Source organism: Leucopleurus acutus (assembly GCF_964270905.1).
Source record: "Leucopleurus acutus genome assembly, chromosome: 5".
NCBI classification, from domain to species: domain Eukaryota; kingdom Metazoa; phylum Chordata; class Mammalia; order Artiodactyla; family Delphinidae; genus Leucopleurus; species Leucopleurus acutus.
In genome coordinates this window covers 9,826,085-9,898,173 of record NC_139147.1, presented here as the reverse complement: position 1 = coordinate 9,898,173, position 72,089 = coordinate 9,826,085, and the positions used below count along the sequence as shown (strand labels likewise).

The 72,089-nt window shown below is 40.1% G+C and overlaps 1 pseudogene across 1 annotated transcript; it reads left to right on the top strand.

Annotated features, from left to right (window-relative positions):
• The first annotated feature begins 34,324 nt into the window (after positions 1–34,324).
• LOC309962561 (DCN1-like protein 2) lies at positions 34,325–39,489 on the top strand (annotated as a pseudogene). Its single transcript has 3 exons — positions 34,325–34,698; positions 39,116–39,325; positions 39,445–39,489. The product of its transcript is annotated as a DCN1-like protein 2 (transcript).
• Positions 39,490–72,089: the final 32,600 nt, after the last annotated feature.

Here is a 72,089-nt window from a genome sequence, read left to right as displayed (position 1 = left end):
TGACAATGAAAAGGAATGGAGTACCGATGTATGCTACAACATGGATAAACCTTGGAAATATTAAGCCAAATGAAATAAGCCAGGCAAAAAGACCACATATTGTATGATACCATTTATGTGATATGTCCAGAATAAGCAAATCTATAGACACAGAAAATAAATGAAAGGGTTCCAGGGGCTTGGGGGAGGGGAGAATGGGGTGTGACTACTGACTGGTATGGGTTGCTTTCTGGAACAAAAATATTCTAGAATTAGATGTGATGGTAGCCCAACTTTGAATATATACTAAAAACTGCTGAATTGGATCCTTTAAAAGAGTGAAATTATGCAGTGTGAAATACATCTTAAACCAAAAAATATGTGATGGGGCTTCCCTGGTGGTGCAGTGGTTGAGAGTCCGCCTGCCAATGCAGGGAACACGGGTTCGTGCCCCGGTCCGGGAAGATCCCACATGCCGCGGAGCGGCTGGGCCCGTGAGCCATGGCCGCTGAGCCTGCGCGTCCAGAGCCTGCGCTCAGCAGCGGGAGACCACAGCAGTGAGAGGCCTGCATACCGCAAAAAACAACAACAACAACAACAAAAATGTGATGTTTCTGCTTCACAGGGTTAGTGGTCCCTATACCCATTTGGGGGCTATCACAGTGGAACACTGTGTCTACGTTTCACAAAAAAACTTCTTAAGCATTTTTATAACAGATTTAGCACTCAAATTAAAGCAGTTTTACATGAATATCTTTTTCCTGAGGGTGAACCACTTGGGTATTGCAAAGCCGGATTCAAATTCCTGCTCTGCTTTCATTGGGGTTTGGGGAGGTTGGAGAGACACCAGGGACTGTCATCCGAAGACAGTCACAGTTTACTTATGCTCTTGAGCTTCATCAGAACTGAGACCTACAGTCTAACTCCAAGTAGGTCACTGTATGATCCTTGATCACTGTATGATCACTGTATGATCCTTCTCAAACCTCCCAGTCCGCTTCCATCCTCTCTGAACTCCAGTCTTTTAAGACCTCTGGACTCATGAAAGTCATTGCTGCTTCCTTACTTTGCCCCCACCCCGCCCTCCACAGTTCACTCCATCCACAAGGGTAGCCGTTACTTAGGATCTGCCTCTCCTCCCTGCTATGTGCACATCTCCCAGGCCTGTAAAGTTGCTCACCTCCTTAGACTGAGATCCATCCATTCCTTCACCCCACCAGTGTTTACTGAGCACTTACTACATGCCAAGCACTGTTCCAGAAGCAGGGAGTACAGTGCTGAACAAGATAGTCAAGGTAAAGTGTGGACAGTACAAATAAACAAACACCAGTAGAACCCCAAGTCAGAATTTCCACCACTCAGTCCTCGGTGGGCTCAACCTGCCAGCTCCCCCTCCTCTACTCTCTCCCCCCCTGCATTCTTCTTTCTCAGTGCATGTCTGCCATCTCTTCTTTGAGGCCACACACAGTGCTGTGTGTGTGGCCCCTTTCTATTTCATAATATTATCCTCTGTCCTTTGCACACAATAAGTACTGAAGAAGTGTTTATTGTATAAATCTAAAAACATGACACACACTCCGTGTTTTGGGAAGTCTGCTTGTATTGTTTTATATCTCAAGTGGTTCTCAGCATGGTGCCTCTTTGTAATGTGATAGTGTATCAAGTGTTTGATTGGGCCACTCCACGCTCAGAGCCTCCACATAAACCCCATGGGTTCTCTGCTGTGAATAAAAGGTTTCCCTAAAGCCACAAAGAAATTAAAGACCATAATTCCACTACACATTAGTATGTATTTTGTGGTGTGTTAATATATTGAAATATTTGGATGAGTGTGTTGGTTTTCATTTATGTATGTGTGTACACTTTATACACACACACACTCATACCTGGGTGAAGTGATCATGACTCTTGGGATGAACCTACCCCATAATATCCACCAAGCATGATTGCATTATCTGTGGATGTGTTTGTTTCATTCTTGGTCCCTGGGTGTGGTTGCTGTGTCTTGCTCATCTCCATGTGGCTCGTGCCTAAGGTGCTTAGATCATGGCAGGTGCTCGGGGGATGCCTGCAAGTTTGTCTAATGAATAAGTGACATCACCAGCACCTCTTAAAGTTTATGTTTTAGGTGTATGGGAATTCTGCTTTTGTGGGACCCAATGTCTGTAATTTTTTATTTATAAATCTTAAAATATATGAGGGATGAAAATAAATTGCTTAAGAAATGGAAAAACTTAAACCACAAAGAGTCTGCCTACAATGAGACACCTAAGTTCACAATCTTGAACTTAAGGTTAAGGGTTCTCAAACTTAACACTATGGACATTGTGAGCTGGATTATTCTGTGTTGGTAGAGCTGTCCTGTGACTTGTCAGTGATGCCAGTAACACCCCACTCCCAGTTATGACAGTGAAAAATGTCCCCAGACATTACCACAGCTTTCCTGAGAAAACTGTCCTCAGTTTTAGAATTATATGGGAGAGGCTTCTTGGATATTTTTTTCCTCTACCTATATAAATTTGGTTTCTCATTGAAAGAGTTCTAGTTTTAAATATCTTTGCAAACCTCATACTCAATCAATGAACAAAAACAGTAAGAATATAAACATCTAAATCGGCTACTTTCTGTGTTCTAGTTACACTACTCACACATCCTCATGGTCAACCTTTACACATTACCCAGACACAAGACCACTTAAAATTCATTTTCAGATCAGAAGAATACCTACCACCATCACACTGCCATCTTTATACAATTCATCTCTCTCAAACTCTCTCTCTCTGTCCTTCTCTCTCTGTCTCACAATCACACACATGCACACACACAGACACACAGACACACACACACACAAATACTCACAACTTCCTGTCTAAAGGTGAATAATTAGATTGTTTCCTTTTCCCCGCTGTGGTAAGACTTCTAGGGATCCATCTTCATTCTGCTTTCCTGTCCTTCCAGCCACATGGCACTTCTTTCCTGACATTTCCAAGTTGCTGGACCAATGTGGACTAGTCCTACTCAATGGATTACAAGACAAGTGCTGTGTCCCTCTAACCACCCATTGTAGCAGCTATGGAAGAGGCCTTGTGTTGACATGGTCAGGCCTCAGGATGGAAGCAATCTGGGTTGTCAGGTTGCTGCATGGGGGACAGTTGCCTTGAGGAGTTTCCCAAAGCCATGGTGGATTTTGCCTGACTGAGAAATAAACCTTGGTGGTATCAAGCCACTGAGACTGTGGGATTGTTTGTTACACAGCCTAACCAGGCTTATGGTGCACTAGTAACTGACTGGTACACCCACAAAGGAACAAGGTCAAAAGCTGCATGTGAGCTCTCTGGAGCATTTTCTGGACACTTCTGACAGAAGAGCAGATCACAGACTACAGTAGGGTCTGCCCAACTGAGAAAGAAAAGAGAACAGACTGATTATATTTCATATTCAATTGTACTTCAATTATATGAGCAATCAGTTACATTAAAAAATCACAATTACAAATAGTTTTGATAATCAAAATGGATGGCGCAGAGCATTCAAATGTGCTCCTGTTTCTTTAAGTATTAGAGGGAAACCTGATGGATTCAGGGAGCTACTTGGAGTGGCTTCTCATCCCAAAGATATATTTGTATCTATATTTTGGGCCTCCAGCCATTCACATTTGATATAAACAACCCAAGAATAGCTTCTGATACTGATAAATGGTGTGACCTTGGGCTGACAATTTATTTAGATATCAGTGAGGCCAGGCTGTCCTGTGTCTTTTTAAGCCACTCTCTGCATTGATTCCGGTCAATAGCCTGTTTTAAGAAAAGCTTAGGCCAGATTAAAAAAAAAGAAAATCTGCCTTCCCTTGAGTAAACATGGTAACCTGACAGCTCCAGTGGGTAAATAATGCACTTTTTAAAAGCCTTTCCAAGTAAGTCTTTATCCAGCAAGCTGCTTTTATAAGCGACCACTCTTCCTAATATCCACTTATTCAAAACTCCTTAAAAAATATCATGGGTCAAAAATGATAGACATCCTACTAGATCTTCGTTTGCTGGATTTTTTTTTTTTTTAAGAAAAAATTTATTTTTTCCCTTTGGTTAGGAAAAGAGCCTTTCTTGAAATATGATCCTCTCAGATAAATAATGGCAATAAAAGTAAATGGAAAGTGGGAAAGAACATGGTTTCTTAGTGCAGTGTGCAGCACTTTCTAATTGGAAAATGCTAAAAGGGAGTTTTCCTTGGAGGCCTACCATTTGACTTAAGACCAAACAAAACAGTGATTTGCTTATGAGCATTGAGGTCTCTGTTTTCCTTGTTAAAGGAGAAGCTAAGAATGGAAGAAAAGAACAAAGTTATAAAACTGTATTATAGTCATGATTTGGTTTGATATTTCATACATTAGGGTGGAATGGAGCAATTCCAGAACATATGGAGCAGAAAAGAGCTTTGGGGTCATCTGGTCAACCCCAAGAGGCAACAAAGATTGTCACCATGAAGAGTGTTGATGAAGAGCTCCATACATTTTTTATTCTTGCTATCATAGTGCTTCTGCTCATATGGAAGTATTCCATTTTTGCACATAAAAGAAATCTACCTATTTAGCTGAGTTCTTCTGGAATTTGGTGAGACATTTATTCATTTGTCTCAGAACAGGCCTTTGGTTTGCTGGTGGCTGAAAGCCAGAACTTTTTTTAGTTCAGGACCTCTTGCCTCCTCTGGTCCTGTTACCTAATTGACTGTCAAAAATGGATAATGTCAGTCTTTTTCAAAGTCTCCTCATTTCCTTAACTAAAAATAGTAGATCTGTAATGTTTACATAATTAGTATTAAAATATTGTAGAGTAGAAAAAAACAAGTGGTGTGACTGGCCTATGATTTGACAATATATTCAGTGCTTCTGCCTTCATATTTCTCTCCTTTTTTCCCACCCTCACTCTCATTTGCTTGCCACTTGTGTTATTTTAATTTATATTTTTATTCATGCACAATATACATACAGATAAGTGTATACATCATAAATATAGCTGGAGTTTTTCTAACAGAACCTACTCATGTATCCAGCAATCAGCTCAAGAAAAGAACATAACCATCACCCCAAAGCCCCCCTGGGTAGCCACCATCCTGACTCCTCACACCATAGATGGATTTTGCCTGTGTTTATTTGATAGGAATGGAATCTTTTAGCATATAGCTTTTGCTTCCAGCTTCTTTCACTCAAGATTATGTCAGTGAGATTCATATGTTGCAGTATGTTTCTTCTTTCCACTTTAAAACTTATTCTCCCCATTTCCCACCCACCTCCAGTTAGGGGTACATTGTCGTACATCTCTCTAGCTGCTATTTCCCCTCTTCTCTTCCAACTTTCGTGTTAGATTCACTTCCATCTTCTGATTTCTTCCCTCTGTCCAGTCAGACATGTTGCTCTGACTAGAGCAGCAAAGTCCCAGCACGCAGCCCTTGGGATGTGCAGGTTGAGCCCTTTCTCCCAGGGTCCACCCAATGGGTATAGCTCGTGTTGACCACACATGCAGGTGAAGTACGGTACCATCAATGGTCCAGTCTAAAGTGCTTTCACTAGAGAGGTGGCAGGCACCTGTGCTGGTATATTTTATGTATCTACTTGGCCAGGCCACAGTACCCAAATATTTGGTCAAACATTATTCTAGATGGACACCTGCTTCCTAGTACAATCTAGCCCAAAGAATATTCATCTGAGTCAGCAGTCTCCTGACCAAGTGGAACATCCTACAGATCCTGGGAAAGAGATTGAAGGAAATTAATAAATGGCACCTTCCTGCACTTGGCCATCAACAATAACAAAACATCAAAAGAGCAGAATTCAGTAGTCAATATGGATTTTCTCATTCCTGGCAACTAAAGGTCTTTCTAACAGGAGAGATTCGCCCAGCTTAGTGTTCACCATTGGTTTGGGCGTCAGCCCAGGAGGTCTTTCTAAATATGTTAAGCATTTAACACTTGATACAGGAGGCCCTGACTATGAACTTGCTAGAAGAGGGCTCTATACTCTCAAGGGTATAGGATCAGTAGGAATTTGCATAAGAACTTTTGTCTGTTATATTCTCTAAGGCACAACACGATACTAATACAACACTAATGTGGTAGTATGTAATTTACTGGATTTTTTAAAAGCAAATTCTTCTAAGTAGAGCGCAAGTTATAGTAATTTAAGATACTTGTAGCATAGGACATGTGATATGTATGGGGAAAAAGTGTAAGTTAGAGAAGATGTAAACCTGATGTTTTATTGACATGGGATTTCACTGTGTTTTAGAGTATAATATTAATTCCCAACAACCAGGGTAGAAAGAAATGAGTGACTCTTTTTATAGTGAACAAAGTTCATAAGAAAACTATGTGAATATTCTCTGGAGACCCTAAAGACAGAAAGAAATCAAATAAACATAAATCAGCTTAGAAATCCATGAATGTTTCTGTAGAATATCAGAAAATCAGCACTTGGGAAACTGACACATTCAAATTATTATTACTGCTTTGTATTAGAGCAGTTATCTAATTGTGTCACCCATGAGAAGAAAGTGGTATATTTTTCAGTTTGGTACTTTCAGCACTGCTGGAGATTAGCTGAGTAAATAAATATGTAAGCAAATTATTTTTATCTCCTTCTGTCATAGCTAAGTAGCTGGTCAATCGTCTTTAATAGATTTTATTTCTACAAGCCACACATAAGAAAGGAAGGTCAACAGATGAAAAGGATCCAGCACTTTAGCTTGGATTTCAAGACATTGATGGCAATATTCCAGATGTCATTAAGCTTTGGATATCTTATAAATGCAGTACCGTTATGAGGCTCAGAACTCTTAGTTCTGAATAGCAACTGCATTGTACATGGTCAACTGAAAAAATTTAAAACATCATGCCTTATTTCCAGCATAGATCTAAGCATGTTCCAAAACTGGGCAACTGGTTTGTGCTCCAATAAAAATTACAATAATTGTTGGTGAAACAAAACATAGCTAGGAAGATAGGATAAGGTTGAAGAGATGGAATAATTATCTATATTTTGAATTATACGTGGACTCAGTTGATGCATAGATTAAGGAGCAAGAAGGAGGTGCACAAAGGGCCTTATCAGATACACACGTGTTGTACTAAAGGTAAGGAAGGAATCTGGGTCTACAGCAGTTGTAGCTGAGTAGGGTTGGCTGTGCAGTCAATCATCTAGTTGACTTCTGCTTTTTATCATGCAACACTATGGCTTGACCTAAACTATCCTTACATCTTTTGAAGTGGATCTGATGAAACTTGCTTATTGGTAAATTGGCACAGGCTGGCCTGCTCCTATTGTATCACCATCTCTGAGAACTCAAAAGGAAAGCCATCGGATTTTGTCTTGCAGGGTTGTGAGTATATTTCCCCACATTGGCCAAGATTGGTTCCCCATATTGACCACTGTGGTGAACCATTGGTAGCAATGTCATTTGTAGCACTGAGTGATCCATCCTTCAGACTGCTATAGCACTCCCTTGACAGCAGCCTAATTTCTTACAAGTCCACCCCAAATGCATCAAGCAAGTTAATGCTGTGGCCAAGACCTGACTCAGACTCCAAAGGAAGCCAGATCTGGGTTCAGCTTCTGCTTCTGCCGCCTAGCACCTCTGTCTTCCTACTCAAGCTACCTTACTCTAAGTCTGGTTTTCTCATCTGAAAAAGGGGCACCATACTAGCTAGTATTTATTGATTGCCTATAATGTGCCAGACTCTGTTCCCACTGAAGGCAATGCCATTTAATTGTCATAATAAAAACCCTACAAGGCAGGTCCCATTATCATGCCATTTTATAGATGAGAAAACAAAGGCCCAGCACCCACATGGAAACTGACAGAGAGGTGTTGGTACCCAAAGCCTGCATAGACAAGTGTCTCGTACTGCCTCTCTAACTTCTGAACTGCTATGCTTCTCATCAGGGAACTACTCTGACTCACTTCAGCATCCGTGTTGAAGTATTGTTCCCAGGAGGAAATAAATCAGTACAAATGGCACCCAGCAAAGGAATTCACACGTGCACTCCTTCATCCACTCAACAAATATTGATTGATGGCCCTTATGTGTCAGGCACTGTTCTAGGACTCGGGCATACAAGATGATCAAAGGCCCTGCTTTCTTGGAGCTTGTAATGTACAAAGGAAACAAGTCTCAGCCAAAGCAATATATCTTCAATGAAACATCACTATTGCCACGAAGAAAGATAAAGCAGGGGACAGAGAGCAACAATGTTAGTAGGCAGTGGTTCAGCATGGGCGGAGGGAGGTGGGGAGGATGCTTCAGATAGAGGGATGGGTTCTGTGAAGAAGTGACCTTTGAGCCAAGCCCTGCTTGATGGGTAGAGAAGCCATGCAAAGATCTGGTGAATATTATCATTGCTTTTATAATAAAATTAATTATGTGCTAATTTCTTAGTCTAACCAAAGAGAATTCTTGTCACCAGTGCCAACCAAAGGCATAATCTTTTACCCTTTCCTCAAAACTCTAACAACAAAAGAATAAAATTGAAAGTGTGATGGAAAAAAAAAAGAGAGAGACCAGAGAGAGTTTGGTTCACACAAACTCTGAAGGTATCCTGAATGAAAAGAGACCATTTCCATCTCCCAGGCTGTTGATAATTCACAAAGTCTCTCCAAGGCAAAACCACAGTTGGTCACAGTTTTATTGGTTTCACTTAATTCTCTGACCCTGACTCCTTGTGTAGCTAAAAGCATATCACAATCGCAGTAAATTCTGCCTCTCTTCATTCCATTAGAGGGAACCAAACACCATCTTCCCCTCCAATCTTGATTTTACAATACTTTTCACTGAAGATTAGAGTTAATGCTTTTCTAAGAAGTTTATCACAAAAGGGAGCTTAATTGGGGCTCATTTTCTCCATCTACACATTTGTTCAAAAGCTTTACTTTTAGAGAGTGTGTCCGTCATGAATGATTCATGTTCTATGGGTACAGATTATGACTTTGGAGAACCAAATCATGCAGGAAGGGAAAAGCTACCCTGGCTTCCTGGAGATACAACCATTTCACTCTGTGTGGTGGACTAAATAGTGTCCCCCCACAAAAGAGAAGTCCATGGGCTGACATCCATACCTGTGAATGTGATTTTGTTTGGAAATAGGGTCTTTGTGGGTGTAATTTAGGGTCTCAAGATGAGATCATCCTGGATTAGGATGGGCCCTAAATCCAATGACAAGTGTCCTTCAAAGAGAAAGGGGGGAGATTTGAGAGACAGGGACACAAGGGGAAGACCATGTGAAGACAGAGGCAGAGACGGAGACCAGCAACCTCAAGCCAGGGAATGCCAAGAGTGCCAGCAGGCTCCAGAAGCTAAGAGAGAGACATGGAACAGATTCTCCCTCGGAGTCTCCAGAGGAAGCCAACCCTGTTGACACCTTGATTTCAGATTTCTGGCCTCCATAATTGTGAGGGGATCAATTTCTGTTGTTTTAGCCCAATACTTTGGTGGGGTTTTGTTAAGGCAGCCCTAGAATTTCATACACTTGGTTTGAACCTTTGACATTGAATAGAAGACTCATTCTTAAGAGTCATTTAGTTCCTCAGAACAAAGGAGGATGTGACCCAAAGCAATGTCCCCTAGGGGATCTGAATCTCCCCTGGCTGAGAGCACTGGCAGTCCAAGTTAATATCTCTGGGCTAAGACAGCTTCATTCAGTTATGATCACAATAGAAATATATTTGCTGATGGCAAAACTAGAGCATTTAGAAGTCCATTAGCTATGAGCTAGTTTACCTCTATAAGCCTATGTTTATTTTTATTTTTTTAAATTGAGTGACCAACTGTCCTCTGATTGACCATTGTTTTCCATGTGTTCTCAATGTGCTACATTCAAGTATTTTACAGATGAAGCTAACCAGCTGGTGACCGAGTCCCTTTCCTTATGGTGACTTAGAAGATTTCTGTCTTCATCTCTTTTGTTTTGACTTATAGCTTAACTCTCAGAGAGTCATCTTACTTCTAATTCCTTGAGGATATCTAATTATTCTGGAGAGGGGGAAACACTGGGGGAAGGCAAGAGGTAGGCCTTAAAATGGAGCCAGAGCGCCATCACAGAGTTCCTGGGTTGGTCTTTACCCCAAAGGCCATGAGGCTCCAAGGAAATGTGCTCATCAGGGCTGACATGACCAGGCTTATGTGGCCATAAGAATATGGGATTGAAGCTGATAACGACCTGTCAGGGAGGAAGAGGTGATTGTGGGGACCTATGAGAACCGACCCAGGACAGGACCAAGGCAGTAGCAGCAGGAACAAAGAAGAGAGAAGAGAGAGAAATAGTAATAATAAAAAGTTATACTCAAGACATGAATGCCAACTGGATGCAGAGAATAAAGGAGGGGAGAAGTCAAGGGATCCTCACTAAATTCGATTTTCAAGATCACTGAAAGTGGAATAGAGCCAAATTCTTTTGATGCTTTCAAGAGCTTTCCTCTAAACATTTTGGGTGTGTTTAAGGACAATAAAGGAAGTTAAGCAACTCAGGAATTTGGAGGCTCCAGCGATCAAATACTTTAGGATAGCAGCTAAGAAGGAGTGCATTCTGGAAGTTTTATGTTCCATTACACTTACTTTTCCCCCAGGAGTGAAACTTTCTTAGAAATGATTTAAACAAATATCAATGTTCTTTCCTAAGGCAAAAGTTTAAAACAAAAGGGCTACAGAAGAAATGTAGCCCTTCACTAACTACATTACAGGTGAGCCTCCTTGGAGCTCAAAATGAGCAAAACCACAGGAGACACAATGCAGTTTGCTGTGGTTGAGGATAATGGGCAGAGGTGGGGGGCAGGGGCGGGAAAGAAGATGAGCATCTGTAAAGCGCGCTGGTGAAATGCTGAATAAGGGACCTCACTTTAAGGTGCTTACACTGCAATATGTGCAACAGGAAAGGAGAGTGCCTGTTATGGGAAGAGTCTGCTTCTTCCCTAGGAGAGTTTAGAAGAAAGAGAAGCACAGGGCTTACCTTCTATATGAAACTTGATGCCAATAGCTCTGGAGTCTTAGAAAGTGAAAGCCAGAAAACTTTTGAACTTCTCTGTATTTAACATGCATCCATGCCTTGAATGTGGGTTTTAAGGCAGCTGCTTCCTGATTTGGGGGACTGTGGGCATGGGAGAGGGAAAAGTCCCTTCAAAGTACCACAAAGAAATTTGGGGTTATGCAAAAGTAAAGAAAGGCCCTGCTCCATAGAGATGGTGGGAGATTTAGTTCCAAGGAACTGAAAAAGAGGTCTTTAGGGAGATAACTTAGGGGGAGGGGGAGGGGGAGGGGAAGCCCATGGACGGCAGGGCCTGGCCCCTTACTGGGTGCAGCACTCCTACCCTGGAGGGCTGAGCTGGATTCAGTGGCCGATGTGTTCTTTTTGCCCTTCGGTATGAAAATATGTTGTATAACTTGTCAATGCTTATGAATATAGGTGTTTTACGTAGAGATATAGATTTCAGGCACCTTTTGAGAACTCTGGCAACGCCAGGCTCTCATTCCCACAAGTCAACAATTGCAGGGGTGGAGACGAGAAGCAGGTAACCTCTCCAACTGGACTTGGTCTCACCTCCCCACTACCTCTCTGTGCTCACATCCAGCCTGCTCCACTCATGTTCACAGGCCTGGTCTGGTTTGTAATTGATCTTGGGACCCATGGGTTGCAGAAAAGTTGATTGGCTGTTGACAGACCAAAGAGACAGTCTCTGGATGTAGGCAGAACTGGAGGTGACCTCCAGGTTCACAGGTGCAATGCTCTTGCGGGGGGAGCATTCATCCCTCCACACAATGAGCTCCAATATGGAATCCAGTATGGATCAGGCACTCTGAGTATTGTAGCTTTGGAAGCTTCTGGAAACAGTATCCTAGAAATAGCAGTACCAACTCATAACGGGCACCTGCAGTGAAAGCAGAGTGAGCCTCTCAAAGTGGTGTCATGGAGTTGCATGCAGCTACATGGTAGCCAGGTGGAGAGAAGAGCACGGAAGATAGCGCACATAAAGACCACAGAAAATACTTTGTGAATTGGGAATAGGGGTGGGAGTTTGAAAGCCATCATGTCAGTGGGATGCTTAAGTTATAAAATTTAGGTAATAAAATAAAAGTGATGCCAGGATATGCCAGATGAATATTAAAAGCTTTCTAAACTGTATATATCTTTAACCGAGAAATTCTACCTGTAGAACTTTTATCTTTAAAAAAGTCATGGATGTGTACAGAGATTTCATTAAAATGATTGTTATTTTATATAATTTTACTGACAAAGAATTGCCAATGGGTTTTAAAACCTGTAACTGTTGGACATTAGTTGAATAAATCGTGTCATCCAGACAATAAATGCCATGTAGAAATTGAAATTCTTTCCATGAAGTTATTTAGGATATTTACAAGCATGTTACAAAAATAATATTCAAGGTATAATGCCATTTTTATTAGAAGTGTAAATATACATGGGGAAAATGTTTATACCTTATATTAGTTTACTGTGGCTGCTATAACAAATTACTAAAGACACTGTGGCTTTTAGGAGAACAGACATTTATTGGCTCACAGTCTGGGAGACCAGAAGTTCCGCAGTTTCACTGGGTTAAAACCAAGGAGTAGGCAGGGCTGAGCTCCCACTAAAGAGAGAGAGAAACAGAGAGAGAACTTGTGGTGGCTGCTGACATTCTTTGGCTTGTGGCCGCATAATTCCAATCTCTGCCTCTGTCTTTATATTGCTTTCTCATGTTCTGTGTGTTTAATCCCCCCCATCCTCTTTCTTATAAGGACCCTTGTGATTGCCTTTAGGGCCCACCCAGACAATTCAGAGTAATCCCTCCATGTCAAATTCATTACCTTAAGGGCCTGGCCCCTTACCTGGTGCAGCACTCCTACCCTGTAGGAGTCCTGCAAAGTCCTGCAAAGTCCCTTTTTCCTTCTAAGGTAACATTACAGGTTCCAAGGGTTAGGACCTGACATCTTTGTCAAGGTCATTATTTCATCTGCTGTCCTCCCAGATATTAAAAGATATTTTCTTTCCTTGTGTTGTTTCCATTCTTTCTTAGAGTGAGCATCTGATAACTTCATTAAGAGGATTTATTTCTATTAGATTCAAATAAACCAAGTATTTATGAATTCTCACTTTGTATCTGACCTTGTGAGTAGAGTATTTCTGCCTAGGAGCCAGAAAAGAAACAAAACAATAGTACCAACATAAAATCTGTCTGCCCCTTAGAATATTAAAAAAATTGTTCAATATCCAAGACTTAAGATATATTAAAAAATACAAACATACGATATTTTTATTTTATCAAATACGACTTTGGATAGTATAGAAAAATATTACAAGTTAGAAAAATTCAAGAAAGGGAGAGGAGAAGATAGACTTAAGTAGTTACCATGAGCTCCTTGGGAAGCATGATTCAACATGGGCTTTAAATATGAATAGAGATTAGGATTTAATGAAATAACATAAATAAAGGCAGTGTTCATCATGATTTAGAAGAATTTCCAGCAGATGTTTCTAACTGCACAAAAAGCAAGGGGATGTGTGTAATGTGAAAGAAAAAATAACTATGTCACAGGTAAGTGTGGGCCCAGATTCTGAACGAACGTTAATGTTAGGAAAAAGATTTGTTCCCAACAATAAGACATACCATTAAAAACAGGAACAAAAATAAGCATCATTTTCAATTCTGAAAGGTAAATGGTGAAGAAAGCAACTCAGTGATTCATTTCAGGTGGGGAATCTGGTTACATCTCCAAAGAAGGAAAGAAGGCTCTAGGACAGAGAAAGGTACCAGAGAAAGTCCTCTCCTGCTTCTATACTTGTATGCTAGTTTCTGAATTATAGTGGGAGATACACACATGCTTTAAATAGGTGTCTTGTCCTCAAGAAGCTTATAGCCCAGTAAGAAGGATATGAATAAAGAGTACTGATACAAAATGTTATGCATCAATGTTCAGGAAAGGCACAAATCAATGCCTCCAGAATTAGAGGTGGAAGACTTTGCCCTTGAGGGGCAGGGATTGCAGAGCAGAGGAAGCTAAGTGGAAAAGGCAGAATGTGAATGATAGGGTTTTTTTTTTAATTGGAAGGAATAACATATCCAAAAAAACCTCAAAACACTAATTCAAAAAGATGCATGCACCCCAGTGTTCATAGCAGCATTATTTACAATAGCCAAGGTATGGAAGCAGCCTAAGTGTCCATCAACAGGTAAATGGATAAAGAAGATGTGATATATATACAACGGAATACTACTCAGCCATGAAAAAGAATGAGCTTATAATTTGCAGCAACATGGATGGACTTGTAGGACATTATGCTAAGTGAAATAAATCAGACAGAGAAAGACGAATACTGTATGATATAATTTATATGTGGAATCTAAAAAATACAACAAACTAGTGAATATAACAAAAAAGCAGCAGACTCATAGATGTAGGAAACAAACTAGTGGTTGTCAGTGGGGAGAGGGAGGGGGGAGGGGCAATATAAGGGTAGGGGAGTAAGAGGTACAAACTATTAGTTATAACATAAGCTATAGTGATATATTGTACAACATGGGGAATATAGTCAATATTTTTTAATAATTATAAATGGAATATAACCTTTAAAATTTTGAATCACTATCTTGTACTCCTATAACATGTACTATTGTATAGCAACTGTACCCAATTTAAAAAAAATATGAGGATGGAGATAAGGGATTTAGTTTTTCATGTATATATATTTTCAGTTATCTATGCTAAGGTTGTTATAAAGAAAAATATATCAATATGCTTGGGAAAATTTCAGCTTTACAGATATCATCTTACTTTACATAAATTCAAACTTGCCTAACAACAGAGTGAAGGAGAAGGAATATAACTACTATTAATTTAAGAAATTGGATAGTACATGATTTTTTCTAAGACTTTTTGAACATAACTATTATTTCCTCTAAAGTATATAGCCCATAGTATTTAATAAATTGTTATGTAAAAAAAAAAGGAAGAAATAAAGGTAGAAAAATGATAATGGTGATATCCAAATTTATCTAGTCAAATGCCAGACACTGGGATAAGATTTTTTTTAATCAGTTGGGAAGAAAAATATTTTTCTCCACCTTCTTAGGATCTTTCTCTAGGGGTATGTGAGAAAAGTTGGATTAACAAGAGAAAGAGCACACAATTTTTATTAATATTTATGTTTATGAGAGTTCACAGAATAGAAGTAAAACTCAAGTAAGTGGTTAGACCTGGTACCCTTTCAACAAAGAAAAGAGGGTTTGGGCTTCAAGGAATGATAAATTGGGGGGAAGTAACTAGGAAATATATGGGGAAACCAATGGAAGATATGGGCTATTTAAGTAAGGTCTGTTTATGCAAACTCATCTTAGTCTTGACTCCCTGTTTTCAGTGATAAGAGTTGTTCTTTTCTTCCTAGCAGAGTTGGGGCAGGGGGGCACCTTTCTCAAAGGGAAATTTATGCCCTACTTTTGGACAGATAAAGGGAGGGCAAAAAACTCTTTTTCTATCATTGATTCTCAATTGCCTTTAACTCAAAATAATACTTAGACCAAAGTGTCAAAACTTTGGTTGGCATATTTTGTTTTCTTTCACAACAAATATATGTAATCCTGATACTACTGTGATGTAGGCACAATTGTTGCCTCTTTTTATAGGTGGAAAAATTGAGGAACAGGGAGGTTATTCTAAGAGACGTGCCTGAGGGAAAGGCACGTATTCATTTTGCTGGAGCGTAGAGTAAGTGGTGTAGGTCATACCCAGGTTTCAATACAAGAGACTGAAAAATTTCTAAATGTACTGCCTTCATTTGCTTCATTTCTCAGAAGAACGAGGTGGCTTCACCACTCTTTAACTGGTTCCTTTCCTCCTCTCCAATGGAAAACCATTCAAGGAACATTTTAATAAATAAAGTGAATAGAGCAGGTGAGGAACAGCAAGAAATAAGAGAAAAACTCAATGAGAAGGAATTAGAGATAGTCCATTCTGATACTTTCGCGTACTGCAATTGTAAGAAAGAAAAAAATGCATAAAGTTGTATGAAAATAGAGCAGCGATATAATAATAGCTCAGGCTACAGTTCCTTTTGCTGTGCAAATTTTGACAAACACGATTCAACAGCCTAAGAGGTAAGGGGAAAAATGTGTTTGCTTAAAGAAAATGTGCACACACAAACACACACACACAACACATACACACACTCAGATGCACACATATAGTCCCCTAACTGCTGAACTTCATAGACCTGAAAAGTCTTAAGGAAGAAAGCATAGAGCAGCAGAAAGCTCGTTAGATGAGAAACCTGACTGATGCTCTGGTGCTGACCAGAAGCAGCCGACCAGGGCAGCTCATAAAGAGCCCAAGTTCAGGGACCTAGTCCCCTCAGTTGCTCCATTTGGTTTTGCACAGCTCATGACCAAAGGTGACGCTCAGAAACACTGGTCCTGTCACCAGCACCTCCTGTCTGTCTTGATTGAGGCTTGGTGATGAATTGTGACACCAGAGAAGCCTAAATCTGCCACTGCTTGGGGGGAAAAATCAAACTGTGTGATGCTTTCACCCGACTAGTTCAAGATGTTTATTATTTGAGTACCTAGAAGCCACCGGGTTGACTCTGGGAAGATCTAACATTTTAGATGTCATAGTTCTTGCCTTGAGGAGCATTGTACTAGTAGTTTTCTATTGCTCTGTAACAAATTTCCACAAACTTAGCTGTTTTAAACAATACCCATTTATTGGCTCAGAGTTCTGTAAGTCAGAAGTCTATGACTGGGTTCTCTGCTCTGGGCCTTATGAGGCTAGATCAAGGTGTTGGGTGGCTATGCTCTCATCTGGAGACCCTGGGGGGAAAGTCTATTTCCACACTCATTCAGGTTGCTGGCAGAAGTCACTTCTTTGAGTTTGTAGGACTGAGGTCCGCATTTCCTTTCTGGCTATGTACATCTAGAGACCACCCACATTCCCTCCGTTTCCAAAGCGGACAAGGAAGAATCTCCCTCACATTGAATCCCTCTCATTCTTGGTTCTCTCTCACCAGAAAGAGCCCTGTCTCTCTTCAAGGTTCACCTGATTAGGCCAGGCCCACCAAGAATAATTTCCCTTTCTTAAAGCCAACTGATTTTGAATCTTCATTGCACCTGCAAAATCCCTTCACTAGAGGACTTAGATTAGTGCTTGACTGTACACAAGCAGGCAGAAATCTCCAGGGTAATCTTAGAATTCTGCCTACAAGTATCTGAAAAATATTTATTGAATATTGAATGAATGAGAAAACAAATGAAAAATTTCTGGCATTTCAGTGGAATTATCCATAAGTGAAAGACAGCGCAGCTTTTTAATAATCTCATCTCACATCCACTTAGTGTTTCATTGTTTACAAAGAGCCTACCCTCACATTGAGTGTTTGTTTGTTATTAACAGCAACTCTACAGGGCATGCTCATGGGGCAAAGTTTATCATTCCTGTTCCCCAACTCTGTGTGCTTCTGACTTCGGGTACAGTGCTCCTTTCACTATGAGAATTTACAGTTTCCTTAGGACTGATCGCAGACAAAGTTTTTAGTGACATTGAAACAATGTGGTGGAGAGAGAGAGGAGAGCATGGGACCCCGTAGGAGACCCATGAGCCAGGGCAGGTTAGGGATGGCACCCTTGTCTACAGAAGCCAACTCTCTAGGTATAAGCGGAAGTGTGTGCCCAGGACCTACCTCTGTGACCTAGCATGGGGCAAGAGACCTCAGCAGGTATTCAAAACCAGATTAATCATATTGTCAGTGTAGGGCCAGTGGGCAGTTGTCACCAGTGAGGTTATTCCTTAGGTGGTGACACCTTGATTAGCTGTTGAATATGGCTGTTATGTCTGTAATCCCAGGCTGAGGAGTAGCATTACTGAAGCAAGAACTAGAAAGTCATCTGCCGTTTTTCCATTACTTAGAGCCAACCAAGAAAAGTGCTGGGTGAGAAGAAGGATGGAAAAGCTGAGGTTCCCAAGGACCAGGTCTGAGGATTGATAGGGGAGGTTGGGACTGTGTGACAGAATCTTGATACCCCTTAGTATCACCAAGGGTGGGGCTGAGGCTGTTGAGTCTGCTTCAATCAGATTCTTCACCAAACGGGGCCAGCAGAGATTGGAGGTGGGGCGTCTGTGGTTCCAGGGGTGGGAAACAAGGCAGAAGCGGAGAGGAGAGATAGGAATTGATGCAAAATTGATGGGGACTCTCCTAGTGGGTTTCACTGCCCCAAGTACCCAGGGTTTCTGGACATTCCATTGACTCCTGAAAGACAAGACCAGTGTATCTCCATTTTCATAGGAGAGAAAGAAGGGAAATAGACCGCACGATGGAAAGACCACCAGCCAGCCGTCCCTTCACCTGGGTTCTAGTCTGCATGCTCTTGGCTCGGCCACTTAACACAATGGGTCTCCTTTTCCTCACTGTTTAAAGCCTGTGGTTGAGATCTTTGATTTACGTAATCCCTTCTTGCTCTAAATTCTATGTCTTATGACGAGTTTTGGTTATCTGGACTAGATTAAAAAGCCTCACCCTGGGATTAATAACAGTACATGGCAGCCGTCTCATTTTCCTTCCTTTTTTTAATAGTTGCTCCCCAATCAGCACTATAAAGTATTCAAATCTTAAAAAATAATTCACTGAATGTGTCTCTTTTTTAGCACCAGCTGGAACAAACATCCATATATCAGTGGTTAATTCCCAGCATGTGGAGCAACAGCTACGCGCCCACGGAAGTAAGCTACAAAATCTTATTTTAATAGGATGCTGTTTGCCCAAACACACTTGATTTGAAATCTGGCACCAAACTTGCAGTCTGCCTCCTTCACAAACCTTCCACAGTCACCCTGCATGATAAACAAGAACCTCCAAAAAAAGTTCGAGAAATAATCAACATGGGAAGACAAAAAGTGAGGGTGGAATTTTATAAACTGTGCTCTGTTGGAGGCGTCCAACGGCTCACAGTTAACTGCAAATTCTTTGGAAAACGAATCTTTGCCATGAGATGTGTCTCCCTCATTTGGGAAGAGCCGATTCTACAGCCGATTCTACAAGCCATAATTTCCTGGGATGTAAATTTAATGAATGGCATTTTTTCAGTTTAATAAAAACCTTGGAGTCATCTTTGACTCTTTTCTTCAACTCACTGCGCTCTTCCTGGCTCTCCCTTCCAGAAATATCCAGAACCCAACCACCTCTCACCACCCTCTACCATTTCCGTATTCGGAGCCAACAGTGTCTCTCTGGGGTGACCCCAATTAGCCTCCTAACAGATCTCACAGTTTTCAACTTTTCTCCCCACGGTCTGTTCTTAACACATCAGCTAGCGTGTTTATCACTGAAGTCAGCCCGTGTCGCTCTTCTGCTCAGACCCTTCAGTGGTTCTCCATTTCACAGAAAATAACAGCCAAATTTCAGAGTGCCAAGAGGCTCCCCGCTTCCTCTGCCATCTCCTCTCTTCCTCCTGCCCCCCTTCAACCACTCAGCACCACTCACATTGGCATCTGTGTTCATCCTGTGGCTTCCAGTCAACCTCCTTGAGGTATGAATGTTTCCTCTACCCGGAATATTCATCTCTCAGACATCTTGTCCAATTACCTCTCCCCCCTTCAGGCTTTGCTCCAATTTCCTCTCAGTGAGGCTTAACTTAATCTTCCTTTGTAATATTGCAACTTGCCCCCAGCAATCCTGACCCTCCTTACCCTGCTCTGCTTTCTTCCATAGCATTAAGCACCTTTGATAGAATGTATTTATTTATAATCAATGTTGTTTAATTTCCATCTCCTTCTGCTAGAATGTCAGCTCCATGAGGGCAGGAATCATTATTGTGTTTTCTGATATATCCTGAACACCTAGAACAGTGCTGGGCAAATAAGAGCTTTCAAATGAAATTTAATGTTCGTGTGGGTTAAACATCAAATTAAACAATACATTTTAACTGAATATAATCAGCTGAAATGTGTTCATTTAGATAATGTTTTCTATGATCCTTCTTGTAAATTGTCTTTAGCAATTATCTGGGAATATACCCAGTCAAGAAAAGAGGATTCTAGCTGATCTCTAGAATATATTCGCACTGATTACATCAAAGAACCATAATAACTACCTCCCACATTTAAAAAAATAAAAACAGTAGCTTCTTACCATCAAGTGAGTACTTTATAGAACACAACAATCCCTTACCTCCTCCTTATAAACTTTAATTTATATATAAAACTATTTTGGATAAAGCCTATACACAACTATAATTTAAAGCTACTCCATTGTATTTTTCCCAATTCCAGGAGAGACAGAAGGCAGACCTAAATTAGAATAAGCTGAGGATATGGTAGGGTGGGCAGGGTGTCTTTCCTCATTGAGACCCCACGAAATGCAAGCTGGGGAAATGAAGGCTGACTTGACCAGTCTATTTTCCCTTCATGCCTTGCTGGACTTCCTGTTAGCTGAACCCAATGGGGACCAGAGTCAAGAGGGTCACTGAGGCAGTCCTCAATGGAGAAGGATGGAGGGCAAGGGGAGTTAACCAACACACTGAAAAAGAGGCTTGATCCACAGTAAAGAGATTAGAGTATCAACTCCGCCAGTGCATTTCAGAATTCAGAATATATTTTACATCATAATATAGCAAGCATATGCCTAAACACATAAGTGTTTTTTAATAACATGCTTCCTGAAACCAGGATTTACACTTAACCACCTGCAATAAAACAACAAAAACTCATTCATTCTCTTCTGTTCCCTGTTTCGGTGCTGGTTGCAACCCATGAAATCGATTTCATAAGCCATAGTTTGAAAACCTCTGTCCAAAGCCAATCCCTCCATTTAAAAATTATAGCTTCTAGGACCTTGCAAGGTGAAGGGCCTTGTCCAAATGTATAATATATGTGTTTAGAGTGATGTGGGCGTATACACTTGTTAGAAAAAAAAAAAAACTCAGCTCATTTCACCTATCCAAATGTTCTCTTCCAAACCACATGCAATCAGCTTGTTTTGAAAGAAGGTTTTTAGTGAAGCAGGTGTCAGGTGACACCTCAAGCTAATGACCAGTAAAATAAACAGTCTTCCTTGAGCTGTGAAAGGGGCAGAGCTTGGGGAACCAGAGGAGTGAGGTCATGATACTTGTTGCAGGGGGAGCTACTTGGGATCCAGTACCCACATCTTTAGGAGGGATGGCTGTTAGCAGGCTCACATCCTCTACCTGCAGGTAAAGCAAGGTGTCCCTGCTGTCTTGAGGAGGACACTTACTGGACAGTAGGAGGGTGGCCAATGACAGCTTCTCGTGCACTGGCGTAGAGGGCTGTGAGGCCAGCAGAGGTCACAGCCTGGCATGTAGGCTAGGTACATATCGCTGACAGTTGTACAGGAAGTCTTCCTGTTCTGAAATATTTCATCCCAGAGAAGCTCGCTTTGGTGACTTTGAAAAGTAGCAGAACTTGTTCCCTCCTTGGCAGGCGTTTGTGCATTTCACTCATTTCAAGCCAGGACTAATAGTCCTAATGATTTTGAAGGGCTCTAAATGATTCCTTTATGCTTGGCCAGGATAGGCCAGGGTTCCACTTACAACCCACAACATACACACACGTTCCCCAGAAAAATAAATACTGGCGTAACCATGTTGGTGCCATGCCACTTAAAATGGCCATTTTCTTAAGTACTCATTTTAAAAGCAACTTTGTTATTTCAGCATCTGCCTTTGAAAGCTGGCTTTCTGTATCTCTGGTGGTATGTTTTCATCACAGGGGGAAAAATAAAACACTAATTCTTTCAACAGTTTGAGAGCTGACTTGTGTTTAAGAAAAGAATTAAGCCCGGAGAAAATGTATCACTCCCTGCTTTCTTGGTTCTGTATCAGAGTTTCCACAAAGCATCCTGCCCAAACTCGGGGACAGCCATCAAATGAAGAGCTCTGCCTTGCTCCATCTCCCCCACAATGATGTCTCTTGCCCGTGATCCCAGAGTTTATGAGGGTTTCTGAGCCTGCTAGGTGCTGTGTGTGTGTAGGAAACGTGTGTGTGTGTGTGTGTGTGTGTGTGTGTGTGTGTGTGCGCGTACATGTACTCATGTGGGTACGTGCCTATAGTCTATGGAAGATGGGGAGTGGGCAAGATGAATCAAATACAGTCAGTCCTTTAAGGGATTTGTCATTCCAATACTGAATTGTGACAGAACAGATGAAAAGTGAAATCATTATCCAAGGAAGTTATGATTGAATGAATCCAGAGGGCGGGCATTGTGCAAGACAGTCCCACGTGTTCCCATTCCAAACATCAAGCCCTTCTACCTTCTGTTGACTTTTATTCATCAATGTCAGGTTGACATGATAAATGCTTACAACTCTGCTTCCTGAGCACCAGAGCAATGGCCAAGGTTGTTAACAATAGCTGCTGTTTGTGCAGGGCTGGCCTCTCCCAGGGCTGACAACGCCCAAGGCACACACACCCCCTCCTTGACCCGAAGGGTGCTTTCACCACACTACGTCACCCAATTGTACTTGTAATTAGAGATTTTTCCCATGTCATTCTTGTGATAACTGATGTAGTCACTTTAAAAAAAAATCAGCAATTTTTAAATTTTGAGACAGTTTTAGATTTATAGAAAAATGGAAATGCTAAAATAGAGTGTCTGTTACACCATACCCAGTTTCCCCCGTTGTTAACATCCTACATTACTACGTATATTTGTCACAACTAGTGAACCAATATTGAAACATTGTTATAAATTAAAGTTGATATTTTTTTCACACTTCCCTAGTGTTTCCCTAATGTCCCTTTTCTGTCCCAGGATACCATCCAGGATATCACAATACATGGAGTCATCATGTCTCTTCAGGTTCCTCCCGGTCTTGACAGTTTCTCAGGCTCTCCTTGTTTTGATAACCTTGACAATTTGGGGGAGTATTGGTCAATAGTTTGTAGGCTCTCCCTCCATTTGGCTTTGTCTTATCTTCTTTCTTCATTTGTAGACTGGGTGTCGTATTGCCCTTTGGGGATGTAAGCATAAACGTTGTATTGAAAGATAGGTGTGTCCTATGAAGTTTGGGTATTGAAAACCAATAGAGGCTCTGCTGGGAACATGTTAATACATGGGTTATATCCATGTGAAGAGTGACTCACAGTGAACTACAGTGGATGCAGTTCCTTAAACTCATATGAAACATAGGCTTCAGCTGCCTTAGGTACGTCTGAGAATTTCCTTATTTCAGCACACAAATAGCTTAGCCATACACATCATTCAGTGTGGGCTATCTGCTATAACAAACAAACCCAATTCTTAGTGACTTAAAATCAAACTCTAGTTCTCATTTATGCCATAGATAAAGGCAAGACTTCTGAGTGGCACTGGGCTTTTTCCAGTAGTGACTTGCACTGAGGCTTCTTTTTTCCTCAATGTGCCCTCCCCTAGGGTTTTGAAGCTCTTATCCGCATTAGTTAGTGGTCAAGAGAAGAGAGAGATCTTGGTGAATCAGGTGGCAGGTTTTAAGGGCCAGACTTAGAAGTGCTATGCGTTAATTCTGCCCACATTTCATTGGCTAGAATTCAATCACATGACACCACCCAATAGCAAAGGAGACTGGGAAATGTGGTCTTGCTATTATAGCAGGAGGATAAAGAATTGGGAATTTGGGAACACGCAGTAGCCTCTGCCATCCTTTGAATTTATGCCATATAAATTTCCTGTAGATAAAAGGGGATACAGTGCCTGGAAAGATGCAAGCTGTTGTTTTCTTACAGATATCCCTGTTTAGATTGTGCCAAGGATGTTGGGGGTCATGGTGTCTTATGCATCAGGACTTCCGTTATAACACTGATATTTTCTTAAATGCTGAAATCTATCCTTTAAAGAAATATAGAGGGAGAAGAATGAAGACATACAAACTGGAGTTAATTATCACACCAAACAAATGTGTTTTGCACTAAATATATATAAAATTATTAAACCAGATGATTGGAAGAAATACCTGTCATTATCTACATTTATGGAAACAGGGGCCAAGCAGAGGCTCATGAAAGGAAGCTGTACTTCAAAGCATATCTCAATCCAAAGTTAAATTCCAATGTATACCTTTCTAGAAAAAAAATGAACTGAGTCTTTCTTTCCCAAAGAGGCCAATTCTCTCTTTCATTTTTTAATGACCTTCCTCAATCTGAGCTATAGTATGTCTGGATGTTAATTGTCCAGTAGTCTAGACAGTGATGATATTATGACCAAGTTATGCACAGATAATCACTGTGTCACTGTTTCCAATGCTGCCTACACACATTGCTTCACTGAACACACTTGGCATGTGTGATTATTCTCTTGATATTTATTTTCACCATTTAAGTAGAGAAGGCCGCTTACTTAATCAAACCATCTGGTGAACCAAGCTTTTTTTTTTTTTTTTAATAATTCAAGTGAAATATGAGATTCTTGAAGCTAAAAGGAAAAATATTAATGTGCCTCATATCTTTCTGGAAATGCTGGGGCAATCCACCCTATACTTTTCTTGCTTCACTCACCAGGGATAGATCTTACACAGGTCCTTCAAATACTTTTACTACAAATCATTCCCTCCTAGATACGTTGGCTTACCCAAAGCCATTCTTATAAAAAAAGACCCAGGAATTTCTGGAGATATCTTTTATTTACCCAGAATTGGGCTTTGTAATCTAGTTTCATGTGCCTACATGGCCCGCCTGGCCCAACGCACAGGTGGCAGGAAAATGGACCATGGCTTGACTCTTGGGTGCATTCAAAATAAAACAATGTGTTTTTAAAAACCACCATCTTAATGAAGAATAAGGGTCGTAGGCTCCCCTGGTGGCGCAGTGGTTGAGAGTCCGCCTGCCGATGCAGGGGGCACGGGTTCGTGCCCCGGTCCGGGAGGATCCCACATGCCGTGGAGCGGCTGGGCCCGTGAGACATGGCCACTGAGCCCGCGCGGAGCCTGTGCTCCGCAACGGGAGACGCCACAACAGTGAGAGGCCTGCGTACCGCAAAAAAAAAAAAAGAATAAGGGTCGTGATGTCATGACATCACTTAAACCCACCTGAAGGAGGAAGATTTTGAAATCAATGCAGAAATGAAAAACAATATGGTTTGGAAAGTGGGAGGATGTTCCAGACACAGCAGATAACAATGTTTATTTTTGGCATGGAAAGGGAAAATGATCTAAGGGACCTGGAAGAAGTTTGTTTGGCCAAGGAAAAGGCATAGCCTGGGAGTAACAAGCAGACACACAGGCTTGGTAGGGGGATGGTGTTGAGACGGCAAGACTTGGGGGCAGTATAAAGGCTCCACTGTTTTACATGCTTGTTTCCACCAGTGTAATCACCTCCGGAGTCAGTGTATTACCTAAAGAAGATCCCATTACATGAACATATAGGGCTGGATGGGGTAAAATGGAACCTTCCCCCACTCCTGTGATATCAGCCTGCTTGCTCTCTCGTGTAAAATGGAAACAAGACGTTTAAGGTAAATTTAAAATTCATCTGTGCAGGTACTGAGCTTAGGCGTCTGGCAGGACAGATGGGGTGGACCTTATGGGAGGGCGATAAAATGGGGTGCAACGGACAGCCAGGGATAAGGGACAGTCAGGAATAAGTTTCTGTAGCCTACTGGAAGGGATAGGGGCAGCTCACTGACAAGTTTGCTTTGCTTCGTAATTCTGAGTGAAGCTAGCTTTTTCCAAATGTACTGGGTCACGTTGTGTACTGCCCCCCAAAAAAGGATATGTCCACTCAGAACCTGCAGATGTGACCTTACGTGGAAAAAGGGACTTTGCAGATGTAATTAAGTTAGGGACATCAAGATAAGAGCATCCTGGATTCAGTATGAAACACGTCCTATGATAGGTGGCTTTATAAGACAAAGGCAGAGGGAGATTCAAGATCCAGAGACACAGGGCCATGTGAAGAGGGAGGTGAATTGAAGTCATGCACCTACAAGCCAAAGAACAGCACACACACACACACACACGCGCGCATGCACATACACCACATTTTGTTCATCCATTCATCTGCTGATGAACACTTGGTTGCTTCCACCTTTTGGCTATTGTGAAGAGGCAGGAACAGAGTCTTCTTCAGGGTCTCCGCAAGAAACCAACCTTGCTGGCACCTTGATTTCAGACTCCTGGCCTCCAGAACTGTGAGAAAATAACTTTCTGTTGTTTCAAGCCACAAGTTTGTAGCAATTTGTTACAGCCGCCCTGAGAAACTAATACACCAAACAAGAAACACTGAATAATGCTTATTTCCCTGCCCTAACCCATCCCATCCTCAGACTACTTGAATTTTGGCAAAATGCATATAACATGAAGTTTACATCTTAACAATTTTGAGTGTACAATTCAGCAGCATTAAGTACATGCCCAAGGTTGTACAGCCGTCACCACCATCCATCTCCAGAATTTTTCATCTTCCCAAACAGAAACTCTTTACCCTTCCTGGTAACCAATATTCTACTTTCTCTTAGGATGAACACTTCTACTCTAGGTACTGCATATAATTGGGATCATACAATATTCGTCCTCTTGTGTCTAGCTTCTTTCACTTAGCATAATTTCCTCAAGGTCCATTCTTGTCACAGCACGTATCAATACTTTATTCCCTTCTAATATGGGCTTCCCAGGTGGCACAGTGATTGGGAGTCCGCCTGCCGATGCAGGGGACGCGGGTTTTGTGCCCCGGTCCGGGAAGATCCCATCATGTCGCGGAGTGGCTGGGCCCGTGAGCCATGGCCGCTGAGCCTGCGTGTCCTGAGCCTGTGCTCCGCAACGGGAGGGGCCGCGGCGGTGAAAGGCCCGCGTACCGCAAAAAAAATAAATAAAACTGAATAATAATCCATTATATATGCTATATACATTTTATATATGCATTTCATATATATATGCACACACACACATATATACCACATTTTATTTATCCATTCATCTGCTGATGGACACTTGGGTTGCTTCCACCTTTTGGCTATTGTGAATAATGCTGCTGTGAAGATGGATGAACACGTATCTCCTCATCCTCAAATTCTTTTACTTCCCCTTTGTCACCTCTCTTGAACTCCTTCATCTCTCACTTTCTTCTAACTGGACTCATCCCTAGACCAGGCTCCTTCTTCCTCAGTAATGCCCTTTGCAGTGAAGGCAGTGAAGACGCAGGCTTTCTATAAAGATATTTAAGTGAGATTTAGGGGTGGAACCCAATGGCTGTTGGAGCTTGGGGGTAGGGGTAAGAAGCAGCAACTGAGAGATATCTTGATGTTGTATTTGCATAGCAAGCACAATGTTTTGACTTATAAGCTACGGATCAATAAAAGTAGTTAGATGCCAGCAATAAAAATAGTTAAGTCTGATAAAAAAGGCTACTATTTACATTTTATACAAGATCAAGAAAGCATCAGTCATCCATGTCAAGGATTATTAATACTGCCTTTCTTTGAGGTGACTTGAGAGATATTATGGAGGCTTAAACTGGGTGTCTCCCCACCATCCTCGATACTTATCCGAAGTTAATGGTAACCGTAAAATTTACCATCCAATAAAGTGGAGTGAAAGGTGAGATATGAGCAGTTACCCCCAAAGACAACTGGCCCCAACTGGGGTTCATCCAGGCAAAGGGCTGTGTGGGCACCCTGCTGAAACTCACCTCCTCCAGCCCACACCCTCTGCCCTCAGGACCCACAGCACCCTCGCTATTCCCATACAGGTGTCACAGATAGAGCATAACGTCTTCAAACATATCTTCTGTGATATAGAATCCCAAGCTACCTAATAACATGAGATATACACTATGCCCAAGCCAAAGAGGTATGATGTGAAATTTACTCTGCTTCCTCATTCTTCCTGCTTGCTTTATTTCTTCCCTGAAAATGAGAGATAGCTAATGTCAGCCAAAGTAACTCCAAAACATAAAAATGATTATTCATTATACCACTTGCAAAGAGTCAAAATTTTGTGTTATTAGCCTATTGTATGTCCTCCTACTTGTGAAGTTTTTATTTTGGGGGAAACTAGTGTTTTCATGGCCTGGAGAACAATCTCACACAAATAGCACAAGTATTCTGTGCTAGGAATAGCAAAAGCTTACCTCTGATGGGGGAAAATTCTAGCTTCTATTTATTTATACTGCTTTTTTTCCCTCAACAGTTGCTGCTCTCTATAATTTCAATGTTTGCAAAAATAGCAGTTATGTAAACATTAATGCATAAAAAACTATCATTTCGATGTAGCCTGCAAATCCTGGAAGCTAAACATTAAGGAATGATGAGATTTTTTCCCTCTAAACAAGAGAAGGGAGTTCACTACTTTTTTTATCCCTAAAACGTACCCTTCACAGCTTTTCAAGTTCCAATTGTTAAGCAAGCCTGAATTACCATTAGTATTGCAGTTTAGTAAATGTTCGTTTTCCCTCTCTGCCTCCGATCAGACGAATCTGTCTTTGCCCATAGCGGATTTGTATATTTTGTTTCTGTATTTGCTGATTTTCCAGTGTTAAGCGTGGACTCTTCCTTTCTCTGTCAACATGAATGGTCCTTTTCTAACCATAATATAATAAATATATGCATCCAAGTTAGGCTAGCTTTGAAAAACATAGTATCAAATAAATTCAATGATCCCTTTGGCTTTCATAAATTCACAGGCACGTGCCAACAGTGGGAGGAAAAAACCTTATATTCTGAGTAAAAATTCATTCCCAGGAGAGCTCACAAATTTGTGATAAGACTGATGTAATTCTAGAAGATGTTGGACCAACAGAAAAAAAAAAAGAGGGGGGGAGTGGTAGAGAAATTTACAAAAGCCAAAGCACAGGTGAGCTGTTTATCTGTGGGTATTAGGACCCCGAGGCTGGAGCAGAGATCTCTCACTATGTCTGCCCATAGGTTGGCCTTACATCACCACAGGCTTGCCTCCTCGAAATCCGTGGGCTTACCTAGAGCTACAAATTCTTAGGATGGGATCCTCTGAAAACTCCAGAAGCCCTCAGCCCCCACTACCAATAGTCACAATGAACTTAAGGAATCTTTACTTTTTATATGATGGACACTTGAACCCATATGGCTGAGCCCATGGTCCCCAGCAGCTATAACAATTATAGTAACCATTCATTCCATCTGCCTTCATTGAGTTTCTACCATGTGTAAGACACTATGCTAAAATCCTTTACCTAAAAAGAGTGGATAGTCTAATAGGTCTAGCGATAGAGGGGATAGTGAAACCACATGTAGAGGAAGTCAGGAAGGGCTAGTTTTCCCTGGAGAAGTGGAGAGAGCTTCATAGAAGAGGTGCCCTTTAAGCTGAACCTTAAAAGATGAGCAAGAAGGCAGCTGATATAGAAGGCAAGTGGGGTAGAGGAATGAAGAAGAAAAACCAGGAAGTTTAATGCTTAGACTCCTAGAAGAAGAGTAAATAAGCTTCTTTGACTATAGCTAAGGATGCAATGAGTAGAAGGAAAGACAATGTATTTCAAGAGAGGTAGACTGGAGCCAGATTGTAACTTGCTAATTATTTCTTAAATAAATGAATGTATGAATAAATAATTTTTTTTTAAAAAAGATACTTTCCTCCTGGAAGTATTTAGAAAGCAATGGTTAATGACATTAAAAGAGATAGCTCGTTGGTTTTGGGGGGTGTTATGGACTGAATGTATATGTCCCTCCCCAAATTCCTACATTGAAACTCTGATGGTATCTGGAGATGGGGCCTTGGGAGGAAATTGGAGTTTGATGAGGTCATGAGGATGGGACCCTCATGATAGGATTAGTGCCCTTATGAGGAGAGACACCAGAGTGTTTACATTTGATTCCTCCCCTCCTCCCCACCGAAATGTGAGGACACAAAATGAAGGCAGCTGTCTACAAGCCAGGAAAAGGAACCTCATCAAGAATTGAATTGGCTGGTACTTCCAGCCTCTAGAATTGTGAGATATAAATTTCTGTTGTTTAAGTCACCCGGTCTATGATATTTCATTATGACAACCCAAGCTGAAAAAGACAGTGAGGCTATATTTTAAAATAATATTTTGAAATCGATGTCAGTTTTACACTGAGGATTTGGGAAACAGAGTTGCTAAACAGCTAAAATATCTCAAATTTGGGATATTTGGAAGAATATACATTTAATATATGGGAGAACAAATTTGTTAAAAGAGAACATCAGTGTTTGTTGAATTATAAAGTAGGTGCCTGAGAAATGTGTTCAAGTAAATGAAAATATATAAGGAAACAGTGGCCCATGTTTTTAGACCACAGATTATTTTCCAGGAGACGGTAAAGGGGAAGTGATGAGACTCCAGCAAGTATTGGCATGAACCAGATAAAAATGACATTTTAGAAGACAAAGCTGATCTCATAAGAGCAGTTTCATGTTCACAGACTTAGAAAACAAACTTCTGGTTACCAGGGGGAAGAGTGGGGGGGGGGAAATAGTTAGTGAGTTTGGGATTGACATGTACACACTGCTGTATTTAAAATAGGTAACCAACAAGGACCTATTCTGCAATGGCCTATATGGGAGAATCTAAAAGAGAGTGGAAATATGTATATGTATAACTGAATCACTTTGCTGTACACCTGAAACTAACATGACATTGTTAATCAACTATACTCCAATATAAAATAAAAAGTTTAGAAAGAAAAGGCAGTTTCATGTTGTAGAGGAAAAACTCACTCCTCCTGTGTCTCCCTTACTCATACTGTGACCACACCTCCCTTCACTTTTGACACCATATGTATGGGTTTTATACACATCAAGCTGGGACACGAGCTGGGTGCCCTACAATTCAATGCAGTCCTGATGCTATCTACCTAGAGATAGGATCAGGTTCCACAGGCTAAGGACTCAGTGCTACAAGACTGACTCCAACTTCCCTGCACACTTCAGATGCCAATCTCAAGCCCAGGTGGTCACCTGTCCTTCTGCCCTACTGACTACAAATCAGAAATTCCCACAATCCCCTTCTCAGGCTAAATCAATTTGCTAGAGAGGCTCACAAAACTCAGGAAACCAGTTTCCTTATTAGATTACTGGTTTATTACAAAGGATATTAAAGGATAAGAATAAACACCCAGATGAAGAGGTACATAGGGTGAAGTCCAGAAGGATCCTAAACAGAAAAGTTTTTGTTCCAGTGGAGTTTGGGGAGCACCACCCTCCTGGCACATGGGTGTTCACGAAGCTGGAAACTCTCTGAATTCTGTAGTTCAGGATTTTTATGGAAGTTTCTTTCCATAGGCCTGACTGGCTAACTCAATGACCATTGGTGATTGAACTCAGTTTCCAGCTCCTCTCCGCTCCCCAGAGTTTGGGTGTGGGGAGGAGATTGGGCTGAAAGTTCCAATCCTCTAATTACAAGGTTGGGTCCCCCAGCATCCAGCCCCCATCAGGAGGTTACCCAATGGCTTTCCAAAAGTCACTTCATTAACATACACTCAAGTGTGGTTGAAAGTTGCTTTTCACGAACAACGAAAGATGTTCCTTTCACCCTTATTGTTTTAATCACATAGGAAATTCCAAAGGTTTTAGGAGCTCTGTGCCAGGAAAAGGGATGAAGACCAAATATATATTTCTTACTATACATCACAATATCACATATATGTTTTAAGCTAATTCTAAAAGATGATGTTGCTGTAATTAGTGTCTTAACGAATGAGTTTTATGTCATTTATCACATTTCATAGTGTTAGAAAAATAAGCTGTTAACTGAGCACAAATTAGTCTTGAGAGTAGCTTTTTAGAAATTAATTGTTTCTTTTAAGACTGTGATAAACCAGATGATTAGTAATAAAACTGATAATTGTGAAATTTGCAGAATTTGATCTTTGGCTATAATTCATAGAATAATTCCTCATAAAAGAAAATTAAATGTTAGTAAAGTGTTTAATTTTAAAGATTATTGCCTGATAATTGGTTTTTTAAGAAGGAAAAAAACTGAATTTATATTAAAAGCAAACAATTGTATTATAATATCAGTGGAAAAAAAATTGTTGTTTTAAATGACCACAGGATCATTAAGTTACATCCTTTGTGGAAGATGGGTCCCAAGCCAGAGTTTTAAACTCTATTAACTGTCTTCCTCTTAATACAGGATATTTTGGGAATGTGTTTTAATTTTCCCAACAAAAAAATTATTCCACTCTGTAAATGAAACTTACTTTCTTTAATATATGGGAGAGTAAAGCCCTAAGCCAATCGGATTTAACTCTGTCCTTAAGAAAAATTGTCAAATACACACATACCCACTTGCACACATACACACACATACACACACTAGCGGAAAGAAATAGCATGCATTGATATTTGTTTCTCTGGACAGTAAAGAAAAAAAAATTCTCCAAAACCCTCCAAGGTTCTGACCAACAATAACAGTAATTTGTAGACTTTTCTTTAAGCATTTGCTTTATTTTAATTTTTATTATTTTAAAATTTATTTAGCTTTTAAGTAGGTAATATATGCCTGTGGAAAAAATATAACAAACACAAGAGGACACCCTAAAAGTTGAGTCTCCCTCTACACCTCCTCAAGTCACCCGATTCCCTGCTCCAGAGTTAATTATTGTGAGTGGTTTTTGAGAATCATCCCAGATATATTCTATAACAACTTAACAGCAATTATTGTGCTGTCCAGTAGAAATATTGATAGAATGCGACCCCCAAGTGCAATTAAAAATTTTCTAGCAGCTAGGTTTAAAAACTAAAAAGAAACTGGTGAAATTTATTAATATATTATTTTTATTTGGCCCAATATAGGCAACATGTTATTTCAACATATAAACAGTATAGAAGTATGAATGAGATATTTTATATTCTTTTTTTTTCTCCCAAGACTTTGAAATCCAGTGTATGTATACACTCACAACACATCTCAATTCGGACCACCCACACTTCACTTTAAAAGTGGGTACTATGTTGAACAGCACAGTTCTATCAAGTTCCATAATGTCTAAGAATCTTTTTTTTAAGGAATTAAGAAGAATTTTTTTAATGCTTGCATACAATATACATCGTTCTTCATTTTCTTACTCTTTTAGACATAGGTACAGAGTTACATACATATAAGTATACACATTACATAAAAACTAGAAAATACACAGAAGAAAAATTTTAAATCATCTATAATGCTGTTTTAGTGTTTTAGTACAGGTACAAGGATAATTCTGACACTTCTGGAACAAGTGTATAATATAAACAAAATTTAGTCAAAGCCTTATAGGTCTTAGAAGGCTGCCCAAAATGTCAATCAGTTAAAATTTTGTATTGTGAGGTGAGGGGATTCACTAACCAATAGTAAATATATATTTTTTGTTTGAAATATGAAGTCTCTCTTTCTTTCTCTCTCTCCTTTCCTACCAGTCAAATGGAGAGCCAATGTGGAACATTGTTAACAACTGGATTTTTTTTTTTTTTTTAGCTTCAGTTTTATTGTTTGTTCTGTAGCTGGGGAGGGGACCACGCAGTACACTTCATTGTATACCATGCATTGCCTTTGAAAACCAGGGTAAAAGGGCTTCTTCTTTGCCTGAAGCCAATTTCTGCCTTCATACAGCTGTGTTTGGATATGCAGATGTGGCACAGAAATTTGGAAAATTACCACGTGAAATTATTGTTTATCTTTTCTTCTCAGGGGAACAAAGTTTTAAAGAAGCTTTTCACTGAAGAATAAAAATCTCAGTGTCTAGCTAACTATGAAGTATGCATTTTAAAATCATGATATTCGGTGCCATGGAAAGAACACCAGGCCAGGAGTCAGAAACAGTCCTCCAGCTTGTAGTGTGACCTGGAAGCGTTCACATCGCCTGCTGTTCCACGGATTAGGACGGGGGGACTCGGAATTTTTAGGCCTCTAACAATCCCACAATTCTTCTTGCCATGCATCAGGGCAATGTTCTTTTAAAACTTTCCTGTCAAAATATCTATTTTTAATCTTTAATCTTAATTTACAAGAAAAATGTGTTATTCACAAAAGAACTACTGGCTACAATTTTTCTAACGTATCCTTATGATTTATAGCAGGGGTTGGCAAACTGTGACTTCCAAAGCCAACTGTTTTAGTATGGCCCCTGAACTAAGAATAGTTTTTATATGTTTCAATGGTTGGAAAAAAAAAAAAACCCACAGAAGAAGAAGATTTCATAGCATACAAAATTTATATGAAATTCAGCCCACGGCCCCAGGCGGCGCAGTGCACGCCGGGAATTGGAGTCCCGCTGGCCCGACCTGTCGTTGCCTCCCTGGGCGGGTGTCCCGGGGCCCGGGGTGGGGGTGGGGGTGGCGGGGGCTGAGGACAGGGACGGGGACGACACAGCCGGGCCGGGGCGCCTGCGCAGACGGCCAGGGCTGGCGACAAGCTGAGGAGCGCAGGCAGAATGCATAAGCTTAAATCATCTTAGAAGGACAAGGTCCACCAGTTCGTGGCATTTGCTCAGGCTGGTGAGAGAACTGCCATCCACTGCTTAGCGCAAAGTGAGTGGAAACTGGACGTGCCACGGACAGTTTCTTCCAGAACCCGGACTCGTTCCACAAGGACTCCATGAGAACCTACGTGGACAAGAAGCTGGAGCAGCTGTATAACAGACCCACAAATAAGAATAAAATTGGAATTGATGGAATTCAACAGTTTTGTGATGATTTAAGCCTAGATCCTGCCAGTATCACTGTTTTGGTTATAGCGTGGAAATTCAGGGCTGCGACTCAATGTGAATTTAACAAATAGAAATTTGTAGATGGCATGACAGAGCCTGGGGTTGGGATACAACTTCATTCATACCTTAAGATATTTCTTTACTTGCTGGATGAGTCGGAGAGGGTGGGTCTGCTTCCACTTCTTAAGGCCCTGGAATTCTGTGTTCCTTGTCATATTCAGCTGTGGATGCACATCCCGTGAGTTCTCAGTTCCCCCAACTCCAGCCCAAGGCAGGCAGAGCAGGATGGTATTTAGCAACTGGTATCACATTTCCAGAAGACCTCACAAGATGTCTCAGCTAGAGACATTTTGACAAAGAGGAACCAAACAGTATATACATGGAGGGGACAACAAGGAGGGGAAGGTTATGTGTTAATGAATTAAAGAGCAGAGGAAAGAGGGAAGGAAGGAAGGGAGGGAAGGAAAGGAGGAGGGAGAGAGAGAAGGGAAAGAAGGGAGGAGGGAAGGAAGGAAGGAGGGAGGAAAGGAAGGAAGGAGGGAAAAAGAGGAAGGAGAGGAAGGGAGGGGGAATCTGAAGGACATTTCTTGATGATAAAAGTTTTATTTCATGAGGAGGGTAATAGTTTATTTAAAGCAGAAGTTAACACTGTAAAGAGAAAGATACAAATCTACAAGCAAAGTGGAGAATTCTCACATACATCTTACCAACTGGTAGAATAAGTGAATGAAAAGTCAGTAAGGAAATAGAAGATTTGGAAAAGGAAATAGAACACTGCCCTTGATGTTGAAGAATACATATTCTTTTCAAAAAGACATAGAACATTTATAAATATTGACCATAAACTGGGCCATAAAGTAAGCTGCAACAAATTTCAAAGACTTGAAATGAACAGAGCATGTTTTCTGAGCACAATACAATCAAGTGAGGAATATAACAAAAAGATAGATAGGTTGAAAGATGTGTGGCTATTATACCTCTGAATAACCCTTGGGTTGAGAAAGAAGGTACAATGGAAATTAGAAAGTATTTTGAATGATAAAACACTACTTATGAAAACTTGCAGGATTCAGCTTCTTAAATGCATATTTTAAAAAGAAAAGTTGAAAATCAGTAAGGAAAGCATCCATCCATTTCTCTCAAAGCAGAGAAAAGAGCAAAAAGTTAAACTCAAAGAGTGTAGACAGAAGGAATTAATTTTTTTAAACAGGCAGTAATTTAATGAAATTTTTTAAAAGTTGTAAGTAGAAAGGATTTGTAAAGCTAAAAGCTTGTTATTTGAAGACTTATAAAGTAATGAATAACAAATAACCAATATAGAATGAAGGGGGGACATCACTATAGACCCTACAGATTAAAGGATGAAAGTATTATGAACATCTTTATGTTAGTAAATTTGAAAAACTAAATGAAATAGACAAGTTCTTTAAAAAATGACAATTTACTGAAATGGGCATGTGAAGAAATAGTTCCATAACTCTTAAAGAATCTGAACCCACAATTTAAAATCTTTTCAAAGAGAAACCTCTTGGCCAGGATTGGTTCACTGGCACATCCTACCAAGCTTTTAATAAAGAGAATAACACCAATTTCACACCACCTCTTCCAGAGAATAGTACAGGAGGAAGCACTCCCCAATATGTTTTGAGGCCAGCACAACCTAGATAATAAGATCTAGAAAGGACGTTTTGAGAATGGAAAATTACAGGCTGCTGTCAGTCATAAGAATCACAAGATGCATATGATGAACATAAGGTGCAAATATCGTAAACAAATTTTCAGCAAAATAAATCGAGCCCCCAAAACAAATCAACCAAAAAACCAGGATAATTTGTCAAGACAAAGTTTGTTGTAGTCCAGGAATGCAAGATTTTTTTAACATTACAAAGTTGGTCAATGTAATTTGTCACAGTAACAGAAAAGTGAGGGGGTGGATATTATCTCAGTGCATAACATGGGACTTTTCAAGCTACAGTAATTAGGAGTACATGGAATTGGGGGCCAGAATAGATGAAAAGGCCAGTGGAGCAGAATGGAGAGCCCAGAAACAAATCCATGTTTACAGGAACACTTGCTTTATGGGAAAGGTGGCCCTTTAGAGGAGTGGAGAAGGGACAGCTTTTCAGTAAATGGTCCTGAGAGAATTGGCTAGTCGTATGGAAAAAAAATGCATCTTGATCTCTACCTCACACCGTACATGAAAGTCAGTTCAAGTGGGTTGTAGATCTCGGTGTGAAAGGCTGAAGGCAGAAACCTTTAGAAAATAATGGAGGAGAATATCCTTACGGCCATGCCATAGGGCAGGTTGTAAAACGTCATCAAAAATCACTGTAGAGGTATGGTACTGGCACAAAAACAGAAATATACATCAATGGAACAGGATAGAAAGCCCAGAGATAAACTCACGCACATATGGTCACCTTATCTTTGATAAAGGAGGCAAGAATATACAACGGAGAAAAGACAGCCCCTTCAATAAGCGGTGCTGGGAAAACTGGACAGCTACATGTAAAAGAATGAAATTAGAACACTCCCTAACACCATACACAAAAATAAACTCAAGATGGATTAAAGACCTAAAGGTAAGGCCAGACGCTATAAAACTCTTAGAGGAAAACATAGGCAGAACGCTGTACAACATATATCACAGCAAGATCCTTTTTGACCCGCCTCCTAGAGAAATGGAAATAAAAACAAAAATAAACAAATGGAACCTAATGAAACTTAAAAGCTCTTGCACAGTAAGGGAAACCATAAACAAGACAAAAAGACAACCCTCAGAATGGCAGGAAATATTTGCAAATGAAGCAACTGACAAAGGATTAATCTCCAAAATTTACAAGCAGCTCAATATCAAAAAAACAAACACCCTAATCCAAAAATGGGCAGAAGACCTGAATAAACATTGCCCCGAAGAAGATATACAGATTGCCAACAAACATATGAAAGGATGCTTAACATCACTAATTGTTAGAGAAATGCCAATCAAAACTTCAATGAGGTATCACCTCACACCTGTCAGAATGGCCATCATCAAAAAATCTACAAACAATAAATGCTGGAGAGGATGTGGGGAAAAGGGAACCCTCTTGCACTGTTGGTGGGAATGTAAACTGATACAGCCACTATGGAGAACAGTATGGAGGTTCCTTAAAAAACTAAAAATAGAACTACCATACGCCCAGCAATCCCATTATATACCCTGAGAAAACCATAATTCAAAAAGAGACATGTACCACAATGTTCATTGAAGCTCTATTTACAATAGCCAGGACATGGAAGCAACCTAAGTGTCCATCAACAGATGAATGGATAAAGAAGATGTGGCACATATATAAAATGGAATATTACTCAGCCATAAAAAAAGAAACTGAATTATTTGTAGTGAGGTGGATGGACCTAGAGTCTGTCATACAGAGTGAAGTAAGTCAGAAAGACAAAAACAAATACCGTATGCTAACACATATATATGGAATCTAAAAAAAAATTGGTTCTGAAGAACCTAGGGGCAGGACAGTAATAAAGACGCAGACGTAGAGAATGGACTTGAGGATACGGGGAGGGGGAAGGGTAAGCTGGGGCGAAGTGAGAGAGTGGCATGGACACATATACACTACCAAATGTAAAATAGATAGCGAGTGGGAAGCAGCCGCATAGCACAGGGAGAGCAGGTTGGTGCTTTGTGACCACCTAGGGGGTGGGATAGGGAGGGTGGGAGGGAGACTCAAGAGGGAGGAAATATGGGGATGTATGTATATGTATGACTGATTCACTTTGTTATAAAGCAGAAACTAACACACCATTGTAGACCAATTATACTCCAATAAAGATGTTAAAAAAATAATCACTGTAGAGAAGACTGATAGAGTGTAGTACACTAAAATAAGAACTTCTGACCAAGAAACAGCATTGAGAGGTGAAGAGGCAACCATGTGAGGGGTTGGGGCCATGAGATACACAACTGACAAAGGCCTGTGTCCCTGATGCGTAGAGAATTCCCACAGAACAACAAGAAAAAGATAACCTAATTGAGAATGGGCAAGAGGCTTGACCAAGCCCTTCACCAAAGATGCTTTCCAAGTGGCCAGTGAAAATACAAGCAGGCGCTCAGCCTCATTCATGGCGGTGTGCAAATTAGAATACAACGAAATAGGACCTCACAACTCACTCTTCCAGGACGGCTCCGGAGCAGTGCTGGTGGGCAGTCAGCTTGGAGAACCGTTTAACAAGACTTATGAAATCATGGGAGGGTGTCTGCCTCGACACATTCACTTGTGTGCCAGGATACACGTACAGAAACCATTTAACAACATTCTTTGTGACCAGAAAACTAGAAACAGCCAAAATATTTACCATCAGTAGCGCATAGAAGTTATAAAATATGAATACGGTGGAGTGCTGTGTGACAGTGGAAACGAGCCAGCCAGAGCCCCACGGTCACACACACAATGTTGGTGCAGAAATCCAGACGCCAAATAGCACACCGGGGGTCCCCACTTGTAAACTTCGAAGCAGGGGTGCAACAGCGCAGAGAAGCCGCAAGCGCTTCTGCCGAGACTGGAGCTGGAGCTTAAGGACACACTGAAGTTCAAGGACTTTCACCAGCTCACCTTCACCTCTGCTAAGGGCCCCGGAGCAGAAGGCACTAGGTGTGCGTGCAATGGACGTTCTTACCTTCTGTCTCGGTCATCCTACGTTTTCGCCTCTAAGCAGCACATCGAGAGGGTCCGACTGAGGCAGCAGGCCTTCCGGGGTCAGATCAGGGAGGGGGGCCCAGGCCCTCTGGAGCACCCTTTCCTTGTTCCCATGGCCGGGATTGCCCCCCCTTTTTTTGTTTTCTCCAGGTTTGTGGGTCTGTGTTGTCATTTGGGCGCTTTGCCCTGCGATGAGCATCTTGTCACACTCTGTGACACTGCCTCTCTCCGGGGTGGCCCACCCTGTGGATGGGTTTCTTGCCCTGCATGCTACCCACTCATCATGCACCACCAGGGCCCCGTCAGGAACTTACTGGGACGGATCTGCTTGTAACTCCTTGACCCACTGGAGACTATGGGGCGTCTGCTGCCATCGAGGGGAGCTGGGGGCAGAGGAGGCACCCGGGGCTGTGAAGGCGCAAGGGCTCTGCGCGTCCCCCACCCCCCCCCAGCCCCCACCCCCATCGCGTAAAGGTCTGTGGGCCCCAGGAGGAGAATGGTCCGCACACGAAGGCTTCCGACCAGGAGGGTCATTTTCCATTTGTCCTGACGTTGGTGAGGATTTGGCCTCAACGCGGAGCATGGACGAGAAGGATAGACGAGTCCCCAGCAGCGCGGCCAGGAGAACAGCAAGGGCAGGCTGCCGGGCCTGTGTGTCCCACCCCGGGGGTGGCAGGGGCAGAGCCGCCGAGACAGGAGTGCGCCCAGTGCGCCCAGAGGGCCGGCGAGGGGGCGGGCCGGAGGCGCCAGCCAGGGGCCCTGGCGCCCAGCGAATTTCAGGCACTGTCGATGGGGTGGGTGCGTAGTGGACCGCTGGCCTCACGTTCCCGGCAAAGGGCCGCGCTTGGCCGGCTCTCGGAAGAAGCCGTGGCCTGGCGCCCAGCCCGTCCCCGCCGCTGCCTCTGCCCTGGGCGCCGCCCTCCCTCCCTGTCTTCTGTGCCCGCCTCCTGCACACACACATCCAGACTCAGGACTGGCCGCAGCAGCGGGCAGTCTCACTGTCGTCCGCATCTCTTACCTCGTTCCTGGAGAGAAAGGTAGAAACAGGCGTTGATCAAGCAGGTTTAGAGCCCACCCTCCCCTGTCCCATGTGGTCACAGCTCCTGGCCCGGCCGCCTGCCGTGACCCGAGAGCCCAGGGACGGTGCCCGGGGTGCAGCGGCCCAGAACTCCAGCTCAGTCTCACTGTTGCAGCCGGTGGGGACGGGTCTGTCGGGCCCGTTCGTCCGCTGGGGTCACCCTGCTGGCCTCGGGCCACCTACTCCTCGGCTTTCTCCTCCGAGCCCTGGGGTCTGTCCTCAGCAGCCTTCCCGTCTCAGGACCCACCTGTAGCCAGCGTCGGGGCCGGGGTGCTCCGCCCTGCATGCATCTTGCACTTTACGGTGTTACGTCTTGGTTTACGTGCTTTGTACCACGCGGGTACCTTGTACGAGGAAAGTTCACCGCAATTTGGACACCCGTAAAAGACGCACGGCTCGATTTCAGCACACATGACTTCAGCTCCGGTTTGAAAAGCAGCAAACGTTGGCCAGAAAGGGTAGCGGCTCCTCATGCAGCGTTGCCTCGTCTGGTTCCGCCGAGGTTGGAGCCGTCGAGGACGTTCGCTCCCGCGTCGACGCGAGAGGCTTCTTGCCCAGGAAGCAACTGTGGCGCATCCTGCAGGGTCACCAGGCTCGAGTGTGGCTTCGTCCAGTCCACTGGCACGGTCATCGAGGGTGTTGGGCCGTTGGGAAGACCTCAGGCCGTGAGCTTTGCTCTCACGGTGACAGGACAGGCGCCGAGTTCAGCTCCTGCGCCTGCGCCCCCCGTCCCCCAGAATCACTCTGCCCTCCGCCGACGCGTTCCACGCAGCCTTGATTCTGTGTTCGAGGTATCATAGCAACACCCCCTTCAGCCTGAAGAGGTCTGCTCTTCGGGAACCTCGCGCACACCCGGAGGAGGTACAACTGCACTGTCACCTCCGCTGCACCAGCGTCCAGGAGCTGCCAGTTGAAGCAGGATAGCGGCGGGATTGGCGTTTGGGAGCTGCAGTGACACCCCCCCCCCCCCAGTGGGGAGGGGACACCTGGGGAGGGGGGAGTGCCGGGAGCCTCATCTTGTCCTGGGCCCGTTCCCTTCCCCCGTCACCTGCTGTGCCATCTGGGGTGGCAGCTCCTGGGGGCTGCCTGTGTCTATACAGTCTGAGTGATGGTTTCTACTTCAATAGTGTTAGGAGGGCGAAGAAAATATATAAATGTCACTGGAGCTGTGCCACCCGGAAAGGTGATGGGTGGATGCCCCACTATGCTCCTGGACACGGTGGGGGGGTGGGGCATGGCTCACCGTTTTTTCTTTTAACTTTTTCCCATTACCTGATTTTCCCTCAATAATAGTCACCTGAACAAGAAATACAGCTTCCTGTGCTTTTCTAAAGTTTGGCTGGGAGAGGGAAAAGGTAAGCTGGGACAAAGTGAGAGAGTGGCACGGACATACACACACTACCAAATGTAAAATAGATAGCTAGTGGGAAGCAGCCGCATAGCCCAGGAAGATCAGCTCGGTGCTTTGTGACCACCTAGAGGGGTGCGGTAGGGAGAGTGGGAGGGAGGGAGACGCAAGAGGGAGGAGATATGGGGATATATGAATATGTATAGCTGATTCACTTTGTGATACAGCAGAAACTGACACACCATTGTAAAGAAATTATACTCCAATAAAGGTGTTAAAAATAAAATAAAATAAAATTTGGCTTAAAAGAATTATATGAAATTCAAATTTCAGGGTTTATAAATAAAGTTGCGTTGGAATACAGCTACACTCATTGGTTTCCTATTGACTGTGGTTGCTGTCATGTGATAAGGGTCAAGTTGGATACTTGTGACAGAGACCACAGGGCCCACAGAACCTGAAATATTTATCATCTAACCCTATAGGGAAAATGTTTGCCACCCCTTGATTTAGAGCATTTGAAAACAAGTAGAAGTTTGCAGAAAAACTAGGTAAAGTTTATTAAAGCATTTAGAATATGCCAGGAAATGCAGTAAGTGATTTGGTTGATTTTTGAAAAATACAGCAACCTCATAAAGTAGGTAGTAGTATCAGGCCCAATTTTTGAGATAAGGAAACTCAGGCTTGCCCAGGACATGGCCCTCAGGCTTGCCACACCACAGAAAAGTGGTAGAAGCAGGATTTGATTCCAGGGTTCTCTGATACAGAGCCTGTGCCTTTAACCTCTGCTCCAGAGCACTAACCTTCCCCCATACTTCACTTAAAAGATGGGGATCCTTTCTGCAAAGCAGAAAGGTTCAATCTGCCTTAGGAATTACCAACAGAGTGATTTATGACTTCAGGACTATGAACAGTAACTCAGATTGACCTATTCAGCTTGAATCCACCCATCTACAGAATGTGTAACACAAAAGGGAAAAGTTAAAGAAAGTTATATATTTAAAGTAGCAAACAATATATCACCACACTGCAGACACAGAATGGTTCCACAAAGCACCCACCGATGGGTCTCCATTCATGACCAAATTGTCACCAGTACAGAGTAAAATTAAAAATAATGAAGACAACAAACTGAGTTTGACATGGAACTAAATTATTCGGCTTAAAGCTAATCCTTTACTGTGAGATTATATCCTCTCAAATTTTTAGTGTAAAATATATTCTCTGTTATGAATAATCATGCTATACCATAAGGTTTTTTTTACTTAATGTACTTACTTGACAAAAAAAATGTAGACAACTCTATTTTGGTCCTTTATCTATTTTTTTAATGTCTTGGTCTGTGGAAATCTTAGTCTGGGAATCTCTGGTTTACATGTCCTTTGACCCAGTAATTCAACTTCTAGGAAATGATCTTCCAGAAATAATGTATGCCATAAGAAAAAAAATGTAAGCAAAAACATACAGTGCAGCATTATTTGTAGAAAGCAAAATCTCAAAATAAAATTATGGAATACTTAAATTATCATAGGACAGTACAGTCATATGATGAAATAGAATGTGACCATCAAAAATCCCTTGTGTAATTTATCTAATGATGTGGAAAATGCTCATATATAATGTTAAGAGGAAAAGAAAGAAATAACACACATATATAATATCACAACTTCATGAAAATTAAATGTACAATCATAATATATGAAAACAAAGCCTAAATGTATTTACAGTTAGGTATTTTTTTAGATCAAGAATATTTTCTTCAACTATCTTCTTTTCTAATTAGCCTGGCCTTTTTTCATAAATACCCATAATTGCATGTGAAATCTGTTTTTTGGCCCTTTGCCTTTCACTTTCTCTTCCGTCCTTCTCATCCTTGTGTCCTTAACTTCTGTATTCTAGAACTCACTGCTATTCTTGGCAGTGTCAATTCTGCAGTGAACAGTGGGTAATTAAGCTTTTGATCCTACTTGATGTTTTCTTTCTTTCCAATACTTCCTGTTCCATCTAGGTATCTATTTAGGTCACTATCATCTCAGCACAGCTTTTAGCTGCTGCCTTGGAGAGACCATATATTTTTGCATCCCAATTGCTAAATTATTTTCTTCTGGTTACCTTGGTAAACAGTGTTTAGAAGGCTTCCTCGGAATACGTTCCTCAGAATGACACGTCTTTCCTCTGGACCTAGAGTAATTATTGTAGGTTGTGTTTTATCCAGTTTATTCCAAACTGAAGAGAGATCTCAGCAGACCCAGTGTTTGCTGATGGGAATAGGTGGCCCTCGCCCCGTGCTTCTCTCACCGTCCACGTGATCAGCCCCTTCTCTGATCCACGGCCGGAGGATTGGGTGAACTCGGACCCTGTTCCCAGTGCTCGGCTGTGTTCCCTTATTCGGAACTGAAGTGACATCTACCCCTATTGGGGTCTCTGCCACCAAGAACCAATGATGAGAGCAGATTTCCTGGGCTGAAGGCCACCAGGCCTCTTAGGGTGCCCACTTAAACTTTTTCATCCATCTTCACTGTAACAAGTTGAGTTGCATCCTCCAGAAACTCCTATGTTGACATCCTAACACCCAGTAGCTTAAAATGTGACCTTCTTTGGAAATGTGACCTTCTTTGGAAATAGGGTCATTGCGGATATAATTAGTTAAAATAAGATAAGGTCATTAGGGAGGCCTAAATCCATTATGACTGGTATCATTATAAAAAGGGGAAATTTGGAAACACACACACACACACACACGGAGAACACCATGTGAAGATGAAAGCTGAGGTCAGTGTGATGATCTTCTACAAGCCAAGGACTCCAAGACTGCCAGCAACCTTCAGACTAGGGGAGAGGGATGGAACAGAGTCCCCCTTACAGCCTCAGAAGGAATCAACCCTGCTGATACCTTGATCTAGGACTTCTGGTCTCCAGATCCACAAGACAATAAATTTCTGTTGTTTAAGCCACCCATTGTGTGGTGCTACATTCCAGCAGCCCTAGCAAGCTATGCACTTACCTAAGCCCCTCCACCCTCTGTGATCAGGCCTTGGTCAACTGAGGCCAGATCACAGCTGAGGCCTTTCCCCAGCTCCATTCCCACCAACACTTCCTTACATACACTGTACTGTTTCTCTACTCCCACAGGCTCTCCTCTGCCTGGAATCCACCCGCAATCCTCACCCTGACCCTTTACACACAACACACCCTTGCCATGCTTGTCCCTTCCTGACTTGAAGATTCAGCCCAGAAGTCCAGGACCCCCTCCTCCAGAAAGCCTTAGCTGGGTTAGATGCCTTTTCTAAGATGACCAACCACCTTCATTTGTCTGAGGCTGAAGAGGTTTCTGTACTCTCAGTGCTAAAAACAAGAAGGTCTTGGGCAAACCAGGACAAGTTGGTGACCGTACCTTTCTCAGGGTTCCCATAATTCCCTGCACAAAACTTTCTACATTTTTTTCTTCCTAAACTTATATTAGGATGATCTGATCTGATCAGACCCACACTAGATCACATGCTCCTTCTGAGCAGTGTTTTCTGACACCCGTATCCTCAGCACTTCAACATAGCAGGTGCTCTGTTAAGGTTTCTAAATGAATGAAAGATTAAAAACTTGCCAAATCGCCTCAGGGTTACCCTGGCACAAATGCAGTTATCCATTCATTTACTCAACATGCATCCATGAACCGCTATGCTCCAGGAACCATTCTCCACTTGTAGCTTTTACATCCTCCTTGACTAAGGAACCAAAGACCTCAAAGTAACATGACTCTAGAAATGTCCTATGAAATACCTACTTTGTTTAATAGATAAGCCAAAAGTAAACCATGACTGCTTAGTACACTGACAAAGTCATTTTCCAACAGTCAAAATCCAAAATTGATAAGTTCCTTGGAAGACTGAACTTCATCTAATGGTTGTTTAATTGTTACATTTTGTTAATTAAGTCTAGCCTTCACACCAGAAGTTGCTCTAAATCCCCCTTTTTAATTGATAGCATACAAATAGAAAAATGATTAATAAGAATACTTTCCTGAGAAATGATTATGTAGCATTGTGGAATATCTCTGTTTTAAGTCAATAGTGAACATCTTTACAATATAACTGTAGTCCTCCAAAGGCATTGTGAATATCTATTAGCATTTTACTGAATGAAAAGACCTTTGTCTGTTATAAAAAATTCTGCAAGGAATATCATTTTAAGAATATGTTTTTGTACATCCTGATTGATTCCTTTAGAATAAATCCTTAAGAGCGGGATTTTTCAGGTCAAAATACATTTTGGAATTCCTTGGATTTAATTATTCCATATATTTTCTAGCCTTTGAAGACAATAAAAATATTTACTGACAATAATGGTCTTCTTGTATGAACTTGTATGGATACTTCTCATTCTTCTTTAAGTTTCACAGTTCACAGTTTCATTTAATTTGAAAGGTAATTTCATTGCAGGTCAAGAATCTTTTTGATGACAAGATGTTTATTTTTACCTAAAAGAGGATTACAGTGAAGATGTTCCATCTTAAGTTAAGTACAAAAGTTCTCTCTCTATTTACATTGTTTAGCAGAAAAATAGTTTGAAAATGTAGGGTGGAGACAAGTTGAATGAGCTAAAAGTACCAACGGTATTTTAGCTGTCTCACTGAAGAGACATTCCAAAATCTTGCAGCACAAGAAATACTTTGAAAGTCGGCCTTAAACTTAATCCCATAGGAGGGAGACTTGGCAAGCAAGTCAGCATCTTTCTTGTAACCCTAACAAGTTCACAGATTCCAGTAAGCTTCCATGCATTTTGCAATCCAGATTCTACCCCATGAATCTTTCTTTCTTTAGAGTTTATGAAATTTTCTAATTTTCCTAAAACATCATACAAATCCTCTAACTGGTATATATCTTTCAATCATAAAAGTGCCATTTCGATTTATAGTCTCCGAAATCAATAAAGTCTCCCCTCCCCAAGTAAAAGGGAGAAGGATCTGGAATCACTTAATGAAATGTACCTAATAATAATATGACAACAACATGCCACGTTATCATAGCTCAAACTAAGCTGACACAGCCTGGTCAGGACTTGGCTATCTTTGAAACAAAATCACATTCTTCAGGAAGTGGTGTTGGTAACTCAATAAGCAGCAGCTGTTCCTGGATCTTTGAAAAAAATGTTTCATCATTTGAACGGTGTTCTGTATCCAGCTCTATGCCCCATTATAACTGAGGACCAACATGGAAAACTCTAGTTTTTATAATGATTGGAAAACCTCTGGGCTAATAAATACACGAAAAAGTTTTTTTGCTCTTAATCTGAGGAGTCTATCTCAATTTCGATATACTTTGTTCAAATCAATTTCTCTGTAATGTTAATTTGCACTTATTACCCAGAAATTCCATGCACATAAAATGATTGCTCCATTCCCTCCAATCTTAATAATGAGTGATCCATTCCTGCACCATTTTAAAAGCTTTCTAAAGACCCTTTTAAAATGAAAGGTGATATCACTGAATGTAATGTTTATTTACAAGATATTATGATCCAAGTCTTCCAGAATGCTCAGTATAAATGCACTGCATTTAATAGAAATTTGATCCCATCAATTTTACATGATCCCAACAAGGAGAGTGTAGAATTCTAATAATGCTAATGAGAATTTGATATTGACAGAAGATTCATTTATAAATAAAAATGGACAGAAAGATGATTAAATCAGATGATGGTTTGTCGATACCCATCTAACATTAGGTCTCACTATCAAGATGAACAACCACACTTTCAGTAACAACAGTAAATAGCAATTATGATTCCTATGCTGTACTTATGTAGCACTTTCATTGGTGGACCTATAAAGAGATGTATTAAAATATCTTCAGACTCTTTGACAGCCTGGGCTTGAAGTATCTACTTCCAGGAGAAATCTAAATCAACATCACATCATTGTGCTGAAATGGCTTTAGTCGTGTTTGCTCAAATGTCCGAAGATCTCATGCTGTGTCCACACAGATGACCTGGCCATGAGACTGTGTGGCACAGACCGGATCATGCTTCTAGTCTGATTCTCTCTTATGCCCTATTTCTCCCAAGGTATCTATAGAGCTGAGAGGTTTAGATCAATCCAAACATTTGTTGAAATGCATATGCTTTATCCCTTAATTAAAATCGCTGGAGTTTTCTACCCATCTCTAAGGAAAAAGGCAGAACAGCAAACTCATTCTAAAATAATCTAGCTTGGAAGTAGAAATACAAATGGAGTGACAATTTATACATGATTGTATGTTCTCATCAATTTTGACAGGATATGCCTGTCACAGACAATATTGTAAAACTTTTACTTTGTATCAGCCTGCCATTATTATGCCTCTTCCACTGGCATCTGATACAATGACTAGCAGCCCCCCTCACCCCCCAGCACCAAGGGTTTAACTACTTAGTAATAGATGAGGAAACTCACCCATAAGTCTGTCCAGGTCTGATTTTCGCCATTCTCCCATAAGAGAGACAGAATTTTGAACAAGCTGATAGGACAGCTAATAATATTCCGGCAGGAAAACAAACGAAGAAATGTGTGATGAATGAAAATGAAACAAATTGGCCAAAGGGGACTCAGAGAACACACAAGTGTGGAGGGCCATGATGTAGAAAAGGGTGAAATTCAATCCATCCCAAGGAGGCAGAGCTAGAGCCGGGACAAGGACACCAGCTGGGGGACATTTCCGTTCCCAGTGACAAAACAAAAGTCATGACTGTCCAACGGACTCACCTGGGTGGGAATGAGAAAGGAGAGAAGGGAGGGGGGTAATAACTATGTAATTCATGAATTCCATCAGTGGTTCTTAAGTACTTATTCTGCTTTGGGCACGATGCAAGATGCTGGAGATCCAATGTTGAGAAAAGGTAGACATGGTATATGCCCTGCGAGGCAGATAGGGCTCTGGTCATCACACTCATAAATGGAACCACATCTGTACTTTGAAAAAGTCACGGGCTGTCAAATGGAGAGTGGATTGGATGGGACCAGAGAGTATCCAAAGAGATCGGAAGGGTGCTTCCCTAATAGGATGTCAGATTACTACTAGGCCTATAATTTTAATGTCTTGAGACTTCTGCATCTGGCATCCATGAACTTTCCTTTATTTGCTTATGTAATTTAGTCAATATTCAATGTGCGAAATGGCATTTTGAAAGTAGACATTCTGTTTGTTATTGTTATTATCAATTCCAACTTTTCAGTGCCTCTCATATCACTGTTTTTGTTGTCAACGATATTTCCTTTCTACTTCAGGAATATTGTTCTATATTCTTAGCTATGTGAGGATAATATAATTGAACTTTGTGACAAGTTAGTCTATCAATTATCAAAATAATCGTCAGAGAAGATAATATTTATTTATTTATACTAATTGTTGTTTTTAATATTCTAGCTGCAAGCCAGATTTCACAAAATCACAAAATAAAGGTAACCTGAAAAAAAAAAGCTGTTTGGAAAGCCTGCAAAACTTATGAAGAACTTAAATTTTCTCAGCTCCATATTTACATCATTTCTTGAATACATTAATTAAGCCAGGCCACAGTAGCTTTCCCATAATGTCATCTTAAAAATAAATGTGGGGGCTTCCCTGGTGGCACAGTGGTTGAGGGTCCGCCTGCCGATGCAGGGGACGCGGGTTCGTGCCCCGATCCGGGAGGATCCCACATGACGCGGAGCATCTGGGCCCGTGAGCCATGGCCGCTGAGCCTGTGCGTCCGGAGCCTGTGCTCCACAACGGGGGAGGCCACAGCAGTGAGAGGCCCGAGTACCACAAAAAAAAAAAAAATGTGTTTAGAAAGCCTTTCAGAAAGAGTTTGGAGAAGTAAAACAGGAGTTTCTATAATTCAAAGATATTTTCTATAAGTGTCCAGATAACAACGTCAGTAATTTTCTGGGGCTAGCTGTTAAACCCTGTGAGTGAATTTTATTACTCCCTGTTAATGATTGGTCTTTTTTCTTCTACAGAAGATATATATGTAAAGCTATTAGTATTTCTTCTTTTCTTTTCTACAGTGATTTATTTTGTGGTTTAACTCAGTCACTTACAACAAGCAAAACAATCTAAAGTGGGCTTTTTGTTTTATATGTACACATGTGTCTATATGTACATGAAGCCTTTGTTGGGGTGGAAGGCAGGGAGAAATAGGAGGAAACTTTAAAGTAAAGGAACAGGATGAATCCCACTATAGCATCAGGAGAAAGGGATGGAAACTTCTTCAGGAAGAGTATGGTAGAACCAAGTAGTTCTGTTTTTGTATGAGCTTCCCCACGGTATGAGTCTAATTTGACATTTGACATTTTGACAATCAAAAACAAAAAAAAGATTAGCCAACAAAAACAAAAACATACACATATACTACTGGGATTACTCTGTGAGGGGTTAGAGCTGTCAGTTGTGCAAGTCTGATCTAGTACTTAAAAAAAGCAGACATGCAGTGCTTGGGCAAGTCTCCCACCTTCCAGCCACACTGTGGGAACTTAGATATAAACAAAAGCTGGGAGCCTCTGTAGTTGCAGGGGGACCTGTGAAAAGATGATGCCCTCTTCCTTGGAGATAATGCTCGTTGTGCAGGTACATTCATTCATCCTTCATTCATTCTTCAAATCTCTCTTGAGTACTTCCGATGTGCCAGGCACTGCGTCAGTAACTCTGCCATATTTCTATGGGGTGAATGAAGCGAATTACATTGACCCCATTTCACAGCTGTGGAAAGGGGGCAATGAAAGGCGGAAGGACTTGATTTGCAAAGAAGCAACAAAGGCAAAACTAAAGTCAGCTTCCTGGATTTCTTGTCCAGTTTTGGTTTGGTTTGGTTTGGCTTAGAGTAGTGGTTCCCCAGCAGGGGAACAGCGGTTGCCAGTGCGGAGCACAGTGGGCAATGTCTGTGTACATTTGCGATTGTCATAAGGAGGGGAAGGGAGGACCACTGCGTCTGGTGGATAGAAGCCAGGGATACTGCTCAGCATCTTACAGCGCACCGGACACCCCGTAGCAAGGAATGATTGGGATCAAAATGTCAACAGTGCTGCAGTTTAGAAACCCTGGTTCAGAAGGAGTATTTGGAAATTTTAGCTGATGAACCAGAATTTATTTACCCTATCTGGGTAACAGGAAAAATTAAGAAAAACAAAAGGTGAATTTCTTCCAAGCTGAAGTTGATACAACTGTTTGATTCTCATAAATGAGTCTAAATCCAAATTCCCTTTTTTAAAAAGAAGTGCTTATTTTGCAGACAGAATTTTTTTTAAAATTCCACAGTGTGGCTACCCACTGTCACCACAAGCAGTACCATTCTTATCTGTCAGTGATGGCCTCTTGGTATGCAGTTACAAAATGTACAGACAACTTTTCTCACTGTTATGTTAGTACATTCAATCCACTTGTGGTTTTCCAAATGAAACTCTTCTGCTGTGAAAGTCACCCATTTAATGAAGTGTATTTACTGTATATTAGTAAGAGTCTGTAGCTCAAGAAGACTGCATTGGGAGCAAAATCAACATCCTCACATTCAAGTAACCCCTCTTCCTTACTCAGTGAGATGTTTGTGTAAGAAGCCAACTGGAAATTCCTAGTGGTAGGGCCACTACCTTGATGATATTAAAAGATATGGGGAACATTCACTGTGTTTGCCTTGCACCTTTCGTTCTTAAATGCTTGTATTCTAACCTCTTGTGGGAGGTAAGCTGGGGCAAGACTTGACATCACTATTTGCTGAACCTATCACAGGGCAAGGCACTCAAGTACAAAGATCATCAAATGGCTTACTTCTACAGGTTTCCTGGCTGGAACAATATTGACTTTGTTGTTTACTTCACTGTCAAAGTCACAGTAACATCATTAGGTCATGATTATAAGCAGTTCCCCAGTATGAATGTTTCGAAGTGCTATTGTCACATAATTTTGAAAATAAATTATAGACATGATTTGCACCTCAAATCTCCATCATCATTTAAGTAAATGCTCAACTGAGGCACTTTACATGCCTGCTAAAAAGTCATGTCCAAGAACAATTTTCTTATTAATAATCATGATATAAAGAAAAATGTAAACAAGAATATCATAATTTCTTTCAAGCATGCCATATAGTTTTCTCTAAATGACAGAATGAAAAACCTTAGTCTTCAAGAATCTCATGACTTCATCTCACTCTTTGCACCAACACACTGGTCTTTGTCTTCTCCAGTGTCTAATTGGATCTAACAATTCTGTTTATTTGGGACAAAAAGTGAGTATGTTTGAGTTTCTAAGTTTGTTCTCCTGCAGGGGCATGGAAATATGTATCTTTCCTTCTCAAAGATAGCAGTTGCGTACAATGTACACAAATATTTTTAAGTGTTTCACAGCACAGTGACGTTATTTTATGGAACTAACCGTGGTGTGTAGGGGTGAGCGAGACTCTGTAAAAAGTATGTGTGATGAAGCAACAGAGGAGAAAAGTAGAGCAGAAGCCACTTTGTTGACATTAAAATAGTTTCTATTTTAGGGCCATCAGTCAACTTCATCATGTCTAGAGGGGGTTCAACATCAAACAAACCAAACGGAGCCTGGACCACATCCTGAGAGATTGGCGTGGATTCCTGGGCTCATCCCATACAGGGGGTAAGCGGGGAGCGCTGGCATCCACTGGAGACAGCTAAAACTTTGAGGAAGTTCAGATATGGCTCCAGGTCCTTTATAACTAAGAGTTGATTTAGACCCTAAAAGAAGATGATGGGAATACCCTGAGAAAACCATAATTCAAAAAGAGTCATGTACCTCAATGTTCATTGCAGCTCTATTTACAATAGCCAGGACATGGAAGCAACCTAAGCGTCCATCAACAGACAAATGGATAAAGAAGATGTGGCACATAGATACAATGGAATATTACTCAGCCATAAAAAAAGAAACTGAATTATTTGTAGTGAGGTGGATGGACCTAGAGTCTGTCATACAGAGTGAAGTAAGTCAGAAAGAGAAAAACAAATACCGTATGTTAACACATATATATGGAATTCAAAAAAAAAAACCCCAAAACTGGTTCTGAAGAACCTAGGGGCAGGACAGGAATAAAGACGCAAACGTAGAGAATGGACTTGAGGACACGGGGAGGGGGAAGGGTAAGCTGGGACAAGGTGAGAGGGTGGCATGGACATATATACACTACCAAACGTAAAATAGATAGCTAGTGGGAAGCAGCCGCATAATACAGGGAGATCAGCTCGGTGCTTTGTGACAGCCTAGAGGGGTGGGATAGGGAGGGTGGGAGGGAGGGAGCCGCAAAAGGGAGGAGATATGGGAACATATGTATATGTATAGCTGATTCACTTTGTTATACAGCAGAAACTAACACAACATTGTAAAGCAATTATACTACATAAAGATGTTAAAAAAAAAGATGATAGGATTACAGAAGTGATATTGATATGGAATTTAATCTCTTAAGCATTCACTAAGCACTACAAACATTGGTTGCGTACCTGCAAGCAGTTATTGAGCACCCAATCTCTTCCTGGCACCATTTTATGCACTACGGATGCAGAGAGGAAAATGTACGGCTCCTGTTCTCTCACAGGAGCTCACAGTCCACTGGGGAGACTAAGGTGTAAACAAGTAACTACAAGACGTTGTGAGCCAGAGGGGAGAGTTGTACACAGAAGGGGAGGCAGCAGAAGATGAGGAACTGCAAACTCAGCCTAGAAAAGGTGATGTTTAAAGTTCTCAAGGATGACAAAGAGTGCAATACTTGGATAGAGAGGGTGCTCAGAGAGAGCAGAGATAACAGGGTACAAAGTACCCAAGTCAATTTCACAGCAGTTTATGGAGGACTCTTCACTAAGAAGACTGTGCAAAGGAACAAAGGAAGGGAGGTGCTGCCTCCAGGGAACTTTCTATCTCCTACTTCAAAGTATATATGTTTGTAACTCCTTGAGATTACAAGCATGTGAAATGTACACTAATTACCCTTGCTTTCAATTCATTGCATTTTATCTTCTATTATGCTTGTAGATGTGCTTACAAATCCTGCCAAATGTGAAAGAAATCTCCCAAAAAAGATAAAGCAGTGATCCCAATAGATACATAACCAAATGATATGCAGAAGTACAAGATGAAATTCAGCTTATGATTGCAGACATGGGAAAAAGTTCAATCTCATTAGTAATTAAAATATACATTAAAATGACATAACTTTCTGTTTATTGTATTCCCGTACATTTTACAAAGCATTAATATCTTAACCTGAGGAGACTCTGGTGAACTTGCATGCTCACATGTGGCACTTGGACTATATATCTTTAGATTCTTGATCCCCAAAGAAAGAGGGGGCAGGGGAACCTCTATGCACAGGATTATTCAGCATTAATTATTTAATAAAATACAGAAGTAAACTGAATTTCCAAAATTAATGGGAACGTTAATTCATTATTTAAATAGGTTATGGCATTATAATTAAAGTTAATAATTATAAAACCTCTTGCCACAGGGAAACGTTTTCAATATGATTACTCTAAAAAGGGTTAGAAAATGGCATATACAGTATGATTTCAACCACATAAAATATTTATGTATCTAGAGAAGAATCAGAAGGGAATACGCAAAAATAACAGCTAATATTAAGTAAAGGGTTTTTGGTATCTTGAGTCCTCAGACTTTCTGTTAATTTTTTTTTTTAGCAATGCTAGCAAAATGGTAGAATTTGAATCGTTTAATAGACTCCACAATAATGGGACAGTACACAGCACTATGAAAGAACAGTCTTGGTAACTTGAAGAGCCTCACATTAAGGTGAAAAATATACAAGCATATAAGATTAAGAAGCAAATTGTAATAGGGAAGAACAAATCTGACTCCATATTGGATCTGTTTCTTTTACTTTAACCTTTGTATTCTCTTGTTTTTGCTACAAGTTAAGAATGTCGCCTACAGTCTAAAATATACAGGATAGCTCATTCTCAAGACTCTGACTTTTAAAGGTATAACACTTTTTCCTCTCATATAGAGATAAAAAGTTACAGAACAGAGAATAACATTTGTCTTGTTGGAGGTTCACAGGAACATTATGATTTGAGCTAGGTGGACAAATTCAAGAACAAAGGATTCTGACACCAAGAAGTCTGCAACAACCAACCACTCCCCTCCCCTTTTAGTATAAAAGAAGCTTGAATTTAACTCAGATAAGGTGGTTCTTTGGGACACTAGTCCACCATCTTCTCAGTCTGCTGGCTTTCCAAATAAAATCACTATTCCTTGCCTCAACAACTCGTCTCTTGATTTATTGGCCTTTTGTGTGGCAAGCAGTCCGAGCTCGGACTCAGTGACAAAATTATCATTTTGTGGGGAGGGCATATTCATTCCAAATTCTGCCTTGAGTAAAGTTGCAAACTGTCATTACAGTACCTCATCCTACTTATTAGTTTGAACATGATGGCAGAACACGGTCATCTAAATTACCCATTTACTTTGTAACTGGAATTAAAAGCTCTTTTTTAGGGAACTCAAGATGTCATGAGGCAGAGTCAGGCTGTGGATTGATTCTGTAGCTTAGAACATTTCCACTGAAGCGTTTGGCCTGTGAGACGTCTAAGTAGATTAGTTGAATGTAGAAATGCATTATTTATTATTTAACACTTAGTGAAATCAATCAGTGAGCTAGGTTTAATAATGATTTCTTTTAGACACTCACCGATGAATAAGAATTAGGTAAGCATAAGCCAATCATTATTTGGAAGGTTTATCAAGTTTCAAAATCAGAACATTTTTTTTTGAAGAGGCAATTATGATCTTCCCTTTGAACGTTGGAAAAGATAAGCCTTATGTTATGTATGGAAACTCTGAGAATTAGACCTGTTTAGACAAGGAATGGGAGGGGATCCCACGATGTCAATGGAGGTCTTTTCTAATCAGGGCTCTGCTTCTGATTCCTGCAGATAAATCTAGGGGACAGATCATAGGAACACATTAGCTGACCTCAGAACTCCGGATGGTGACTGCTAATTACTTTAGAATTGAAGGAAGGTCCTTCCTATTTCAGATGTCTGGATTGCTGGAAAAGCTAAATTTACAAAATCTAATCTACATCCAGGTAAGGGAAAGCTGATCTTCTGTGTGGACAGGAAGAGTATTATCACTTCCTGGGTGCCTCCTGGTCCTTCTGCAGGTGCTTCCCTGGCACACAAGTTGCACCCTATTTCTGCAGTTACTTCACCCAGTGTAGACTGATCTAAAAGCCTTCTTTTCCAATGGGGGTGGAATGCAACCTGTGACTGGGGAACCACTAACCTGTGGCTTCTGGCTTTCATAGTTTTGGTAGAAGATGCAAATGATTATCCCTCCACCCTTCCCTTCCAAAGTTGGCCTCATCATGACCTCACCATGATATCATGATGAAGCCTAACACTTCTAGTTTTGTGATTTGGGGCAAAGTACTTAACCTTTCTGGAGTTCACCCTGTTTATTGTAAGTGGCATCCATCACAGGGAAATATTGATGTTCTTTCTCCAGTGGCTTATGTATAACCAGTGCATGATATGTGATGGGCACTCCATACCTCTCTTTCTTTCTTTTTCTTTTTTTAATTTATTATGGTAAGAACACTTATCATGAGATCTACCCTCTTAACAAACTTTTAAGTGCACGGTACAGTACTGTTGTCAACAGGCACTGTGTTGTACAGCAGCTCTCTAGAGCCTATTCATCTAGCATAACTGAAACTTTAGACCCACATTTAACAACAACTTCCCATTTCCCTGTCCCACAGCCCCTGGCAACTACCATTCTACTCTCTGCTTCTATGAGTTTGACTATTTTAGATACCGTCATATAAACAGAATCATGCAGTACCTGTCCTTCTGTGGCTGGCTTATTTCATTTAGAATGTCTCAAGGTTCCTCCAAGTTATTGCATATGGCCGGATTTCCTTCCTTTTGAAGGCTAAATAATATTCCATTGTACGTATATAACACATTTTCTTTTACCATTTGTTTGTCAATGGACATTTAGGTTGTTTCCACATCCTGGCTATTGTGAGTGGTGTTGCAATAATCATGAGAATGCAGATATCGCTTTGATATCCTGATTTCCACTCTTTTGAATTAATACCCAGAAGTGGGATTTTTGAATCATATGATAGTTCTAGTTTTATTTTTTGTGTTTATCCCCACAGACTTCCCCAGCACTTGCTTCTAACTTCAAATTTCTTTACACATAGCATGGATTCCAGCACCTACCCACCCACTCCTTAATTCCAATGCCACCCAATTTCTGTTTCTTGCGGACAATTTCTAAGTACTTTGTGAATTAGCTTGTGTTTTTTGTTCTTTTGAGGTTTTTTGTGCTGTGTGTGTGTGTGTGTGTGTGTGTGTGTGTGTGTGTGTGTGGTTGTTCTTGCTGCTGAAGGGTGGAATTGAAATTATTATGTAACTGTCAGCAGTAACTTCAATGGGAGAGACAGCAGCTGAACTCTGAAAGGTTAACACTGAAGTTCAGAGTGGCTTAATAGACTACAGTTTATAAACAACAGATTTCCAAACAGACTAGAGCAACAAGAAAGTCAAGTTTGGGATTCCCATGCTTTCAGTGTTTATTTATTTTATTGTTTTGGTTTTATTATTATTAAATAGTAAGTTGTACACTCTCATTTTATATGTAAGGATATGAATATTTAACTTTTTGGAAGATTTATTCTTTAGTAAAATCACAAGATTTAGCACAACGTGACAACTATATCTATGTAAGCACATTGAAGGCAAAGTCAGAAGGAATATTTACTTATGCTTATAATCTGTGGCTTAAACTATAGTTGAGTTCCAAAGATATTAAATTTAAAATATAATTGCCTCATATGAAATAGTTTGATTGTTGTGAAATTCAGTCATTAATTCCTCACTTTCTTGTGATGCTGTCTAATAAATATGCTCTTGAAAGAGTCTCCTTCTCTGCGACACACATTTTTAATGTCTACTTCCTGATATTTTTATATGAACTAAACATTTATCTTGGCATTATTTGCAAATGAGATAGAGTTCATTCAGATATACAACTCAGTGGAAATAGAGAGCACACATTTCTGCAAAGTTAGTCCAGCACAGACCTGGGAAAGCATAATGCCAGGTCTGATTCCAGCTTCCCTGGCCCTCTCTAGCCTACTGTGTCACATTAGCCATTGGTGACATTCCTCAGTTCCTCCTCTGAGATGCAGTGTGCAGCCTGATTGACCTCTGAGCTTCCTCTAAGTCTTTCTCGCATCCCTGGTATTTCTGTGATGTGGATGCTTGCATTTGTCACTACTCTGACAATTGATGCCAGCAAATAAAATTATACAACCTTTGACAGTGAATTTCTTACCTCTTTATCCTGTACAAAATCACTGAGTTAGGTTCAAAAATAAAGGATTCCTAAAACATCTGTGGTAGACTGGTCTTGCCTCACGGGGTGAAAATATTTGAGAGCGGTACTCTATGTGAAACAGAGGGTTTGTCTAAGAGCCCATGCAAAGTAAATTGAAAAGAACTGGCTCTCTAATCACTGGGCTTCCTCTCATTGTCATATGTTGTAAATATCAAAAGGTGATGAATTTATAGGACTTTGGTTACACATTTTTCCTGTAGGCTCCAAATGCTGTGTTCTCACTCAAATCCACAAAACTGGACCATCCCTGGGACCAGATTGCAGATATGGGTTTTGGAAGTCCTTTTTTCTGGAAGAAAATGATGGCAGGGCAGTGGAATAACTGAAGGCAGGTGAGCAAAAAAAACCAACCATGAAAAAAGGCAATGTCTTTAAAAGTTGATCACTTTTATGTTTTATTATATTTAAGAACCCCCTAGAACTTCTTCCAAAAGACAACATTTACCTAAAATTAGATTTGTGTGTGTGTGTGTGTGTTATCAAATTGCCTTCTTCTCTTCTCAAAGAACAAATGAATGAAAATATAAGAATTTCTCTGGCAGTGGGAATCAGTGCCTGAGGGAATTTCCATGAAAATTTAAAACTGTAGTTGGTATATTGAAAGCCAGTTTAGTTGAGGTGATATTATGGAAGCTGCTCGTCTACTATTAGCAATTGTATTGTATGACAGAGACTTGATTCCTAGGAACTCCTGGAAGGTCACTCTCTAAAGAGTGGTTATCACAGCAGACACTGTTTCCTTACTGGATGTCTTGCATGGAGGAAGACAGCACAAGAGAGGACACATAGGTGAGAAAAGATGGTGGTGAGTTAATGTCAGTGGGCAAGAAAGAACTCATCACAGGGACAGAGGACTAGGCAATGCACAGCAGTGACATTGCCCTTGACCTCATTTATTCTCCTTTACCAAGGCCCTGGTCATAGACTGGAGTCATGGAAAAGACCAGGATCTTACACACTCCTTCTCTTTCCCTTGGGGGCAGACACCAGCTCATCAGCACACAATGTGACCTCTCCGCTTGCTGCTGCAGCCCCTGATCATCTTCCATGAGATTTTTAGTTGTCACAAAGAGGCATAGAGAACCTGCTGGGTTGTCTCAATTGGACATCAGTCTTTTGATGCAAAGCTTTTCCCCAATGAAAAGCCAATACGTGATCATTTGCGCACTCAGAGTAGCCCCAAGCTGTGACCACCACCTCCCATTCACTGTGTGATTCCATTCCTGGTTACAACGTATCTGGTATCATTTTGTATTGGAGACCTAGTGATATGACAGGCTGGATTGTGCCATTCTGGAAGGAACCGGGAGGGTAGAAGCTATTGATTAGCAAAAGGAGATCTTTCAGTAATTAAACCAACAGTGCTTTCAGTAACAGAAAGAGAGAAAAGGATTGAATTGTATGTTTGTCTCTTCAATGTTTAACATAGGCTAATTTTTTTTTTAATTTACTAAACATCCACAACAAAATGTAGATATGAAACCATAAGCATTCGTAAAGGACTGAAAGACTAGATAGGATCTAAGACCAATGCAAGTGGGGAAATGTTTGACTGAATGCTTAATTATCTTAATATGCAAAACTCAAGGATGACTGAGCCTTAACAACTATTAAGTAACCACCAAATTGTTTTCCATTTACTTCAAAGGTTGATTAAACATATATGTTAAGAATGCTGAGCATTCTCTGATCCTCAAAGATGCTGAGGTTAATCCTATTATCAAGGGTTGCTGGATTTAGCAAATAAAAATATAAGTTGCTCAGTTAAACGATGAACTTCAGATAAACAATGAGTAATATTTTAGTGTAAGTATGTCCCACACTATATTTGAGATACAGCTATACAAAAACATTATTTGCTATTTATCTAAAATACACAGATGACTAATTTGGTGGCTATAATCTTGGGTAGACACTTCTTAGACATTATTTGCTTGTACTCTTTGAGTACATATATACAACTGGTTTACGTATGAGTATATATATACATAACTGGAATAAGCCCAGCTTCATGGAAGCATTGGGACCTTTCTAAGGAGGCTTGTATGCTTAGGAATCTTTGTCATTCCTTGTCTTCCTAACTCCCAAAGTTATGCTGAATGGACACTTGGAGAGACTCTTCCCAGTTTGCTCAAGACTTGTGCTAAACTGCCTTACACAGTTGAAAGTGAAATGCGACAGACTGGTCTGGGTTTAATACATCAAGAGTCAGGCCCAAGCCTCTGGCTTAAAATAAAACTGTGAGCACAAGGAACATGGTATAACCAAGACATGGTTTAAAAGGTTGATACCTGGAAAACTTTTGAGAAGTCAACATCAACCCCAGACCCCCGATCTTAATTTTCTCAAGCTTCTCAAAAAAGATAATTTTTTAAAGTTCAACTGATATTCATATTGCATTAACATGGTAGGCATGGCTCTGTATCTCTTATTCTTTAAATCCTCATAAAACCTCATGATAGAGATCATATTATTATTTCAATGCTACCGAGGAGGAAACTGAGGAGCAGAGGGCTTAAATGCCATCCCAAGGTCACACAACTAGTAAGTGATGAAGCGAGGATTCAAACCCACACACGCTGGCCCCAGAACCCACATTCTGAACCACTAAGCAGTGGCGCCTCCCCACTTCCACCTGCTGTACAATTTTGGAAACATCAAGAATTCTCTGTACACATGAGAAAGCATGTGATAGGTTCATTACTTCCAAGACTATTTTACAAACATAATCTCATTCGGATTTTAGGGCAACTGAATGTGGTAGAAAGGGCAAGTATTAAGTATTATTATTGCCATTTTGTAGATGAAAAGATTAAGGATAGAGAGGTGACACATCACTGGCCCAACATTAGTGAGTTAGTAAATGCTATTTCTCCTAATCCAAGCACCGTTCTCTTTCCACTCTACCTATGTTCACTATGGAAATTAAAATGGAATCTAGAAAATGTTGAGATCAATTATTTTGCTCTAATTTAAAATCTGGATGTTTGAATGCAGGCATGTCCTTAAGTCTGGGGTTACAGGAGAGAGAGGCAGGGCTCTGCTTGGTAAAGCAATATCCAAGGAAAGGGAAACCAGCACTCTGACTTCTCTCAGTGATTTGAGGGTGGCTTAGAGGTTATGCCAGAATGGGAAGCTTGAGTATCATTACAGGGGAAATCCCTAATTTGGAAACTGTGATACCAAGTGCAATAATAAACAAATTACTGAGACCATGCTTCTGCCAACCAGAAGACTTGTACTCCCAGAACTCTGCTCTTTTTTAGGGTGCTAATCAGTAGTGAAAAAGGCGATTATAATTGAATGCACCGAAATTTAGAATGCTGGACACCTCATCTCCCAAAATTAGTTTTCTAAGCACCAGGTTTTATTGCTGGGAAATTACTATTGGTACTCAGTATTAAGTACCAAGATGATGACGGGTCTAGATCTAAAACAAAAATTAGAGAGCTTGTCAGTAGAAAAAAGACATTGGTATTCACAATGCATGTTCTAGAGAAACAGTAGTAATGAATGACTTTTCAGGGTGAAAGTAGAAATAGGCAGTGAAAATAGCTACCTTTGTTTAACTCCAAGTGAGTCACTGTCTGTAGAACCCTCCCGAAAGGAAATGTGGGCAGCCAGGCCAGTCTCCGCTGTGATCTTTGGAGATGTCGGCACAGGCAACACGTCTGCTAATGAGACCTCAGAAGTGTCTGATCATCTCCTCTAATTGCTCTGAATAATTGGAGAACTGCATGACCTGGCCTCTCCTTCCCAAAGACGGTCCATTCAAATATGCAAATCTAAAATTATTTGAATACTGCTCTAATTGAAGTCTGGGCTACCCATTATTTGCTGAAGAACAAAACAATATGACTAAAAAAACAAAAAAAAAAAACCACACTGACTATCAAATCCTTCATTCTAAGCTTCACTGAACTCCCCAAATTACCCACAGGCAATCTTGACAGGGACCACTTTACAAGAGAGTTGATGACCTCTAATTAAGACACAAGGAATTTCTAGTTATGTTAATATTTGAAATTGAAATTGGTTTGACCTACGCAATTCCATAACACACCACGGAGCTAATCTCGACTCCAGGCACCTTATAGTTGGCAAAATGTCTAATAAATATATTGCAAAGATACACGTTCCAGCTCCCTCCTCCCTGCATAGATTACGTTATGGAATGGCAAGTCTAGGTTGTCATACCTGATAATATGGTTTTCTGTAGAAACTTTACCCAACAAAGGATGTTGAACAGGTGTTACTAGTCCTTTATCCCATCAGGAGTTGGGGTCCGCAGTGCACACTTCCCTTCAGCCTCTCTTAACTGGAGTCAGCTCTGTCTCTCTCTGCTCATGCTTTCAACATACTCTGCCCTTTTGAAATGCATCTCATCTACTCTCCCTTCCCTACCCTACTCTCCATCCTTCACTGTGCTCCAAGACACCTTTCCTTCACTAACCTCCCTGATAGTGACTTGGAGGTTTATATTTACATTTTTAGCCTGTTGCTGTACCCACCTTGGTAACACCCAGACCCATTTTACCATAACTTTCTGCACAAAGTTACAAAACCCTGATTCCCTTTTACTGTCTGTTGATGCCAGCTCTTCACCTATATCCTGTATTCCCCAGTTTCAGAAAAAAAAAGTAAAACTATAAACTCTTCTCAGCCATACTTTTATTCTCTCTCTCCCCTTCTTATCCCTGCCAAATTCTTAAAAGTGTAGTTGACACCCCCTGCCATCACTTCCCCTTCACCCAAAGGTGCCTTGACTTTTACAATTTGTTCTTCAGCTCTAGATGAGAGATAAATTTTCTGTAGAAATTAAATGTTAAGGAACTCCTGCTTTAGAATCAGACACCGAGAGTTGGAACCCCAATTTTTCCAAAGGCTAATGATGTTGAATCTGTTTAACCTATCTACTTAATTTCTTTTCCTCATCTTAAAAGATAGTTATAATAAATACTAATGTTTTATTGACATTTATTACAATAATATGTCGAGCTCTTACAATGATTAAGTAACACAGTCCTGAATGCCATAGTGGTCTCATCCTGAGTGATCAGTAGTGCTGGATGCTGTGTGTTTTTATTGTTGTTATCATGCTGAGGGGCCAAACCCAGCAATTATCCTCAATTTTCATCTTCTTTAACTTCTCTGAATCACCTGTTTCAAAACGGTTTAAATTGTTTAAATGTTCTCCTTTCTTCTCTCTCATGGCTCATCTAATGCTGCTCTTATCTCTGAAGGCTTCTCTTCTGTCTTCAGGGGCTCCAACTCCTCCCCCATCAGGATGTAGATGGTCTTTCAGAGTCTGTTGTCAGCTGATTCCCACCTTTCCTACACTCTTGTGATTTCCCCATGACCAGGACTCACATCATCCCTGTTTCGTCCATGAGTCACTCCCAAATGTGGAGGCCAGTATCAGCCTTCCCACAAATTATCTGCAGAACAGATCCTGATACACCAGCATATCCCACAAACATTAAATCTCACACATTAAAAACCAAATCTCCTTTCTCTCCCATCCCGACAAAGCCTACTGCACTCTCCCTTATTTCTGTGAAAATCATTACCTATTCCCAGGCCCCAGGCTATGAAAATGAGAGCCATCTCCAACGCCTTCTTACTTACTCTCAAAGCTAATTTCACCTCTCAGAGAGACACAGAGAACTGTTACCCTGAATCCAAGCAGATGGTTGGAATAAGAAGAAAGGAAATCTCGAAAATGCTATTTTAGAGGCTGTAATGGCTACAAAAGAATTAAGGGAAACAGAAGTTTCATTTGGCATCTACCATGTTCCAAAGACTATACTAGGTATTATATATATGTATATATATATATATATATAAAGGAAAAGGTATTATTTCAAGAAGGAAAATAACCTTTTAGAAGTGAAGTTCTGATGATAAACTGGGAATATCCTTGATTAGGAAAAATGAGGAGCAGTGTCTACAAGGATGAGAAGGACAGTCCAAGTGGTCATCCAGTGAGCTGGAGCTACTCCAAGACATGGACAGTGGAAGGGACTCATGACCAGTAGCACCAGCTTGTAATAAGATTATTGGAAATTCTGAAGTCCAGGAGACTAAGTCTTTTAAAAAGTCCCAAGGACAAAAAGGAAGGGGTGGATTTTATTGTTGTACTGCACTGAGAAATAGGTCAATGTATGTTGCAGACAATGGAAGGAAATTGAAACTACTTCAGTTCCTATTCGGCATCCAACTCTTCTGTTGAGAATTCACTTTGGCCTGAAAAGATTTTGTTCAGTGTTAAAACTGATGCCTGAACTAGTAATGGGGATAGTAGACATTTATTGGGTACTTCCTGTGTGACGTATGCATTCTCATTTTATCCTCACAACCACTCTCTAAATTAGAAAGATAGGTTTACAGATGCAAGACCTGACACTCTACAGGAAGCTCATAGCACTTAGCTAAACAGCTGAGCCAAGATTTCTATACTGCGTACTCTGAAAGTCAAGTTCACCACTATGTTATGGCACTGCTTGAGTTCGTAATCCTTATGATTCCAATTTCAGGACTGGGACATTTGGCAGGCATGACCAATTATCGTTACCAATCTCTAAGGAACTATAAGAAATGGGGGAGGGGGAACCTGAGACTGATAAAGGATACAAGTCTCAATTTTCAAAAAGGCAGACAAGTTCAATTCCACAAAATGATAATTCTAATATGATTGAAGAATCAGTTGTTCTGTAGATGGTTGTGAGGACTTAAACAGGGGGCAGCATGGGTTCTTCAAAACCAGAGAAATCAGAACAACTGCCTTTTCATTTTTTCTGCCATAAGTTTACAAGATAGGGAATCAGGAGTCTGCAGCAGATGCACAGCATCTCAGATTGGAGAGGAACTTCAGGGCTGGTAGGGCAATATTTAAGTTCACATATAACATCCTCACCAAGGAATCACTTTGCCTTTATTTGTCATCCCTAGTGCATGGAACTCACCGACTGATAACGACACCTTTCATTTATGAAGAGTTGAGACTATTTTGGAAAGCTTGGATAAGTCAGCAAGTGTTTTCTTATAATGAGCTGAAATCTACCGTCATGAAGGCTCCCCTCACTTGGTACCGCTTCATGCACTTGGAGGAATTCAGCTCAAATCTGGTCCTCCTTTCCACCTGAGAGTGGTTCATATGTGAACACAGACATTAGGCTTCTCATTTACACTTCCTAGCCTGGTTTCTTCAATGAATCTTCCTTGAAGAGGAGTTTTGTCATTGACATCAACATTCTCCAACTTGCTACACAGTGCCAAAACCAAGTAGGGAGCTTCTTAAAATTTTAAAGACCTTTTGAAAGTGTGAAATTATTCCATTGTTCAGACAAGACTACAAAATATTATATCTGACATTCAACTGTATCAATTTGTATCATTCTATCATATTTGCTTCAAATCTTTCAAAATATCATTACAGACACATAAGACCCACATTTATTGTTGCCAGATGCCCCCCTGTTATGAGTTGAATTCTGTCCCCCCGCCAAATTCATATGTTGACGTTCTAATCCCCAGACCTCAGACCTTCTTGGAAATACAGTCATTGCAGATGTAATTAGTTAAGATGAGGTCATACTAGAGTAAGAACTTCTGACCCCCAGAACTGTGAGACAATTAATTTGTGTTGTTTAAGCCTCCCAGTGTATGGAACTTAGTTAGGGCAGCCCTAGCAAACTAATACACTCTTCTAAGATGACCCCTATCATGGATTATTTACTACTCATAGAGATATATGGTAATATATATCTATAAGTATTTGAAAGTATTGGTTTTCATCTTACACATTTTATATACATGTTGTAAAGTATATTTTAAAAACAGAGAAAATGTAAGTTGTTGAAGAATATATACATGTTGTTTTTCTAGATTGTTGAGTATTCTATATCCTTTTCATTGCCATGTGAATTTTAAAATCCCTTTGAAAGTTCTATCAAAAGGACTGGTGACATTTTTAATTAGGATTGCTTTGAATCTGTAGATCACTTTGGGGAGAAAAGACATTGTAACAAGTCAAGTCATACATCAATCTATTTATTTCACTTAAGTCTTCTTTAACTTCCTTCAGCAACATTTAGAGTATTCAGTATAGGGATCTTCCATGGATCTTTATGCCACTGTAAACAGTATCGGTTAAATTTTATTTTCCACTTATTTTTGTTACTATATAGAAATACAATGGATTTTTTCAGTGTTGACCTTGTAAGCCACAACCTTGCTAAATTCATTTTTGGTTCTAGAAATTAGATTATAGTTTATGTAGGATCTTTTACTACACAATCACATTATCTGTGACTACAGCCTAACATTTTCTTTTCTAGCTCTATGTCATAAGCTAGAAAGTTGATTCAGGACAAAGCTGATTTGAAATGGTAAGAGTGAACATAGTTTCCTCATTTTTAGTCTTAAGAGGAAAAGCATTTATTCTCTACCAATAAGTATTATGTAGGTTATAGATTTTTGTAGATGCCCTTTATCAGTCTGAGAAAATTTTGTTTTATTCTTACTTACCAAATGTTTTTGTTTCACCTATTGAGATGAAGAGTTGAATTTTGTCCTTCATTCTCTGAATTTCTATTTCTTCTGGGGTACATTTTGATAATTTGTATTTTTTTAAGAATTTTTAAATTTTCCCCTTATTTGCTTAATTTATTGGTATAAAAATTTTTCCTAGTATTTCCTTATTTTTCTTTCTAATGTCCAAAAAATCTGTAGTGTTGTTTCCTCTTTTATTCTGTATATAGTAATTTCATTTCTTTTTTTTCTTGATACTTCTGTTTAAGGGTTTATCAATTTTATTAATCTTTTCAAAGAAATATAAATTATATTTATTTTCTCTATTTTTATAAATTTTCAGTTTAATTTGTGTCTATTCTTATCTTTATTATTTCATTCCCCTACTTCATTTGATTTCAATTTGCTCTTCTTTTTCTAGTTTCTTATGATAGAGGCTTATATCATTAATTTTAAGCCTTTTTTTTCTTTACTAATACAAGTATTTAAAGCCATAAATTTCCCCCTAAGCACTACTTTAGCTGTATCCATACATTTTGATGTGTTGTGTTTTCAATATCATTTAGTTCAAAATAGGTTCCAAATTCCCAAATTTGACCCATGAGTAATTTATTAGTGTGTGGTCTAATTTCCAAATATGTGGGGATTTTTCAGGTATCTTTTTATGTTAATGATATCTAATTTAATTCTAATGTTATCAGAGAGCATACTCTGTATAATTTCAATTCTTTGAAATATATTGAGACTTAGTTTATGACCCAGAATCTGGTCTATCTTGTTCCTATAAAATAATATGTTTCTGTGGTTGTTGGTTGGTCATTCTGTAAATGTAAATTTGGTTAATAGTATTGTTCAAATCTTTTGCACACTTACTGATTTTCTTGTAGTTTCATAAGTTCCTGAGAGAGTAATGCTAAGACCTCCAACTATAAATGTGGCTTTATTTCTCCTTTTATTTCTAAAAGTTTGCTTCATGCATTTTGATGTTTTGTCATTAAGCATATGTACATTTAGGATTATTATGTCTTCTTGACAATTTCATCATTGTAAAATATTCTCTATACCTCTGGTAATTCTTGTTATCTTAAAATTATTTGGTTGATATTAATACAGCCACTTCTGTTTTCTTGTGACTAATAGTGCATGTTTTAGCTTGTCAACCTTGTTTGTTTTAACCTATCTATGTCTTTATGTTTAAAGCACATCTCTTGCAAATAACATACAGTTGAGTTTTGTGATTTTTAATAGAGGAATCTTATCATCTTTGCCATTTAATTAGCATGTGTAATCCATTTATATTTAATATAATGATTGAGTGGTTGGGTTCAAGTCTACCATCTTGCTATTTGTTTTCTTTTGTCCCAGAAGTTCATTGTTCCTTTTCTTCTTTCTTTCACACCTCACTTTGGATTTTAATATTCCATCTTATCATCTCCATTGGATTTTTAGAACACATTTTAATTTTTTTCAGTAGTTACTCTAGGGATTACTATATATATCCTTAACACAAGACAGTCTATCTTGAATTAATATTTTAAAATCTTACATATAACATGAGAAACTCACAAAAGTATAATTCCATTTACCTCATCTCATCCTCTGTGTTACTGTTGTCATGCATTTTTTCTACTTATGTTACAAATCCTATGATATATTTTTTATTATTTTTGCTTAAAGAGAAAATTAAGAACTCAGAAAAGAAAGTCTTTTACATTTTCTCACATATTTACCAGTTATGGCATTCTTCATTGCTTCCTGAATATACAGGTTTCCATCCAGTAACATTTTCCTTCAGTCTAAATAATTACCTTTAACATTATTTATAGTGTTGTTCTACTGGTGATACATTCTCTCAGTTTTTGGTTACCTGAAAAATGTCTTTACCAGTTTGCACTTTCAAAAGATATTCTGATGGACATAGAATCCTAGGTTGAATTTTTTGTTTTTGTTTTGGCAGTGTAAAGATATTATTCTATTGTCTTCAAGTTTGTATTATTTTTGATAAGATGTCTAAAGTAATTCCTATCAGTCCTTCTATGTATCTAATTTGTCTTCTTTCCTCTGGCTGCTTTAAATTTTCTCTTTGTTTTTTTGTTTTAGTAAGTTGACTATGATGCTTCTAAGAGTGATTTTTCTTTGTATTTTTTCTGTTTGAAATTATTGAGCTTCGTTAATCTACAGGTTGCCATTTTCATCAAATATGGAAAGAATTTGATCTCTCATTCTTTCTTTCCTCCTTTGTTTTTTCCTTTTTTACTTCTTTTTTCTTTCTTTCCTATATATTTTTTCTTTATTTCTTCCTTCCTTCCTTCCATGCTTCCTCCCTCCCTCCCTTCCTTCCCTTTTTTACTTTCGTTCCTTCCTGCCCCAATCTCTCTCCTCATTTTCTGGAGTTCCAATTACATAATATTATACCACTTGATGTTTTACAACAGGTCACTGAAGCTCCCTTCATTTTTTCACAGTTAAAAAATAAAATTCACAGTTGGGTAGTTTCCACAGACTTCTGTGTGAATTCACTCTTTTTTTCTGCTGCATTCTCCTATCTATTGTTAAGCCTATCCAGGGAAATTTTTTCTGATAGTTTATTTTTTAGTTATAGAAATTTAATTTTGTTCTTTTTGACAATTTTCGTTTCTCTGCTGATAGTACTTATTTGTTCATTCATTATGTCCATATAATGAACACATTTAGAATAACAGTTTTAAAGTCCATGTCTGCTAATTCCAATATGTGTTCCATGTTTAGATATGTCTCTTCTGATTATTTCTCCTGATTACTTATTTACTTATATTTTTGCATTTGCATACCTAGTAAATTTTTATTGTGTTGTGTGCATTGTAAGGCCAAGGTTGTTAAGATCTGTTTTTGATTTGTTTGCTTTTTAACCTTCCTTTAGAGAATACTGAGTTGTTTGCTTGCTGGCCTTTAATTTACTGACTGATCAACTTGATTCTGGTGATACTTTTAGGTTTTGTCAAGGGTATTCTATAGTAGCTCTCTGTGACTAGAATAACTCAACTTTCTAAGGTGTGATTTTTGGGGGGTCTAAATTGAATGTTTAGGGTTTTCTACAATGTTTGTTAGAACTTCAACCTTGGTTCATTAAAACTCCAACACCTCTCAGTAGTATGTGTCCTCTGGAATCTCATTTATGTCATAGTCTCCCAATAACTATACTCTGCCAAGCCACACAGAAGCTTGTCTTGCCCATATACAGCTTAGTACTCAACCAAAGACTCAAAGTAACCCCTATACTGATATCTGGAACTTGTTCTCTGTGCAGTTTCCTTCTCTTTAGTGCTCTGATCAGCAAATTCAGTTGCTTCAGCAGCCCCAGACTCCAATCTCTATTACCTCTGCCCAGTGTTTGGCTCCATTTTCCTATGTCATAGTTTAGAAAGTGTTCTCAAGCAGAAGGCTGGGACGAATATGGGATCAGTTTGTACACTTCTTTCTTTCAAAGAGCACAGTCTTTTATTATTTGTAGAGTTCAATTACTGCAAATAGTTACCTCCTATATTTTTCTGTTTTATTGATGGGATACTATTCCAAAACCCACTAATTCATCATGCTTACAACTGAAAATTTTTTTCAACATTTTCTTCATAATCTGTAGGAACTTCATAAGGCTTATCAGAATTCTGGAGGCATGAGTACAAGACAATGAGGCTAAGGCAACACACTGCTTGACTGGTAGGTTCAAATAACTGAATAACCATGTGACTTTGAACAAAATAAAAGCTCTCTAATCTAAAATTCCTTTGCCTTGAGTTAGAAAAAATAGTACATATCAGAGCAAGGGGTTCATAAATTAGAATCTCTAATATATAGAAAACCCTTAGCACAGTGCTTGACAAATAATAAATGTACAAAAAAGTTTGTTAATATTATAAGTATTATTTTATTACTATATTTATTATTACTACCGTTTCCCAGGAAAGACCTCAATAATTGTAAATGATTGGTAAAATCTATCAAGGTAGGAAAAAACATGTTCTACAGTGTAATAGAAGTAAGACTAAAGAGAGAGGTGATATATCAAAGACACACCTAAAAATATTTATGGCTCTTATGAAAATTTAAGTTTATTATGTGCTAATAGAGTGGCATAGCTAAAACAATACATTATATCTGTATATATTCTATCTCATTACGACCTTAACTGTGGTGGTTTTTGTATTTGTTCCTCAGAAGATAATATGATCCTTAGGCTCTAGGATACCAGATAGCAAATGTTTAGCAAATAGTCATACAATAAATAAATGAATAAAAGTAAATGTAGTTTTGGTTTATTATTTCTAAAAGCTTTTCAGTTTTAATTATGATCCAACTTAATTAGCATTTTGAGGTTTGCTCTTCCTTTGCTTAACTCATTTCTGTTCCGTTTCTCCTGGTGGAGATTGGGATAAAAAGGTCAATAGTCATGGACTTCCCCAGTCTAGAGACATAAAGCGGCCAGTAAAGACAATACAAACACAGCCTAAATCAGTTGAAATGGAGAAATCACTAAAACCCAAATCACTTCTTCCCATGCATACCCTTTAGTCTGTAGGTTTCTGGGGAGTCTCATGTAAGCTCATCAACAACCAAGACTATACTTTCCTCCTTCCTTGCAACAATGTTCTTCTTGTTACTTCTTAGCTTTGTGGTATTTCTGTGGCTATCTGAAATGCTTTACTATCAACAGTGCTACCCTTCCATTCTGCTTCAAAAATCACCATACTGAGCTGGGAAATCTGCCCTCATCTCCATCTCTGTTATTCTGGGCTAATGATAGTAAGAGGAGTTTGTATTAGTACATCTGTATTAGTATGTATGCGCTGATACATAACAAATCACCCCAAAACTTAGAAACTTAAAGCAGCAGTTATTTTTCTCCCACATCCTGCAGGTCAAGACTCAACTGGTAAAGATCAACTTCCAAGTTCACTTGCATGACTATTGGCAGGATTCGATTCCTCTTGGGCTCTTCGACTGAGGGCTTCAGTTTCTTTCAGGCTGTTGGATAAAGACCATCCTCAGCTCTTTGCCACATCGGCCTCTGCAAAGGGCAGCTCTCAGTGTGGCAGCTTGCTTCTTTAGGGTGAGCAAATAAGAAGAACCAAAGAGCGAAACAGCAAGTCAATCTGCTCCAACCTAATCTCAGAAGTGACATCCCATCACTTTTGTCCCAGTCTATTCATTAGAAGCAAATCACCAAGTCCAGTACACATTCATAGGGAGGTGATTACCTAAGGGCATGGATACCAGGATGTGGGGATCACTGAGACCCACTTTAGAAGCCTCCTTTCACACTGTCCTTAGGCTAACTGCCTTCAGTCCCTCTATTCATATGGCTGTGTGACTTGCTTCTTTTTGTCTTATTTCTCTTGAGTTTGTAGCTTAGGTACTTTCCAAGGATATTTGCTAAAATAAGTGCTGGTGTTGCACTTCATGTAAAACA